This window comes from Cucurbita moschata, unplaced genomic scaffold (assembly GCF_002738365.1).
Source record: "Cucurbita moschata cultivar Rifu unplaced genomic scaffold, Cmos_1.0 Cmo_Scf00080, whole genome shotgun sequence".
NCBI lineage: Eukaryota > Viridiplantae > Streptophyta > Magnoliopsida > Cucurbitales > Cucurbitaceae > Cucurbita > Cucurbita moschata.
In genome coordinates this window covers 471,372-532,181 of record NW_019268596.1, presented here as the reverse complement: position 1 = coordinate 532,181, position 60,810 = coordinate 471,372, and the positions used below count along the sequence as shown (strand labels likewise).

The following is a 60,810-nucleotide window of genomic DNA, read 5'->3' as shown; positions in this document are numbered from 1 at the left end:
GTCGAAATGACTTTATTGAAGTAATGACTATAGCCACCTTTCGGTGTGAAAAATTTCATGAGCCCAATGAGAGTTCAAGAATGTTTGGGATGAAACTGCTTGACTTTTCCTTCTTCCACGGTAAAGCGACTTTGCTACTTCTCTTTCTCTAAGGAAATATTTTTGATGAGAAGAGAATTTTACTAAATAGTGTAAAATTACTACTTGTTCATTATTCATTCATTTTCCTGAGAAAAAAAAAAAGGTTTCACATAAGGTTGAGACCTATTTTGAAGTTAAGCATAACGAAATTATCACACATGAATGAGTTAAGTTTAATGTCTTCGAGAAACTCTACAATAAATGAAGCTGCACGAAAACCAAATAAGTATCAAGGAAGCGATTGACATATGAAGATGGTTAATGGGAGTTGGTTGAAGTATAGTGCCAATATGGGAATGTGTTACAACCTTCTCGACTTTGCTACCATATGGGTTTATGCCATGGTTGTCTTAAAAGCCTCACCCCAAGGGTGCACCGTTATGTGTGACTAAAAGAATATGAGTGTTGAGGCAAAGGTGACCATATCTAGGGTGCGCTCCTAGCATAGGTATGGATATGCCAACACTAGCTAATTTGATCATGGTTTTTCTTGTGAGTCCCAGTTAGAGTTCGAGAGAAGGGCGAGGGAGGCCATGGCGGGATAGTCCACAACCATTAGACAATTGTTTTTGTGCTTATGTTGCAACACTCGGAGACCAAGAATAGATCCGTAAGTTGGATAGTTCATAAGTAGTGCGTAGTTTCTGTATTCATTCTGAAGCATGTTATTTCCAACGGGTTCATTCGCAGGCAATCTGAAGTTTGGATCGTCATCAAGGATACTGAGATTAAGTGAGAGAGAGAGTCACAATCCATGGACCGATTGTGTCTCTGAGAAAGTCATCAAGGATGATGAATAGTTTAAATGGAGGAGAATTTCACAACAATGCTACGAAAAGAGTAGGTTTTGACCCTCATATAACGATAAACGAAGCAGTGACCCTCAAATGGTGCCCATCCAGTCGCAAGAGTGCCAAGACAGATGAGTGCCATGATGTGACCGAGGAGGATGGTGCATCATCTAACACACCAAAGAGATCTTCATTAAAGCCAAATTGAGGCATATGAAAAATAGAGGCAATGATGTCGACATGAGAAACAAAGATAGGTTTGATAAAGGGTCGGGTAGGGCCCCGGGAGGGTTCCAAAAGAAGTTTGGGCATGTGGGTCTAGAATGAAATCCTTCCATATGAAACATGAAAGGTCACCAAATTTGGGTGTAAATCGGACACTAGACATGCGCTCCATGAGACCATATGACTATTCGTCAAAATCATGCTTACTCTTACTCGACAAAAAAGGCCTGAAAATGCACTTTAGGGGGAGGTATGGTGTCAGCTCTCTACCACCCCTAACCATATGACCTATGCAAGCTACCATGTAGCATATACTTGTGTCACAGTGAGAGGGAGCGTTGCAAGACTAGTGTCCCTATGCAAGCTACCATGTAGCATATACTTGTGTCACAGTGAGAGGGAGCGTTGCAAGACTAGTGTCTTAGGTGACTTGCTTTAAAATATGTCTTTTGTGTCACAGTGAGAGGGAGCGTTGCAAGACTAGTGTCTTAGGTGACTTGCTTTAAAATATGTCTTTCAAGGACAGTGTTGGACAACATGAGTGTACCGACACTGCGCCCTCACCCATGTGTCGAAGTTTTGTATATGCACAGGCTATTTGGTATGAAGTCAATAAATTATATGACATGGATATGGAAGGGTGCAATGCCTTAATAGAGCTTGGATGGATTGATATTTGAGTGGCCTAGACAATATGAGCGAAACATGGTTTCATCCTCGATTGACATGTCTGAGTAAGCTACGATGTCGATGGCATCATGGGACTTAGGATGGCATCATGACATGAAGGACATGCCAGGAACCAAGATGCAAAATCAAGATGCAACAACACATATGAATGACCTTTACTCTGAGTAGAGGCAAAGTTGTGTTGCATGGTTTAGCCTAGTATAGAAGCAAGTTAGTTAAGGTCGCAGATGATTGAGCATTAACACACGGGCGGCGTGTGTGTTCGAACAAACTTAGATTCTGCACAAGTTGTGTTCAATATGCATAGGCAAACCTAAATACTTGTCATGAGCGTGTTGAGATCGTGATATCGTATGATTAAAAATATAGGATTGTGACATGCTACAACTATGAGGAGAACCCGAGACCGCAACCTGATCATTTGCATTCAACTCGAATAATACCTGGAAACCATGTACTTGATCCAATAACCCCGACCCGATTTGATCCCTACGTGCCAATGAGAACACACCACCTGCCAAGAGTGTAATGCATGTTTTCTCTAGAGGCGCATATGTACTCGTGCATGCACAACCTTCTGTGCACGTGAGCAATGCATGAGTTTTTTTTTTTTTATTGTCATGTTTGACCTCCATTCGATTATTTTTCACTCTAATTTTGATACTAACCCTATTATAAATTGAATTATGATCTAGTAGAAATATCTCAGAAATTTCAGAGCTATTAAAATACAAAAATAATAATAATAAAAATAAATAGTTTGAGAAGACATGCATAGCCATCACAATTTTCTCAAGTAATACTTGTCTGGATCCCAAGCATGCAAGCATATCTTACCTTAGGTAGTTAGAATATGCATGTTTAAAACCTTGGAATGACGTTTCTAAATGAAAATGCAAGTATGTTATATAAAATTGCCAAAATACCACCAGGATAAGAATTTATGATGCATGTTGATTTTAATATTTTTCGTTATGTTAGAATGGAGAATGGGTTATTTTAATCTGCGCTTCGAGCCATTGATGGATTTTACCTCTTCGTTGAGCTTGTATGAGTGCATGATATAGTATGTTTAGCTCCATGAGGTTGATTGTGTGTTCTCTTTATAGAGCATGCTTTTCTGCTCAGAGATGAGATTAGGGCACTAGAGTTAGGTTGGCTGGACGATAACCTAGGTCAGGATGCCTCTAGTAGACTGAGTACCTTATGATTGTGAGCGGAGGTCAACAATAACTAAGAAAACTTGAGGAGTCAGGTACCTTGAAAGTGAAAGTTAGCATGAAGCTACCTAGTCCTCTTAACAACCTAGTGGACCTGAACAATGCACAGAGATGACCAAGGGGATTTTTAGAATATGTGTTCTATGCTGTAGGTAATCAATATGAATATCTCCCTAACAAGCATGCATGAGTGAACCAAATTAAGATTAGGGCATTACAACCAGAAATATTTACAAGTAAATCTCGGTTAGTATTTTTTCTGTAGGCTGTGCACCTCAATATCATGAGCAACAATCAAAGGTCTAGATTTGTGTGCACTCAAAAAAATGGATTAGCTCCAAAAAGCTAACTCCGAAAAGTCTTAAAAAGGTTAGGTGAGTTTTAAACTACCTAGATGCCCTTAAAAACCTAGTAGATTTCGAGGAGAAAGATGACTTAGAAAACTTAACATACCTAGTAGTAGTGTGACGGTATCACTAGTCTTAGCCTCATATCCCCTCTAGTACATCTTTAGTTCGTAGCCTTCGTAGTGGTAGTGGTATAGCTACTATCAAGTTAAGTCTAGGTCGAACAATGTAGCACGACGAGGCTATCCAAGTGCTACTATCATGTGTGGAAATGGCTGGGGATCTCCCAAGCGAGACCTTTGGTGCTATAAACTGTGATAGGTAAATTTGTCATTTTGACCTCCCATTCATAATTAGAGGTCTTGATTAGCCCTAATAGGACGGCTAAGAATGAAGAAAAAGAGGAAAAAAAAAAAAAAACAAGAAAAAAAAGAAAAGGAAAGGAAGAGGGAGAGAAGAAGATGAGGATTTTGCGTTCTTGAGAAAGAGTCAGAGAGAATGTTGTAATCGGCTCCAAATGGTTGTTTGGAATAGGAATTTGTTGGATTTCTTTCCCAAGAATTGTTCAAGTAAGTTTGAAAAACCATTCTTGACTTTAGATTTGTTTAAATCCGAGAAATAATAGAAGGAAAGTGTTTCAAGTTCTTGATTTTAACTTTTCTTAAGATTGGAGAGCTTTTCTTAGATTAAGTTCCAAACTTTTAGTATGTTGATATTGGAGAGATGTCACACAAGTTTTATGAAGGAAGTCATTGTTGATTCAGACCGGAAGACGGTGTTCTGATGAACGTCAAGTAATAGTAAGTTTTTTAAGTTTTGAATTCTTGACAAAATTTATACTTGATTATTTCTTGCTACAAGAGATGGAAAATTCAGAGAAAAATACATATATGTAGATGGGTTAAAAATCTACATATTTGGTAATGGAATCAAATTGATTCGAGGTCTCGGTAAGAAGTTACAAAATTCAAAAGTTATTACAAAGGAAATTTGGAACCACATCGTTTTTCTGAAAAATTGAACATGGATGAAGAGGGAGCGTACACGCGTTGGTAGGTGACGGCCATAGTGCGTCTGTAGTAGAGTGGGACACGTGGCAACACATTGAGTGGAGATATTCATTCGACTACTTGTGGCGACACATGTGCGGGTTGACCCGATTCGACAACTCGTGTTTAACTCGAGACTTGCACACCCGCAACTTGTGAACCTTCGACCACAATCGGAAGTGCAACTCGAAACCAATCCAGTTATTTGACTGCTGATTCCTATTTGCAGCAACACTCTGCATGTGATAGTTTTGCGTAAAATCGCGCATGAAAAGTCTTTCCCGGTGCGTTTAAATTTGTGTGAGTCTCTTCTTCCCCCGTTTGACCTATATTTAACAATTCTTCATTTCAATATTAATACCGACCATGATAGTGCTTGAAATAGGACCTACGGGAGAAATTTCAAAAATTTTGGAACTTCTAACATGCGAAAAAGCTAGCTCAGGCAAACATATATCATCCAAGTAAGTAACCACAAGAACTTTAGGCAAGTAATACTTATATGGATTGCTAGGACGTGCTAGCATGCGAGCATTACTTACGTTTGATGGTTAGAAAATGCATGTTAAGGACTTGAGAAAGGTGTATTTGGATAAGTATGTACTATATGTATGTGATGGTAAAATTACTATTATGCCCTTGGTTGATATTTACGGGAAACATGTTGTTTTATGTATTATGTAAAGCTAGATATGGGATATGCATGACTAGAATATCAATTGAGCAATAAAGATGAGTATGTTATGCACGATGTAAGAAATTACAAAACTGTCTCTACGATGATATGTTTTTTTTAATGTTGTTTTATATGCTTTCTGTTGTGTTAGAAAAGAGGATGGACTATTTTGATCTATGTTCTGGGTGATCAATGGATGTTGTCTCCCCGTTGAGTTTTCTTACTTGTATATATATATTATACATTATGTCTTAACCCTAGGTGTTTAACGGTGTGTTTCCCTTGTAAAGCGTGTTTATCTACACAGAGCTGGATGTTAGATTTAGGTGTTAGAATAATTTGATTTGGTTAAATAAACATCATTTTTTTCATATAGTTAGATTATTTTTAGCTATTTAGTTTATCTACTCTTTATTTCTCTTATTTCTCTTAGTTATCCGTAAGGCTATAAAAGCCAAGTTCAATATTCAATAATATCATTAAACTCAAATTGTTTAGCCAACTTCAATATTCAATAATATCATCAAACTCAAATTGTTTAGCCAAGTTCAATATTCAATAATATCATCAAACTCAAATTGTTTATGTTTCAGGCTTAGTCATTCTTCGATCAAAATTGGACTGAGAAAAATATTGAAATTTATGAGAACACAGCTGAAGAAGGAGAAATCACAGAGGAAAGGACAAAACCGATTGCTGAAACAATTGAACCAGTTGTTGAAAACGAAGAGGGGGAAATCACGGAGGAAACAACTGAACTAGTTGCTGAAACCGTCGAACTAGTTGCTGACAACACTTTTCTAGTAGCTATTGCACAAAATATGTCAATAACGGATGAGAGAAATCGACATCCACCTGTATGGTATGCATATTATAATTTCGGTGAAGGCTTACCTGAAGAGGATGAAGAAAAGGAATTCTTAATGATTTCAGATCCGGTGCATTTTGAGGAAGTTGTCAAAAGTCCAAAATGGAGATTGGTTATGAATGAAGAAATCAAATCCAATGAAAAAAAAAAAGCGAGACACAAAACTTGGAGGTTCTACCGGCAGGGAGCAAAGAAAATAAGAGAGAAATGGATTTATAAGAGCAAGGTAAATGAATCTGGAGAAGTTGATAAATACAAAGCAAGATTGACGGTAAAAGGCTACACACAAGAGTAATGAATTGATTTTACGGAAGTGTATGCACCTGTGGCCAGAATAGATACTCTTAGAATGATAATTGCTTTTGCAACCTTGAAAGATTGGAAACTCTATCGGTTAGATGTCAAATCAACTTTTTGACGAGTTAAAAGAAGATATTTTTGTTGAACAACCAAAATGCTAATTCCAAATGGGAAGTGAGGGGATGGTGTACAAACTCCAAAAGGCTCTCTATGGGTTAAAACAAGCACCTAGAACATACGTTTAGTCGAAAAGAATCATACTTCATTAAGAAAGGATTCAAAAGCGAACATACGTTTAGTTAAAAAGAATCATACTTCGTTAAGAAAGGATTCAAAAGCAGTTCCAATGAGCAGACACTCTTCATGAAGAGGAAGGGAGGCAAAATTCTTATTGTAGGCATTTATGTTGATGATCTTTATTTATTGGAGATGATGAATAATTATTGGAGTTTAAATGTTCACGAAGAAAGAGTTTGATAGGACTGACTTAGGTCATATCAGATTTTTGGTCCTTAATCTCAAATTAATTAATTAATTAATGTTTTGATGATAACAAACCTACACGTAATTGTTAACAATTATCAGTCTATACAGTGTAAAGTTGGAAATAACGATTCCAACGCATTTTTCAATTACCCAAATCAGAGCCAAAACGCAGAAGTTACCGTCCAAAGAAAATGTCTGACGTGCTGATGTGGCGGCAAAATTGAATCATGGACCAATCAAAGTAGGACACTTCCAACTTTGAAAGAATAATAAATGGAGAGTTTTATAACAACATCATATATAATTTGAATTATAAAAAAAAAAAAAAAAAATCGTTACTCACATTATTTTTATTAATTTTATATTATATTATTATATTTAAATATTTATATATATATATATATATTTATATATATATATATATATATATATATATATATATATATATATATATATATATATATATATATATATATATATATATATATATATATAATTTGGAAACAAATTTTGGTCCACCTTCCATTTCTCGCATTATTTTTATTAATCGTGTACCTTTCATTTTTGTTTGAACACAATAAAATACAATAATGTTTTAATGTTCTACCTCCCATTTCTCTTTCTAATAATCCATATTAAATCCTATTTTTGCTTCTACTTCTCTATTTAAACTCATTATCTCTCCTATACTTTAACACAACTTTCCTATTTCATAATTTTTTTTTATCTCAATTTTTCTAAAGTTTCCATGGTTGCTCTCTCCAAGCTTCCAAGTTTATTTTTTTCATCTTATTCTTGAAAGAGTTTTTTATTCTATTGTGAGGAAATAGTTGTGAGTGATCAAATTGTAAATCTACTCTTTTAGATGGTTATAGTGTGTTCCTACAAAATTCAGATACTTGTAATGGTTTGATTCTGAGCCGTGGAAAGGATTGAGTTTGCTCTTGAACTCGTAAAAAAAGCGGGGTGTAGCGGTTGGGCTTTGATCCGAGAAAAAAGTTGAGAAAAGTTTTTTAAAATTCTCAAGAGGCGCTTGGGGAGTGGAGTAGGTCGAGTTTGACCGAACCACTACAAAAGTACAATGTTATATTTTCCAACTCTTTCATGTTTAATCTTGAAATTGTTATTGTGATTTATTGCATGTTATAAGTTTTTCATAATTGCTTATTGTTATTTCTTGAACTATTTTATTGTATTAATTATCATCTTCTACTTATTTTTTTTTAAAAAATAAATCATAATAAAAAAAATTAATCACTTAACTTTATTGTTAAAAGTCTATTCACCCCTCTAGGGTTGTCATACCGATCCAACAATTGGTATTAGAGCAGGTTGCTCTTATAGATTTTTTATGTAAACTTTATTGTTAGAGTTTATGGTAAACCTACGTGTTAATCATGATTTTTGTGAAGAACAATCAATCTCTAGGCCTCCTTACTTTATTGGAACAAATTATACTTATTGTAAAGCTAATTTGTTTGCAATCGGTTGATTATCAGTTATCAATTATGGTTAAGTATTAGCAAAGACCCTTACATCCCAATAATAAAATAGAGGATGAATTTGATGAGTGAAAAAGTGTTATTTTAATACTAATGCTACAAATGTCTTTATTATGTCCTAAGTAAGGATGAATTTAGTAGAGTATCTATGTGTTCTTCGACGTATAAAAGTTGAAAAATTCTTGAGGGAACAAATCAAGTTAAAGAAAGAAAGATTAACATGTTAGTTTATAATTATGAACTATTTAAATTGGATGCAAATGAATCTATAGGGGATATCTTTACTAGATTTCCTAATATTCTAAATGCTTTGAAAAATCTTGGAAAAGTATATTCTACTCCGAAAAATGTAAGGAAAATTCTCAGGTCTCTACCTAAAAGTTGGGAAGCAAAGGATCTCACAAAGCTTCCTTTGGATGAACTTGTTGGTTCTCTCATGACACATGAGATTACCATGAATGAGCACATGATAGAGGAATCCAAAAAGAAGAAAAGAATAGCCCTAAAGTCCATCACATTGGAAGTTGACTCCGACGATGAGGAAGCCTCTAATGAAGATGATGTTGTCTACTTCACACGTAAGTATAAAAAATAGCAGGGTGAAAAAAGCAGGGACATATGCTATGAAAACATGATGAGATAATATGCTATGAATAAAAAAAGCAGGGTCATATAAGAACGGATTGTCTCTCCTCAAATCATCTAAGAAATCCAAGGAAAAAGCAATGAGGGCTACACTACTTGGGATGATTGTGATGAAAGTGCATGTGATGAAAAAGTAGCAAATTTTTGCTTCATGGTTCATAGTGACAAAGAGGATGAACAAGATGATGAGGTTTATTTGAAAGCCTCCAATAAAAATAAGTGGTACTTGGATAGTGGTTGACACATGACGAGAAATCAATTCAAGTTTGTGAATTTTTCCAAGAAGGATGGTGGCTTAATAACCTTTCGTGATAACAAGAAGGATAAAATAAATGGTGAGGGTACTGTAGCTAATGACACTTGTACTCTTATTGAAAATTTATTTTAAACTGATGGTTTAAAGCATGACTTGCTGAGCATTAGTCAATTGTGTGATAAAGGTTTTAGAGTTATATTTGATAAAAATAATTGCATAATTAAAAATGTTACTGATAAAAAAAGTTTTGTTCGTTGGAAAAAGAGATGACAGTGTGTAAACTAATGATTTAAATTAATATCCTACAAGATAAATGTCTTTCGGCTTTACACAATAACTCTTAGCTATGGCATAGAAGATTAGGACACCCTAGTATGTACCTGATTTCAAATATCTCAAAAAATGTGATTTGTACTAGACCTCTTCAACTATTAGGTATGGACTTATTGGGCCCTCCTAAAATAGCTACATAAGGAGGAAATTACTATGCCTGTGATGGTTGATATTTTTGGAGATTTATTTGGGTTTTAACCATGAAACATATGAATGATGTTTTGAATATTTTTTTTTAATTACTAAAATTAGGAGGGACCATTGGGGAGAATTGGATACTTTAGCATTTGAAATATTTTACAAAGATAATGCTTTTTATCATGACTTCTCTTGTCCAAGGACTCCTGTTGAAAGGAACACAGGTACTTTGAAAGAATTTGCTAGATCAATGTAATACTCTTTCTAATGAGTATATTTAGAGTGATGATTTAGAAAGAAACTCCGGAGATTTACTTGTCAATGACAAAGGCAAAGAGACTATTTCAAGTAAAGAAGAGGTGAGCTCAAATGAAAAGAAGGAAGAAATTTCTTCAGATATGCCTTATCTCATCCCAAGGACTTGATTATTGGTGATTTCGAACAAGTGAAAAGTCGTTCTTCTATTAATTTATTTGATAATCTTGCTCTTGTTTCTCAAATTTAACCAAAAAGACTTAAGAATGCTGAAAATGATGAGTTTTGGATTTTAGTTATGCAAGATGAACTTAATCAATTTGAAAGGAACAAAGTTTGGGAATTAGTCCTTCCCCTCTAATATTTCTATTATTAGAAGTTTTTAGAAATAAAATTGATGAAAATGAGAATATCATTACAAATAAATTTAGGCTTATAGCTCAAGGTTATTGTCAGGAGGAGGTATAGACTATGAAGAAACTTTTGCACCGGGTGCTAGATTAGAAACTATTAGAATGTTACTTATTGTTGCTTCTTACAAAAATTTTATATTGTATCAAATAGATGTTAGAAGTTCATTCTTAAATGGGTATATCATGGAGGAAGTTTATGTAGAACAATCTCTCGAATTTGAAAATTTTGATTTTCCACATCATGTCTAAGTTGAAAAAGGTTCTTTATGGCTTAAACAAGCTCTAAGAGCTTGTGTTAGACTTAGTAATTTTCATATTCGGAATGATTTTAAAACGCGTAAACTCGACACTGCTCTTTTATTAATATTAAAGAAAATGATATGCTATTAGTGTAAATATATCTTGATGATATCATATTTGATTTTACTAATTCTTCTTAATAATTTTCTAAATGGATGCATAATGGGTTTGAGATGAGTATGATGGGAGAGCTTAGTTTCTTTCTCGGACTTCAAATCAAACAACTCAAAGATGGCATCTTAAGAGAAATACACTAAGGATTTACTCAAAAGCTTCAAGTTCAATGGAGGTAAGATTGCAAAAACTCCAATGAGCACATCCACCAAGCTTGACAAGGATGAAAAAGGTAAATGTGTGGATATTAAATCTAATCGAGGTATGATTGGATCTTTAGTTTACTTGACCACTAGTAAACCAGATATTATGTTTAGTGTATGTCTTTGTGCTAGGTTTCAATCCTGTCCCAAGGAATCTCATTTACATGCAATTAAAAGAATATTTAAATATTTGCTTCTGACTATTAATTTAGGATGATAGTATCCTAGAAATGTTGAGTTTAAATTGGTAGGATATTCTGATGCAGATTTTATGATGATATATTAGAATGCATTGATATGATTATTTGGACATTTGTATTATTTTAGATTTTTTTAATTTCATATTATTTGGACATGGCCAAAGCGACTTTTTTGTTTTAGGAATGAATCTTGAAGAGGCACTCGGGACAACAAGGGTAGATGATTAATGAGGAATCAATTAGAACTTTCGGACCTACACGGTAGCTTAGAGCACAATAAAGGGTAGGCCTGAACTTTCTATAGACCAAAGGAAAGTCGTGGAAACCTAGTAGAAGAAGGAAGCAACGAGGGCCTACAAGTAGGTTGGTTACCAAGTATATTTTTATACTTACACCTTTCTCCTTTTCTAGTTGGTCAAGGTGGAGAGATGCTCTGGAGCTCTACTATCATAGAGGGGTGTCGACCCGGAGTGTATGTTAGTTGTATTCGACCTGGGACATCAATTAGTTGTATAATTTTTTTCGTTTGTAAATATCTTGAAATTTCTGACACAGGTGTTGTACGTCGTTTTAAATTTATCTTTTCATCGCAGTTCGATTTCTCGAGATCCAACATCGGTTTGAGAGGGGAAGGAAGCATTCCTTATAACTAGGGTGTGAATACCTCTATGAGATCGTGAGGTAACGGGCCATCTCTTGATGATATTCTACCAAACTTTTTGTTCTTTGCCTCAAACCTTGCAATTTAGTTTTCAAATTTCTTTCATTATGTTTTGGAACATACCTTTTTCTCATGGCTTCTTTAAGTTCTTCCCAAGTCTCTATTGGATTCTCCTCTTTTCTTCTTCTCTCGGATTTGAGATGTTGGTACCAATCACCGACATGATTGGTAAATTCGGCAATAGCAAGTCTCGTCTTCTTATTTTCACTATAGGTGTTGCAATCAAACAAATGCTCTATCTTTCTTTCCCATTGCAAGTATGCCTCAGAATCTGCCGTTCCACAAAATGGTGGGATTTTGAGTTTAACTCCTCCATCTCTATCTTCATGTACTATTTCCATCCTTCTAGGTTGCATAATAGTTGCATGGTTATTTCTTCCTCTCCATCTTCCTTCAACTTGTCTTTCTTGTACTACTATACTTTCATCTTCTCGTAATGTTCGTTCTTGTCTTTGTTGTTGCGCCCTTCTTTCTTGCCTATCTTTCCATCATCATTTCCATCATATCTTGAATAGCTTGAAGAATGGTTGTATTAAGATCTGGTATGGGTTCTCCTTCTCCATTATGTGACATTTTGTTATCAAGGGGCCTCTCCACACTTCTCACAAAAATTTCACTCAGGGACACTCGTGTTTAACACTCAAAGGTAGGATTTTGGTACTAGGTCAAGAATGTAGACGTTGGTTTTTTTTTTTTTCGATAATCTGAGAGGGAAAAAAAATTGATAGAAAAAAATATAACAATAAAGATATTTCACCTCTAGTGCGGCCAAAGAACATCGACCAAATGATCTGATACCAAATGATAAGCGCCAACAATGCTGGATTTTGCAAAACTAAAGGTCCTTCTAGAATCCCTATCAAAACGTTCACAGAGAAAGCTAACTTAACATATTGATTTCAACCAAGAGCTGGTTAGAAGATGAATGACTCTTAGATCAAACTTGGAATCTATGATGGTCACTTTTAGATACCAAGATAATTCACTCCAGAATTAGCTTGATCAAAACTAATTCAATGAATCGGTTTAAACATCAAACCTAAAGCAAGGTTTGAAAAAGAATAACACCAAAAGGGTATCAAGAAAAACACAAAGGTTTTGTCTGTATTCAACCAAAAAAACATCCAAACATGAATATTACATGCCTCTAAATAGGCCCAAAACATAACCCTAACAAAATAAATTTCAGCCACCAACAACTAATAAATGCTAATAAATGCTATTAAATACAAATCGAAGAAAATAAGATAATTCATAAATTGTCTTAATTGGTAGTTCAACTACCAAAGCCAAGTCTTCGTATTACTTTCCAATATCAGTCACTCCAATATTTTCTTGATTTTGATTCTTGAATCTTCTTTGTATTGCTTCTTGCAATTGCTCGTTCGGGTACACGGAAGTGATAAGTTGTTGGATTCATATCAGAAATCAATTAGTTGTATAATTTTTTTCGTTTGTAAATATCTTGAAATTTCTGACACAGGTGTTGTACATCGTTTTAAATTTATCTTTTCATCGCAGTTCGATTTCTCGAGATCCAACATTGGTTTGAGAGGGGAAGGAAGCATTCCTTATAACTAGGGTGTGAATACCTCTATGAGATCGTGAGGTAACGGGACAAAGTGGACAATATCTTATAAAAAAGTATTCCTTATAAACGAGTCGCTTTGCTATTACAAAAAAATGAACTTTTCGTCGCCTAGGAGATTCAAACTCTCACGAGGAAACCCCATGTATTTAGTAGGCACACGCCTTAACCACTCGTTCAAAGCAACTTTTTTATTTTAGGATTGAATCTCGAAGAGATACTAGGGACAACAAAGGTAGATGATTAATGAGGAATCAGTTAGAACTTCGAGACCTACACGGTAGCTTAGAGCGCAGTAAAGGGTAAACCCAAACTTCCTGTACACCAAAGGAAAGTCGTGGAAACCTGGTAGTAGAATGTTGCTATGCGGGCTTACAAGTAGGTTGGTTATTAAGTATATTTTTATACTTACACCTTTCTCCTTTTCTAGTTCAGTTACTTGTCAAGGCGGGGAGATACTCGGGAGCTCTACTATCACAAAGGGGTGTTGACTCGGAGTGTATGTTAAGTTGTATTCGACCTCGGACATCAATTAGTTGTACAATTTTTTCGGTTGATTTTGAATTCTTTAGTATTCCAAGCCCTTTGAATTCTTTAGTATTCCAAGCCCTTTTTCCAGTATGTAAATAACTTTGAAATTTCTGAACCAGGTGTTGTATGTCTTTTAGAGTGTAAAAAAGAATACCTCTATGAGGTCGTGAAGTAAGGAGCCAAAGTGGACAACATGTTTTAGCGGTGGCCTTTGGCTAGTACAAAAAAATAAACTCTTCGTTGCCTGAGAGATTCAAACTCAGGCAGGGAAACCCCATGTACTTTGCATGCACACGCCTTAACCACTCAACCAAAGCGACTTTTTGTTTTAGGAACACATCTCGAAGACGCACTAGGGAAAACAATGGTAGATGATTAATGAGGAATCAATTAGAACTTCGGGACATACAAAGGGCCTACAAGTAGGTTGGTTACTAAGTATATTTGTATACTTAGACCTTTCTCCTTTTCTAGTGTACTGGTCAAGGTGGGGAGATGAAAACTTAGTAGAAGAAGGAAGCGATGATTTTTTCTAGTGTACTGGTCAAGGTGGGGAGCTGCTCGGGAGCTCTACTACCACAAAGGGGTTTCGACTCGGAGTGTTGATTAAAGTGTAAAATATTTATCTTTTCATCGCCGGAGAAGTTCGAGCCCTCGCAGGGAAACCCCATGTACTTAGCAAGCACACGCCTTAACCACTCACCCAAAGCAACTTTTTTGTTTTAGGAACGAATATCGAAGAGGCACTAGGGACAACAAAGGTAGATGATTAATGAGGAATCAATTAGAACTTCGGGACATACACGGTAGCTTAGAGCGCAGTAAAGGGTAAGCCCAACGTCCTATAGACCAAAGGAAAGTCGTGGAAACCTAGTATCAGAAGGAAGCGATGAGGGCCTACAAGTAGGTTGGTTCCTAAGTAAATTTTTATACTTACACGTTTCTCCTTTTCTAGTGTATTGGTCAAGGTGGGGAGATGCTCAGGAGCTCTACTATCATAGAGGGGTGTCGACCCGGAGTGTTTTAGTTGTATTCGACCTGGGCCATGAATTAGTTGTATAATTTTTTGGGTTCGATTTTGAATTCTTTTCGTCAAATTTTGGAGGGAAACATGGTGTGATTAGCAAGCACACACCTTGACCACTTATTCAAAATGACTTTATGGTTTTATGAATAGTAGTCTTGAAGAGACACTAGTAGAGGGGTGTCGACCCGAAATGTTTGTTACTTGTATTTCACGTGGGACATCAATTAGTTGTATTCTCTTTGAACAGGTGCTGTTTGTCTTTTCAAAATTTATCTTTTCGCTGCAGTTCCATTTCTCGAAATCTCAAAAATTGGGTCGTGACAAATCTAACTCATGGATTATTTCTAGTATCTACATTATCCATTAACTCTGTTAGTTCTAATTCATGGATTCTCGACAGTGGAGCTTCGAATCATATAGTATCCAAAGCTTTTGTTATGACTGAACCAAAGGCTGCAAACATTTGCAATAAAATTGCCTAACGAAGGAACAACACATGTGTCACTTACGGTCAATGTTTTCTTTAATCCTGGCCTTAAATTAAACAATATTTTGTGTGTCTCCATTCAATTTAAACATGTTGTCCATTAGCAAACTTACCAATGACTTGAAATGTTGTGTCACCTTCTATCCTGATTCTTGTGTTATGCAGGACTTGGCTAAGGGGAAGATGATTGGCTCGGGTAAACAATTTGGAGGTCTCTATCATATTTCTTAATCTCCAATCAAATCTTTAACTAATCAAGTATCTCAATCATCTAATTTGTGGCATTTACGCCTAAGTCATTCTATTTATTTTTTCCTGTTTTAAATTTCTAACGGATCAATTTCATCTTAATAATGCTACTTTTTCTCATAACTGTAGTATTTGCACGTTAGCAAAATAAACTAGGTTGTTTTTTTTCAAGAAGTTCAATAATAACACATTCTACCTTTGACATGTTACATTGTGATGTTGGGGGATCTCATAAAATTCCTATGCATTTTGGTTTGCGTTTTCTTCTCACTATTGTTGATGATTTTACTCAATGTACTTCGGTTTTTCTTATGCAACATGAATCAGAAGTACATCATTTGTTTATGAACTTTGTTAACCTCGTTCAAACTTAATTTCATACTATTATCAAGATAGTACGGTCAGACAATGGGACTGAATTTCTGTCTTTACAACCATTTTTTACTTTGTGTGGCATTGAATTTCAGCGCACTTGTGTCTATACTCCACAACAAAGATGAGTCGTAGAGCGTAAGCATCGTCATATCCTAAATGTAGCTATCATCATATCCTAAATGTAGCTAGGTCTCTCTCTCTTCTTTCAGCCTCACGTTCCACTTAATTTTTTGGGAGAGCTCATTTTAATTGTTGTTAATCTTATAAATAGAACACCATCACCATTTTTATCTAACAAGACACCCCTTGAAGCACTCTACAAACAACCACCTACATTTCATCTTCTTAAAGTTTTTTAATGTAAATGTTATGCAATTGTAGTACATCCAAAGCAAAAATTTGAACCTCGGGCAATTCCTTGTGTTTTCGTAGGATATACTTGTGGTTACAAAGGCTACAAGTTGTATGACATGCAAGATCACAAATTATTTATCCACTGTGATGTTAAATTATGTGAAGATGTTTTTCCTTTTTCATCAGCTTCACAAACTTTGACATTAGTTCCTTCGACTCTCGTTTTACCACTTCATGATTCATCCTACTCAAACATCTATTCTAATCGTATCCCACATTCTATTTCGTCATCTCCTCCACCTTCTATTCCTTCTCCAGATTCACCCACTTTCTATTTCACTCCGACATTCTACTTGTACCAAACAACCTCCAGCTTGGCATAATAATCATGAGATGTCTTATGCAGCCAATTATTTAACCTCTAGCTCAAGTCCCAACACGAGCACCAGGCATCCCCTTCATCATTACCTTTCTTTCTCTTGTGTTTTTCCTACTCAACCTGCTTTTCTATCTCTTATTACAGCCCGACATAAGTTAAAACTTATGATGAGGTAGTTGGCGACCCATTATGGCAACAGGCTATGAATGCTGAAATTGCAACTTTGGAACGTAATCATACTTGGTCTCTCGTTCCTCTACCACCTTGCCATAAAGCTATTGGCTATCGTTGGGTGTACAAGATTAAATACAACTCTGATGGTTCTGTTGAACGTTATAAAGTTTATCCGGCAGTAAAGAGGTATACTCAGGTTGAAGATATTGATTACAAAGAGACATTTTCTAATACAACAAAGTTTACTACACCTCGTTGCTTACTCACTATTGCTACTTCTCGAAAATGGTTCACACATCAGTTGAGTGTTCAAAATGTATTTCTCCATAGTAATCTTTAAAAAGGGAATGAGGGAAGGAGTGAGGAGAAAATTTTTCCTATTACATAATTAGGACTAGAGACAGAGATTATATTCTCCATTCTTGTCCCCTCCTAACTCCCTTGACCCGTCTCGTTCCCGCCTGCCTCAAAGAGAGATTTTTTAAGTTCCATTTCCAAGTTTTATATGTTTCTAAAGATGAAGAAATCTATATATTTTCCCTTCCAAACTCCAATAGGTTTTATGTCTTCCAAGCTTGGGTGGGTTGAATGTGTTGCTTTCATTTGTTTGATTTATGTAATAACAAATGTCTTTTACATTTGGATTAGTTTTTTTTTTTTTGCTAATTGAACTCATTTATTTATGTCATTAGGGTTGCTTTATTTTTGTCTCATTTCGGAACAATATTGTTGATTCAACTATTAATTTATGACTTGGATAAAACTAATTACTATTTTTGTGTTGTTTTTCTTAGATTTTAAAATTATGTTATCAAATTTTTGGTTTATAATTTAGGCACAGATTAAGTTTCTTATCTTGGTATTGGATGGAATAGCCCTAAATTGATGGAATGAGTTTATATTTTTCTTAATAGAGTAGATGAAATGAGTTCAATTTAGGGCAAAGTGGTTCTACTTCAATTTTTAATAACATGAGTTGATCAAAACCAATGGATAGTTTATATCTAAAAAGAAAACGTATATATTAACAAATTTATTTAAAATGACTATTTTTTTTAGAGAATAATAAATGGAGAATTTTGTTGTTATGTTGCATACAAGTGATGCTATGATATCATATACACTATTCTAGGATTATGTTATGTCATAGAACAATGTTATGTTTTCGATATTATTTGATGCATGAACCTTCATGTATCATGTCATGTAAACTATGTTAATACGTACCCTCTATGACTATGAGACATTAGAAAATCATGTATTATGAATGGGAGGTGCATCAAGATACTTTCCCGTTATGATTAGTATAGACACATACCTTACAATTTTATGTTCCTTATGATATTATGTGGGTCTTTTCCCTTCATGGTATTTGGTAGTGTGAGTGTGCACAAGCTCGACGAGCCAGCCCACAGAGTACTCTTATACGAGCCTACCTAGTGGCCAATGTGCACATTCATGGGTCGTGTGTAGGATAGTACAACATATTCAACCCTACTCGGACTGAAAAGCAAAGCCCTAACCCATGTCACAATGCATTTATGAAAGGATAGGTCCAACTATATTACACATGATTCATTTTTCGACCCTAACAATGAGGTTACTTATTGAGTATTTATTAAAGTACTCAAACTATGTGCTACTCTTATTTTCATGTAAAGGTAAGACACCCATTTACAGATGACAACGTCGCTTTGAAGGCCAAGGAACCAAAGTTAAGGTAGTTGCATTCATGTTATTTTTAATGATCCTTAGGTTAGACAAGGGCACTATTTAAACTCATCTTATCTATTTTCCATCCATAACAATATTGTTTTAATAAATTTATTATGAACATTTAAGCCTATAGCACCGTTTATGAAATGTTATAAATGAATTCTTTCATGCATAGTAATCATGTCATGTATGCAGTTGCCGATGAATCAAATTTTAATTTCATTTCGAATAAAATTGAATTTGAAGGTTAAAATAAATACATCAACCAACCTAAAGGGATAAGAAATGAGAAATTAACTCCAAATGTAAATTTGTTAACTTAATAAGGATGGTTTTAAAATTTGGCTCTATTTCTCAACACTAATACCCTAATACCTGAGGTATTAGTGTTGAGAAACAAGGTATTAGTGTTGAGAAAAACTCAAATCGAACTCAGGGATGTACCTCATTATCAACATTGCTAATCTTCAAGATGCTCCAACCAAGAATCGAACTCAGGTCTGTACCGTGGCAGGATACTATTCTACCAATAGACCACTAGTGCATCTACCTTAAAGAAGATCCATAACGTACTCGTATTTTAGTCATGCAGTTCTTCCGAAGCCCTTCACTTTTAGTTTCACTTCTCGATTTAAAAACAAAAAGCTTGATAGTCCTACTCGTGAAATTTATAAATATAAACAATGTTGTAACAAACACAAGTTTCAACATTTTGCACTAATATCGTCATTGCCAATCTTCAAGATGCACCAGCCGAGAATCAAACTCGGGTCTATACCGTGGCAGGGTACTATTCTACCACTAGACCACTGGTGCAAGTACCTTTAGGCATATCCATAACGTACTCGTATTTTGGTCATGTAGTTCTTCTGAAGACCTTAACTTTTAGTTTCACCTCACGATTTTTTAAAAAAAAAAGCTCGATAGTGCTACTCGTAAAATCTATAAATATAAACGATATTGTGACAAACCCAAGTTTGAACATTATGCATTAATATCATTATAGCTAATCTTCAAGATGCACCAGTCGAGAATCGAACTCGGGTCCGTATCGTGGCAAGGTACTCCATACAGTACACATATTTTGGTCATGCTGTTCTTCTGAAGCCCTTAACTTTTTGTTTCACATCTCGATATAAAAACAAAAAGCTTTTTGTTTCAAGTGTCGATATAAAAACAAAAAGCTCGATAGTGCTACTCGTGAAATCTATAAAGTTAAAAGAAATATTGTACCAAACCCAATTTTGAACATTATGCACTAATATATAATAATCATAGCTAATCTTCAAGATGCAAGAGCCGAGAATTGAATTCGGGTCTACATCGTGGCAGGGTACTATTCTACCACTCGACCACTGGTGCATGTACCTTCAGGCATATCCATAACGTACTCGTATTTTTGTCATGTAGTTCTTCTGAAGCCCTTAACTTTTAGTTTCACCTCACGATTTAAAAAAAGAAAAAGCTCGATAGTGCTACTCGTAAATTCTATAAATATAAACGATATTGTGACAAACCCAAGTTTGAACATCATGCACTAATATCATCATTGCCAATCTTCAAGATGCATCAGCCGAGAATCAAACTCGGGTCTGTACCATGGCAGAGTACTATTCTACCACTAGGTCACTGGTGCATGTACCTTGAGGCATATTCATAACTTACTCGTATTTTGGTCATGCAGTTATTCTGAAGCCCTTAACTCTTAGTTTCACCTCATCTGAAGCCCTTTAACTTTTTGTTTCACCATTCGATTTAAAAACAAAAAGCTCGACACTCGTGAAATCTATAAAGTTAAATGATATATTGTAACAAACCCAAGTGTGAACATTATGCACTAATATAATAATCGTAGCTAAAATTCAAGATGCAAGAGCCGAGAATCGAATCCGGGTCTACATCGTGGCAGGGTACTATTCTACTACTAGACCACTAGTGCATGTACCTTCAGGCATATCCATAACTACTAGACCACTCGTATTATGTCATGCAGTTCTTCTGAAGCCCTTAACGTTTAGTTTCACCTCACGATTTAAAAAAAGAAAAAGCTCGATAGTGCTACTCGTAAATTCTATAAATATAAACGATTTTGGGACAAACCCAAGTTTGAACATTATGCACTAATATCAGCATTGCCAATCTTCAAAATGCACCAGCCGAGAATCAAACTCTAGTCTATACCGTGGCAGAGTACTATTCTACCACTAGACAACTGATGCATGTTCCTTTAGGCATATCCATAACATACTCGTATTTTGGTCATGCAGTTCTTCTAAAGCCCTCAACTTTTAGTTTCACCTCACGATTTCAAAAAAAAAAAAAGCTCGATAGTGCTACTCGTGAAATCTATAAATATAAACGATATTGTGACAAACACAAGTTTAAACATTATTAATTAATATCATCATAGTTAATCTTCAAGATGCACCAGTCGAGAATACAACTTCGGTCCGTATCGTGGCAGGGTACTCCATAAAGTACACATATTTTGGTCATGCAGTTTTTCTGAAGCCCTTAGCAGTTTTTCTGAAGCCCTTAACTTTTTGTTTCACCTCTCGATTAAAAAATAAAAAACTCGATAGTGCTACTCGTTAAATGATATACTATAACAAACCCAAGTTTGAACATTATGCACTAATATAATGATCATAGCTAATCTTCAAGATGCAAGAGCCAAGAATTGAATTTAGGTCTACATCGTGGCAAATTACTATTCTACCACTAGACCACTGGTGCATGTACCTTCAGGCATATCCATAACGTACTCATATTTAGGTCTTGCAGTTCTTCTGAAGCAAACTTTTAATATAATAATCATAGCTAATCTTCAAGATGCAAGAGCCGAGAATTGAATTCCGGTCTACATCGTGGCTGAGTACTATTCTACCACTAGACCACTTGTGCATGTACCTTCAGGCATATCCATAACGTACTCGTATTTTGGTCATGCAGTTCTTCTGAAGCCCTTACATTTTAGTTTCACCTCACGATTTAAAAAAAGAAAAAGCTCGATAGTGCTACTCGTAAATTCTATACATATAAACGATTTTGTGACAAACCCAAGTTTGAACATTATGCACTAATATCAGCATTGCCAATCTTCAAGGTGCACCAGCCGAGAATCAAACTCTGGTCTATACCATGGCAAAGTACTATTCTACCACTAGACCACTGATGCATGTACCTTTAGGCATATCCATAACATACTCATATTTTGGTCATGCAGTTATTCTAAAGCCCTCAACTTTTAGTTTCACCTCACGATTTCAAAAAAAAAAAAAAGCTCGATAGTGTTACTCGTGAAATCTATAAATAAAAACGATATTGTGACAAACACAAGTTTAAACATTATTAATTAATATCATCATAGTTAATCTTCAAGATGCACCAGTCGAGAATACAACTCGGGTCCGTATCGTGGACGGGTACTCCATAAAGTACACATATTTTGGTCATGCAGTTCTTCTGAAGCCCTTAACTTTTTGTTTCACCTCTCGATTAAAAAAGAAAAAGCTCGATAGTGCTACTCGTGAAATGATATACTATAACAAACCCAAGTTTGAACATTATGCACTAATATAATAATCATAACTAATCTTCAAGATGCAAGAGCCAAGAATTGAATTTGAGTCTACATCGTGGCAAAGTACTATTCTACCACTAGACCACTGGTGCATATACCTTCAGGCATATCCATAGCGTACTCATATTTAGGTCATGCAGTTCTTCTGAAGCAAACTTTTAATTTCACCTCACGATTTAAAAAAAGAAAAAGCTCGATAGTGCTACTCGTAAATTCTATAAATATAAACAATATTGTGACAAACCCAAGTTTGAACATTATGCACTAATATCATCATTGCCAATCTTCAAGATGCACCAGCCGAGAATCAAACTCTAGTCTATACCGTGACAGAGTACTATTCTACCACTAGACCACTGATGCATGTACCTTTAGGCATATCCATAACATACTCGTATTTTGGTCATGCAGTTATTCTGAAGCCCTCAACTTTTAGTTTCACCTCACGATTTCAAAAAAAAAAAAAAAACTCGATAGTGCTACTCGTGAAATCTATAAATAAAAACGATATTGTGACAAACACAAGTTTAAACATTATTAATTAATATCATCATAGCTAATCTTCAAGATGCACCAGTCGAGAATACAACTCCGGTCCGTATCGTGGACGGGTACTCCATAAAGTACACATATTTTGGTCATGCAGTTTTGTTTTTATGAAGCCCTTAACTTTTTGTTTCACCTCTCGAACAAAAAATAAAAAGCTCGATAGTGCTACTCGTTAAATGATATACTATAACAAACCCAAGTTTGAACATTATGCACTAATATAATAATCATAGCTAATCTTCAAGATGCAAGAGCCAAGAATTGAATTCAGGTCTACATCGTGGCAAAGTACTATTCTACCACTAGACCACTGGTGCATGTACCTTCAGGCATATCCATAGCGTACTCATATTTAGGTCATGCAGTTCTTCTGAAGCAAACTTTTAATTTCACCTCACGATTTAAAAAAAGAAAAAGCTCGATAGTGCTACTCGTAAATTCTATAAATATAAACAATATTGTGACAAACCCAAGTTTGAACATTATGTGCAAACACTAATATCATCATTACAAATTTTCAAGATGCACCGGCCGAGAATCGAACTCTCGGGTCTGTACCGTGACAAGGTTCTATTCTACCACTAGACCACTAGTGCAAACATATCCATAACTTACTCGTATTTTGGTCATGCAGTTCTTCTGAAGCCCTTTAACTTTTAGGTTCAACTAACGATTTAAAAAAAGAAAAAGCTCCATAGTGCTACTCGTAAATTATATAAATATAAACGATATTGTGACAAACACAAGTTTGAACATTATGCACTAATATAATAATCATAGCTAATCTTCAAGATGCAAGAGCCGAGAATTGAATTCCGGTCTACATCGTGGCAGGGTACTATTCTACCACTAGACCACTGGTGCATGTACCTTCAGGCATATCCATAACGTACTCGTATTTTGGTCATGCAGTTCTTCTGAAGCCCTTAACTTTTAGTTTCACCTCACGATTTAAAAAAAGAAAAAGCTCGATAGTGCTACTCGTAAATTCTATAAATATAAACGATTTTGTGACAAACTCAAGTTTGAACATTATGCACTAATATCAGCACATCGTGGCAGGGTACTATTCTACCACTAGACCACTGGTGCATGTACCTTCAGGCATATCCATAACGTACCCGTATTTTGGTCATGCAGTTCTTCTGAAGCCCTTAACTTTTAGTTTCACCTCACGATTTAAAAAAAGAAAAAGCTCGATAGTGCTACTCGTAAATTCTATAAATATAAACGATTTTGTGACAAACTCAAGTTTGAACATTATGCACTAATATCAGCACATCGTGGCAGGGTACTATTCTACCACTAGACCACTGGTGCATGTACCTTCAGGCATATCCATAACGTACTCGTATTTTGGTCATGCAGTTCTTCTGAAGCCCTTAACTTTTAGTTTCACCTCACGATTTAAAAAAAGAAAAAGCTCGATAGTGCTACTCGTAAATTCTATAAATATAAACGATATTGTGACAAACACAAGTTTGAACATTATGCACTAATATAATAATCATAGCTAATCTTCAAGATGCAAGAGCCGAGAATTGAATTCCGGTCTACATCGTGGCAGGGTACTATTCTACCATTAGACCACTGGTGCATGTACCTTCAGGCATATCCATAACGTACTCGTATTTTGGTCATGCAGTTCTTCTTGCATGTACCTTCAGGCATATCCATAACGTACTCGTATTTTGGTCATGCAGTTAATCGTATATAAGAAGATTGGTTACGTAGAAAAAGGAAAATGGATTCGTATTCACATACATAAGAATTGTATAGGAACAAGACTAATCTTTGATTTCTTTTTGAAAAAAAAGAAATCAATTTTTTTGAAGTACTAAGACTATTCCAATTACAATACTCGTGAAAAAAGAACCGTAATAAATGAAAAGAAGAGGCATCTTTCACCGAAGGCCTTAACTTTTAGTTTCACTTCACAATTTAAAAAAAGAAAAAGCTCGATAGTGCTACTCGTAAATTCTTAAAACCAAAGTTTGAACATCATGCACTCACCAGCTGAGAATCGAACTCAAGTCTGTACCGTGGCAAGGTACTATTCTACCACAAGACCACTGATGCATGTACCTTTAGGCACATCCATAACTTACTCATATTTTGGTCATGCAGTTCTTCTGAAGCCCTTAACTTTTATGTTCACCCCACGATTTAAAAAATGAAAAAGTTCGATACTGCTACTCGTAAATTCTATAAATATAAACGATAACCCCACGATTTAAAAAATGAAAAAGTTCGATACTGCTACTCGTAAATTCTATAAATATAAACGATATTGTGACAAACCCAAGTTTGAACATCATGCATTAATATCATCATTGCAAATCTTCAAGATACACCAACCGAGAATCAAACTCGGGTTTGTACTGTGGCATGGTTACCACTAGACCACTGGTGCATGTACCCTCACGCATATCCATAACTTACTCGTAATTTGGTCATGCAGTTCTTCTAAAGCCCTTAACTTTTATGTTGACCTCACGATTTAAAAAAAGAAAAAGTTCAATAGTGCTACTCGTACATTCTATAAATATAAACAATATTGTGACAAACCCAGGTTTGAACATCATGCATTAATATCATCATTGCAAATCTTCAAGATACATCAGCCGAGAATCAAACTCGAGTCTGTACCATTGCAGGGTACTATTCTACCACTAGACCACTAATGCATGTACCTTCAGGCATATCCTTAACTTACTCGTATTTTTGTCATGCAATTCTTCTGAAGCCCTTAGCTTTTAGTTTCACCTCACGATTTAACTTACTCGTATTTTTGTCATGCAATTCTTCTGAAGCCCTTAGCTTTTAGTTTCACCTCACGATTTAAAAAAAGAAAAAGCTCGATAGTGCTACTCGTAAATTCTATAAATATAAACGCTATTGTGACAAACCCAAGTTTGAACATCATGCATTAATATCATCATTGCAAATCTTCAAGATGCACCAGTAGAGAATCAAACTCGGGTTTGTACCGTGGCATGGTACTATTCTACAACTAGACCACTGGTGCATGTACCTTCACGCATATCCATAACTTACTCGTAATTTGGTCATGCAGTTCTTCTGAAGCCTTAACTTTTATGTTCACCTCATGATTTAAAAAAAGAAAAAGTTCGATAGTGCTACTCGTAAATTCTATAAATATAAACAATATTGTGACAAACCCAGGTTTGAACATCATGCATTAATATCATCATTGCAAATCTTCAAGATGCATCAGTCGAGAATCGAACTCAAGTCTGTACCGATGCAGGGTACTATTCTACCACTAGACCACTAGTGCATGTACCTTCAGGCATATCCATAACTTACTCGTATTTTTGTCATGCAATTCTTCTGAAGCCCTTAGCTTTTAGTTTCACCTCACGATTTAACTTACTCGTATTTTTGTCATGCAATTCTTCTGAAGCCCTTAGCTTTTAGTTTCACCTCACGATTTAAAAAAAGAAAAAGCTCGATAGTGCTACTCGTAAATTCTATAAATATAAACGCTATTGTAACAAACCCAAGTTTGAACATCATGCACTAATATCATCATTGTCAATCTTCAAGATGCACCAGCCGAGAATTGAACTCAGGTCTGTACCGTGGCAGGGTACTATTCTACCACTAGACCACTGGTACATGTGACTTTTGGCATATCCATAACTTACTCGTATTTTGGTCATGCAGTTCTTCTGAAGCCCTTAACTATTATGTTCACCTCACGATTTAAAAAACGAAAAAGTTTGATAGTGCTATTCGTAAATTCTATAAATATGAACGATATTGTGACAAACCTAAGTTTGAGTTTGAACATTATGCACAATATCATCATTGTTAATCTTCAAGATGCACCACCAGCCGAGAATTGAAATCAGGTCTATATCGTGGCAGGGTACTATTCTACCACGAGACCACTAGAGCATGTAGCTTCAGGCATATCCATAACTTATTCATATTTTGGTCATGCAATTCTTCTGAAGCCCTTAGCTCCTATTTTCACCACACGATTTAAAAAAAAAAAACTCGATAGTGCTACTCGTGAAATCTATAAATATAAACGATATTGTGACAAACCCAAGTTTGAACATTATGCACTAATATCATCATAGCTAATCTTCCAGATGCACCAGCCGAGAATTGAACTCGGGTCCGTATCGTGGCAGGGTACTCCAAAAAGTACACATATTTTTGTCATGCAATTCTTCTGAAGCCCTTAACTTTTGGTTTCACCTCTCGTGAAATCTATAAAGTTAAACGATATATTGTAACAAACCCAAGTTTAAACATTATGCACTAATAGCATCATAGCTAATCTTCAAGATGCAAGAGCCGAGAATTGAATTTGGATTTGCATCGTGGCAAGGTACTATTCTACCACTAGACCACTGGTGCATCCACCTTTAGGCATATCCATAATGTACACGTATTTTGGTCATGAAGTTCTTCTGAATCCCTTAAACTTCACCTCTCGATTTAAAAAAAAAAAAATAGCTCCATGGTGCTACTCGTGAAATCTATAAATGTAAATGCTATATTGTTAAAAAAACCAAAGTTTAAACATTATGTACTATTATCGTCATAGCTAATTTTCAAGATGCATCAGTTGAGAATCAAACTTGAGGCTATACTGTGGTAGGGTATTATTATACCACTAGACTATTGGTTCCTCTACCTTTAAGCACATCCATAACATACTCGTATTTTGGTCATGCAATTTTTTCGAAGCCCTTAACTTTTTGTTTCACCTCTCAATTTAAAAATAAAAAGCTCGATAGTGCTACTCGTGACGAAGCCCTTAACTTTTTGTTTCACCTCTCAATTTAAAAATAAAAAGCTCGATAGTGCTACTCGTGAAATCTATAAATTTAAATGATATATTGTGTAAATAGACTCAAGTTTGAACATTATGCACTAATATCATCATAGCAAATCTTCAAGATGTACCAACCGATAGTCTAACTCGAGTCTATAATGTGGCAGGGTACTATAACACCACTAGACCACTGGTGCATCTACCTTTAGGCATATCCATAATGGACTCGTATTTTGGTAATGCTATTCTTCTGAAGACCTTAACTTTTAGTTTCACCACTCGATTTAAAAAATAAGGCTCCATAGTGCTACTCGTGAAATCTATAAATTTAAATAATATTGTAACAAACCGAAGTTTGAACATTATGCACGAATATCATCATAGGCATATCCATAATGGACTCATATTTTGGTAATGCTATTCTTCTGAAGACCTTAACTTTTAGTTTCACCACTCGTTTTAAAAAATAAGGCTCCATAGTGCTACTCGTGAAATCTATAAATTTAAATAATATTGTAACAAACCAAAGTTTGAACATTATGCACGAATATCATCATAGCTAATGTTCAAGATGCACGAGCAGAGAATCAAACTCGAGTCTTTATCATGGCAAGGTACTATTTTACCATTAGACCAGTAGTGCATGTACCTTTGGGATATTATGAAAAAACCAAGTTCGAACATTATGCACTATTCTCACCATTGCTAATCTGATGCACCAACCGAGAGTCAAACTCTGGTCTGTATTGTGGAAGGGTACTATTTCTACCACTAGACCACTAGTGCATGTACCTTTGGGCATATTCATAACGTACTCGTATTTTGGTCATGCAGTTCTTCCGAAGCCCTTAACTTATAGCTTCACCTTGCGATTTTTTAAAAAAAAAGCTCCATAGTGCTACTCGTGAAATCTATAAATTTAATGATATATTGAAACAAACCAAAGTTTGAACATTATGCACTAATTATCATCATATCTAAACTTCATTCAAGATGCAAGAGTCGAGAATCGAACTCTAGTCTGTATCGTGGCAGGGTACCATTCTATCACTCGACCAGTGGTACATCTACCAGTAGACATATCCATAACGTACTCGTATTTTGGTCATGCAGTTCTTTCGAAGCCCTTAACTTTTAGTCTCACCTCTTGATTTAGAAGAAAAAAAAAGCTGGATAGTTCTACTTGTGAAATCTATAAATTTAAATAATATTGTGACAAACCCAAGTTTGAGCATGGACTAATATCATCATAGCTAATTTTTAAGATGCACCAACCGAGAATCAAACTTGAGTCTGTACTGTGGCAGGGTGGTAAAACCCAACTTTGAGTATTATGGACTAATATCATCATAGCTAATCTTTAAGATGCACCAACCGAGAATAGGCATATCCATAAGGTACTCGTATTTTGGTCATGTAGTTCTTCCGAAGCTAGTGCTACTCGTGAAATCTATAAATTTAAATGAAGTTTGAAAATAATGAATTAATAATCAAATAGCTAATCTATAAGATGCACCAACCAAGAATCGAACACTCGAGTCTGTACCGTGGTAGGGTACTATTCTACCACTAGATCACTGGTGCATCTATCTTTAAGCATATCCACAATAAACTCGTATTATGGTCATGCAGTTCTTCCGAAGCCCTTAACTTTTAGTTTCACCTCTCGATTTAAAAAATAAAAGCTCCATAGTGAAATCTATAAATTGAAATGATAAATTGTAACGAACACAAGTTTGAACATTATGCATTAATATCATAATAGCTAATCTTCAAGATGCATCAGTCGAGAATCGAACTCAGGTCCGTATCGTGGCATCGTTCTCCATAAAGTACTCGTATTTTGGTCATGCAATTCTTCTGAAGCCCTTGACTTTTAGTTTCACCACTCGATTTTAAAAAAAAATACTCCATAGTGCTACTTGTGAAATCTATAAATTTAAATGATATATTGTAACAAACCGAAGTTTGAACATTATGCACTAATATCATCATACCTAATCTTCAAGATGCACCAGCCGAGAATCAAACTTAGGTCTGTACCTTGGTAGGGTACTATTCTACCACTAGACAACTGGTGCATCTACCTTTAGGCATATCCATAACTCACTCGTAGAAAAAGAATCGTAGATTGACATTTATCAGGTGCAAGGGAGGCGTAGTGTATCAAGCTTGACAGAGGACACGTGCCACTCAATAAGAGGAGACAAACATTGAACCGTTGTGCTTTGAAACCAAGCTTGGGCATAAGCAACACCAAGGTAACGATGTCAATACGAGGGACAAAGATAGGCTATATAAAGGCCTAGTAGCACCCCCAACCTTAACCTTGAAAGTCAACCTTGAAAGTCGGGTTTCCTAAAGAAGTTTGTGCATGCAACTTTAGAGTGAAGTCTGTTCATACGAAATATGAAACCTTGCCAAATTTGGTGTTAATCGGACACCGGACTGACGCTCCACGAGACTGCATAATACTTAAGGTAGGTAACTTCACAAGAGTGGTGGAGAGCACCATTCGCTGAAGAAGAGAGTACCAACGTGAGCTTGTGTCGAAATGACTTTATTGAAGTAATGACTATAGCCACCTTTCGGTGTGAAAAATTTCATGAGCCTAATGAGAGTTCGAGAATGTTTGGGATGAAACTGCTTGACTTTTCCTTCTTCCACGTTAAAGCGACTTTGCTACTTCTCTTTCTCTAATGAAATATTTTTGATGAGAAGAGAATTTTACTAAATAGTGTAAAATTATTACTGGTTCATTATTCATTCATTTTCCTGAGGAAAAAAAAAAGGTTTCACATAAGGTTGAGACTTGAAGTTAAACATAACGAAATTAGCACACATGAATGAGTTAAGTTTAATGTCTTCGAGAAACACTACAATAAATGAAGCTGCACGAAGACCAAATAAGTGTTAAGGACGCGATTGACATATGAAGATAGTTAGTGGGAGTTGGTTGAAGTATAGTGCCAATATGGGAATGTGTTACAACCTTCTAGACTTTGCTACCATATGGGTTTATGCCATGGTTGTCTTAAAAGCCTCACCCCAAGGGTGCACCGTTATGTGTGACTAAAAGAATATGAGTGTTGAGGCAAAGATGACCATATCTAGGGTGTGCTCCTAGCATAGGTATGGATATGCCAACACTAGCTACTTTGATCATGGTTTTTCTTGTGAGTCCCGGTTAGAGTTCGAGAGAAGGGCGAGGGAGGCCATGGTGGGAAGTCCACAACCATTAGACAATTGTTTTTGTGCTTAAGTTGCAAGACTCGGAGACCAAGAATAGATCCGTAAGTTGGATAGTTCATAAGTAGTGCGTAGTTTCCGTATTCATTCTGAAGCATGTTATTTCCAACGGGTTCATTCGCACGCAATCTGAAGTTTGGATCGTCATCAAGGATACTGAGATTAAGTGAGAGAGAGAGTCACAATCCATGGACCGATTGTGTCTCTAAGAAAGTCATCAAGGATGATGAATAGTTTAAGTGGAGGAGAATTTCACAACAATGCTACGAAAAGAGTAGGTTTTGACCCTCATATAATAATAGACGAAGCAGTGACCCTCAAATGGTGCCCATCCAGTCGCAAGAGTGCCAAGACAGATGAGTGCCATGATGTGACCGAGGAGGATTGTGCATCATCTAACACACCAAAGAGATCTTCATTAAAGCCAAATTGAGGCATATGAAAAACAGAGGCAGTGATGTCGACATGAGAAACAAAGATAGGTTTGATAAAGGGTCGGGTAGGGCCCCAGGAGAGTTCCAAAAGAAGTTTGGGCATGTGGGTCTAGAATGAAATCCTTCCATATGAAACATGAAAGATCACAAAATTTGGGTGTAAATCGGACACTAGATATGCGCTCCATGAGACCATATGACTATTCGTCAAAATCATGCTTACTCCTACTCGACAAAACAGGCCTGAAAATGCACTTTAAGGGGGAGGTATGGTGTCAGCTCTCTACCACCCCTAACCATATGGCCTATGCAAGCTACCTTGTAGCGTATACTTGTGTCACAGTGAGAGGGAGCGTTGCAAGACTAGTGTCTTAGGTGACTTGCTTTAAAATATGTCTTTCAAGGACAGTGTTAGACAACATGAATGTACCGACACTGCGCCCTCACCCATGTGTCGGAGGTTTGTATATGCACAGGCTATTTGGTATGAAGTCAATAAATTATATGACATGGATATGGGAGGGTGCAATGCCTCAATAGAGCTTGGATGGATTGATATTTGAGTGGCCTAGACAACATGAGCGAAACATGGTTTCATCCTCGATTGACATGTCTGAGTAAGCTACGATGTCGATGGCATCATGGGACTTAGGATGGCATCATGACATGAAGGACATGCCAGGAACCAAGATGCAAAATCAAGATGCAACAACACATATGAATGACCTTTACTCTGAGTAGAGGCAAAGTTGTGTTGCATGGCTTGGCTTAGTATAGAAGCTAGTTAGTTAAGGTCGCAGATGATTGAGCATTAACACACGGGCGGCGTGTGTGTTCGAACAAGCTTAGATTCTGCACAAGTTGTGTTCAATATGCATAGGCAAACCTAAATACTTGTCATGAGCGTGTTGAGATCGTGATGTCGTATGATTAAAAATATAGGATTGTGAACTGCTACAACTATGAGGAGAACCCGAGACCGCAACCCGATCGTTTGCATTCAACTCGAATAATACCTGGAAACCACGTACTTGATCCAATAACCCCGACCCGATTTGATCCCTACGAGCCATTGAGAACACACCACCTGCCAAGAGTGTAATGCATGTTTTCTCTAGAGGCGCATATGTACTCGTGCATGCACAACCTTCTGTGCACGTGAGCAATGCATGAGTTTTTTTTTTTATTTTTTATTGTCGTGTTTGACCTCCATTCGATTATTTTCCACTCTAATTTTGATACTAACCCTATTATAAATTGAATTATGACCTAGTAGAAAAATCTCATAAATTTTCAGAGCTCTTAAGATACAAAAATAACAATAATAATAATAAATAGTTTGAGAACATGCATAGCCAGCACAATTTTTTCAAGTAATACTTGTCTGGATCCCAAGCATGCAAGCATATCTTACCTTAGGTAGTTAGAATATGCATGTTTAAAACCTTGGAATGACGTTTCTAAATGAAAATGGAAGTATGTTATATAAAATTGCCAAAATACCACCAGGATAAGAATTTATGATGCATGTCGATTTTAATATTTTTCGTTATGCTAGAATGGAGAATGGGTTATTTTAATCTGCGCTTCGAGCCATTGATGGATTTTACCTCTCCGTTGAGCTTGTATGAGTGCATGATATAGTATGTTTAGCTCCATGAGATTGATTATGTGTTCTCTTTATAGAGCATACTTTTCTGCTCAAAGATCAGATTAGAGCGTTAGAGTTAGGTTGGCTGGACGATAACCTAGGTCAGAATGCCTCTAGTAGACTAAGTACCATATGATTGTGATATGAGGTCAACAATAACTAACAAAACTTGAGGAGTCAGGTACCCTGAAAGTGAAAGTTAGCATGAAGCTACCTAGTCCTCTTAACAACCTAGCGGACCTCAACAATGCACAGAGATGACCAGGGGGATTTTTAGAATATGTGTTCTATACTGTAGGTAATCAATATGAATATATTCCTAACAAGCATGCATGAGTGAACCAAATTAAGATTACGGCATTACAACCATAAATATTTACAAGTAAATCTTGGTTAGTATTTTTTGTATAGGCTGTGCACCTCAATATCATGAGCAACAATCAAGGGTCTAGATTTGTGTGCACTCAAAAAATTGGATTAGCTCCAAAAAGCTAATCCCGAAAAGTCTTAAAAAGGTTAGGTGAGTTTTAAACTACCTAGATGCCCTTAAGAACCTAGTAGATTTCGAGGAGAAATATGACTTAGAAAACTTAACATACCTAGTAGGAGTGTGACAGTATCACTAGTCTTAGCCTCATATCCCCTCTAGTACATCTTTAGTTCGCAGCCTTTGTAGTGGTAGTGGTATAGCTACTATCAAGTTAAGTCTAGGTCGAACAGTGTAGCACGACGAGGCTATCCAAGTGCTACTATCATGTGTGGAAATGGCTTGGGATCTCCCAAGCAAGACCTTTGGTGCTATAAACTGTGATAACTCGAGACTTGCACGCCTGTAACTCATGAACCTTCGACCAAAATCGGAAGTGCGACTCGAACCCAATCAAGTGATTTGACTGCTGATTCCTATTTGCAGCAACCCTCTGCATGTGATAGTTTTGCGTAAAATCGCGCATGAAAAGTCTTTCCCGGTGCGTTTAAGTTTGTGTGAGTCTCTTCTTCCCCCGTTTGACCTATATTTAACAATTCTTCATTTCAATATTAATACTGACCATGATAGTGCTTGAAATAGGACCTACGGGAGAAATTTCAAAAATTTTGGAACTTCTAACATGCGAAAAAGCTAGCTTAGGCAAAAATATATCATCCAAGTAAGTAACCACAAGAACTTTAGGCAAGTAATACTTATAGGGATTGCTAGGACGTGCTAGCATGCGAGCATTACTTACGTTTGATGGTTAGAAAATGCATGTTAAGGACTTGAGAAAGGTGTATTTGGATAAGTATGTACTATATGTATGTGATGGTAAAATTACTATTATGCCCTTGGTTGATATTTATGGGAAACATGTTTTATGTATTATGTAAAGCTAGATATGGGATATGCATGACTAGAATATCAATTGAGCAATAAAGATGAGTATGTTATGCACGATGTAAGAAATTACAAAACTGTCTCTACGATGATATGTTTTTTTAATGTTGTTTTATATGATTTCTGTTGTGTTAGAAAAGAGGATGGACTATTATGAGATATGTTCTGGGTGATCAATGGATGTTGTCTCCCCGTTGAGTTTTTTTACTTGTATATATGTATTATACATTATGTCTTAACCCTGGGTGTTTAACTGTGTGTTTTCCTTGTAAAGCGTGTTTATCTACACAGAGTTGGATGTTAGATTTAGGTGTTAGAATAATTTGATTTGGTTCATCATTTTTTTCATATAGTTCGATTATTTTTAGCTATTTAGTTTATCTACTCTTTATTTCTCTTAGTTATTGGTAAGGCTATAAAAGCGAAGTTCAATATTCAATAATATCATCAAACTCAAATTGTTTAGCCAAGTTCAATATTCAATAATATCATCAAACTCAAATTGTTTAGCCATGTTCAATATTCAATAATATCATCAAACTCAAATTGTTTATGTTTCAGGCTTAGTCATTCTTCGATCAAAATTGGACTGAGAAAAATATTGAAATTTATGAGAACACAGCTGAAGAAGGAGAAATCACAGAGGAAAGGACAAAACCGATTGCTAAAACAATTGAACCAGTTGCTGAAAACGAAGAGGGAGAAATCACGGAGGAAACAACTGAACTAGTTGCTGAAACCGTCGAACTAGTTGCTGATAACACTTTTCTAGTAGCTATTGCACAAAATTTGTCAATAAGGGATGGGAGAAATCGACATCCATCTGTATGGTATGTATATTATAATTTCAGTGAAGGCTTATCTGAAGAGGATGAAGAAAAGGAATTCTTAATGATTTCAGATCCGGTGCATTTTGAGGAAGTTGTCAGTCCAAAATGGAGATTGGTTATGAATGAAGAAATCAAATCCAATGAAAAAAAAAAACGAGACACAAAACTTGGAGGTTCTACCGGCGGGGAGCAAAGAAAATAAGAGAGAAATGGATTTATAAGAGCAAGGTAAATGAATCTGGAGAAGTTGATAAATACAAAGCAAGATTGACGGTAAAAGGCTACACACAAGAGTAATGAATTGATTTTACGGAAGTGTATGCACCTGTGGCCATAATAGATACTGTTAGAATGATAATTGCTTTTGTAGCCTAGAAAGATTGGAAACTCTATCGGTTAGATGTCAAATCAACTTTTTGACGAGTTAAAAGAAGATATTTTTGTTGAACAACCAAAATATTAATTCCAAATGGGAAGTGAGGGGATGGTGTACAAACTCCAAAAGGCTCTCTATGGGTTAAAACAAGCACCTAGAACATACGTTTAGTAAAAAAGAATCATACTTCATTAAGAAAGGATTCAAAAGCGAACATACGTTTAGTAAAAAAGAATCATACTTCGTTAAGAAAGGATTCAAAAGCAGTTCCAATGAGCAGACACTCTTCATCAAGAGGAAGGGAGGCAAAATTCTTATTGTAGGTATTTATGTTGATGATCTTTATTTATTGGAGATGATGAATAATTATTGGAGTTTAAACGTTCATGAAGAAAGAGTTTGATAGGACTGACTTAGTTCATATGAGATTTTTGGTCCTTAATTTCAAATTAATTAATTAATTAATGTTTTGATAATAACAAACCTATACGTAATTGTTAACAATTATCAGTCTACATGGTAAAGTTAAGTTGGAAATAACGATTCCAACGCATTTTTCAATTACTCAAATCAGAGCCAAAACGAAGAAGTTACCGTCCAAACAAAATGTCTGACGTGCTGATGTGACGGCAAAATTGAATCATGGACCAATCAAAGTAGAACACTTACAACTTTGAAAGAATAATAAATGGGGAGTTTTAATTACTTTTAAAAGCGAGGTTTTATAACAACATCATATATAATTTGAATTATAAAAAAAAAAAAAAATCGTTACTCACATTATTTTTATTAATTTTATATTATATTATTATATTTATATATTTATATATATATATATATATATACATATATATATATATATATAATTTGGAAACAAATTTTGGTCCACCTTCCATTTCTCGCATTATTTTTATTAATCGTGTACCTTTCATTTTTGTTTGAACACAATAAAATACAAGAATGTTTTAATGTTCTACCTCCCATTTCTCTTTCTAATAATCCATATTAAATCCTATTTTTGCTTCTACTTCTCTATTTAAACTCATTATCTCTCCTCTACTTTAACACAACTTTCATATTTCATAATTTTTTTTATCTCAATTTTTCTAAAGTTTCCATTGTTGCTCTCTCTCCAAACTTCCAAATTTATTTTTCTTCATCTGAGTTTTTTATTCTATTGTGAGGAAATAGTTGTGAGTGATCAAATTGTAAATCTACTCTTTTAGATGGTTATAGTGTATTCCTACAAAATTCAGATAATTGTAATGGTTTGATCTTGAGCCGTGGGAAGGATTGAGTTTGCTCTTGAACTCGTAAAAAAAGCGGGGTGTAGCGGTTGGGCTTTGATCTGAGGAAAGAGTTGAGAAAAGTTTTTTAAAATTCTCAAGAGGCGCTTGGGGAGTGGAGTAGGTCGAGTTTGACCGAACCACTACAAAACTACAATGTGATATTTTCCAACTCTTTCATGTTTAATCTCGAAATTGTTATTGTGATTTATTCCATGTTATAAGTTTTTCATAATTGCTTATTGTTATTTCTTGAACTACTTTATTGTATTAATTATCATCTTCTACTTATTTTTTTAAAAAAATAAAGCATAATAAAAAAAATTAATCAATAAACCCCTCTAGGGTTGCCATACCGATCCAACAATTGGTATTAGAGCAGGTTGTTCTTATAGATTTTTTATGTAAACTTTATTGTTAGAGTTTATGGTAAACCTACGTGTTAATAATGGTTTTTGTGAAGAACAATCAATCTCTAGGCCTCCTTACTTTTATGGAACAAATTATACTTATTGTAAAGCTAATTTGTTTGCAATCCGTTGATTATCAGTTATCAATTATGGTTAAGTGTTAGCAAAGACCCTTACATCCCAATAATAAAATGGAGGATGAATTTGATGAGTGAAAAAGTGTTATTTTAATACTAATGTTACAAATGTCTTTATTATGTCCTAAGTAAGGATGAATTTAGTAGAGTATCTATGGTATGAAACTTGAAAAACTCTTGAGGGAACAAATCAAGTTAAAGAAAGAAAGATTAACATGTTAGTTTATAATTATGAACTATTTAAATTATGAATCTATCGTGATATCTTTACTAGATTTCCTAATATTCTAAATGCTTTGAAAAATCTTGGAAAAATATATTCTACTCCGGAAAATGTAAGAAAAATTCTGAGGTCTCTTCCTAAAAGTTGGGAAGCAAAGGATCTCACAAAGCTTCCTTTGGATGAACTTGTTGGTTCTCTCATGACACATGAGATTACCATGAATGAGCACATGATAGAGGAATCCAAAAAGAAGAAAAGAATAGTCCTAAAGTCCATCACATTGGAAGTTGACTCGGACAATGAGGAAGCCCCTGATGAAGATGATGTTGCCTACTTCACACATAAATATAAAAAAAAGCAGGATGAAAAAAGCAGGGTCATATGCTATGAAAACATGATGAGATAATATGCTATGAATGTAAAAAGCAGGGTCATAAGAATGGATTGTCTCTCCTCAATCATCTAAGAAATCCAAGGAAAAAGCAATGAGGGCTACACTACTTGATTGTGATGAAAGTGCATGTGATGAAAAAGTAGCAAATTTTTGCTTCATGGTTCATAGTGACAAAGAGGATGAACAAGATGATGAGGTTTGGTTGAAAGCCTCCAATAAAAATAAGTGGTACTTGGATAGTGGTTGACACATGATGAGAAATCAATTCAAGTTTATGAATTTTTCCAAGAAGGATGGTGGCTTAATAACCTTTGGTGATAACAAGAAGGGTAAAATAATTGGTGAGGGTACTGTAGCTAATGACACTTGTACCCTTATTGAAAATCTATTTTAAACTGATGGTTTAAAGCATGACTTGCTGAGCATTAGTCAATTATGTGATAAAGGTTTTAGAGTTATATTTGATAAAAATAATTGCATAATTAAAAATGTTACTGATAAAAAAGTTTTGTTCGTTGGAAAAAGAGATGACAGTGTGTAAACTAATGATTTAAATTATTGTCCTACAAGATAAATGTCTTTCGGCTTTACACAATAACTCTTGGCTATGGCATAGAAGATTAGGACACGCTAGTATGTACTTGATTTCAAATATCTCAAAAAATGTGATTTGTACTAGACCTCTTCAACTATTAGGTATGGACTTATTGGGCCCTCCTAAAATAGCTACATAAGGAGGGAATTACTATGCCTGTGATGGTTGATATTTTTGGAGATTTATTTGGGTTTTAACCATAAAACATAAGAATGATGTTTTGAATATTTTTTTTTAATTACTAAAATTAGGAGGGACCATTGGGGAGAATTGGATACTTTAGCATTTGAAATATTTTACAAAGATAATGCTTTTTATCATGACTTCTCTTGTCCAAGGACTCCAGTTGAAAGGAACACAGGTACTTTGAAAGAATTTACTAGATCAATGTAATACTCTTTCTAATGAGTATATTTAGAGTGATGATTTAGAAAGAAATTCCGGAGATTTACTTGTCAATGACAAAGGCAAAGAAACTATTTCAAGTAAAGAAGAGGTGAGCTCAAATGAGAAGAAGGAAGAAATTTCTTCAGATATGCCTCATCTCATCCCAAGGACTTGATTATTGGTGATCTCGAACAAGTGAAAAGTCGTTCTTCTATTAATTTATTTGATAATCTTGCTTTTGTTTCTCAAATTTAACAAAAAAAGACTTAAGAATGCTGAAAATGAAGAGTTTTGGATTTTAGTTAAGCAAGATGAACTTAATCAATTTGAAAGGAACAAAGTTTTGGAATTAGTCCTTCGGTCCTCTAATATTTCCATTATTAGAAGTTTTTAGAAATAAAATTGATGAAAATGAGAATATCATTACAAATAAATTTAGGCTTGTAGCTCAAGGTTATTGTCAGGAGGAGGTATAGACTATGAAGAAACTTTTGCACCGGTTGCTAGATTAGAAACTATTAGAATGTTACTTGTTGTTGCTTCTTACAAAAATTTTATATTGTATCAAATAGATGTGAGAAGTTCATTCTTAAATGGGTATATCATGGAGGAAGTTTACGAAGAACAATCTTCCGGATTTGAAATTTTTTATTTTCCACATCATGTGTAAGTTGAAAAAGGTTCTTTATGGCTTAAACAAGCTCTAAGAGCTTGTGTTAGACTTAGTAATTTTCTTATTCGGAATGATTTTAAAACGGGTAAACTCGACACTGCTCTTTTATTAATATTAAAGAAAATGATATGCTATTAGTGTAAATATATCTTGATGATATCATATTTGGTTCTACTAATCCTTCTTAATAATTTTCTAAATGAATGCATAATGGGTTTGAGATGAGTATGATGGGAGAGCTTAGTTTCTTTCTCGGACTTCAAATAAAACAACTCAAAGATGGTATCTTAAGAGAAATACACTAAGGATTTACTCAAAAGCTTCAAGTTCAATGGAGGTAAGATTGCAAAAACTCCAATGAGCACATCCACTGAGCTTGACAAGGATGAAAAAGGTAAATGTATGGATATTAAATCTTATCGAGGTATGATTGGATCTTTAGTTTACTTGACCACTAGTAAACCAGATATTATGTTTAGTGTATGTCTTTGTGCTAGGTTTCAATCCTGTCCCAAGGAATCTCATTTACATGCACTTAAAAGAATATTTAAATATTTGCTTCTGACTATTAATTTAGGATGATAGTATCCTAGAAATGTTGAGTTTAAATTGGTTGGATATTCGGATGGGGATTTTATGATGATATATTAGAATGCATTGATATGATTATTTGGACATTTGTATTATTTTAGGTTTTCTTAATTTCATATTATTTGGACATGGCCAAAGCGACTTTTTTGTTTTTGGAACGAATCTCGAAGAGGCACTCGGGACAACAAGGGTAGATGATTAATGAGAAATCAATTAGAACTTTCGGACCTACACGGTAGCTTAGAGCACAATAAAGGGTAGGCCCGAACTTTCTATAGACCAAAGGAAAGTCGTGGAAACCTAGTAGAAGAAGGAAGCAACAAGGGCCTACAAGTAGGTTGGTTACCAAATATATTTTTATACTTACACCTTTCTCCTTTTCTAGTTGGTCAAGGTGGAGAGATGTTGGTACCAATCACCGACATGATTGGTAAATTCGGCAATAGCAAGTCTTGTCTTCTTATTTTCACTATAGGTGTTGCAATCAAACAAATGCTCTATCTTTCTTTCCCATTGCAAGTATTCCTCAGAATCTGCCGTTCCACAAAATGGTGAGATTTTAAGTTTAACTCCTCCATCTCTATCTTCATGTACTCTTTCCATCCTTCTAGGTTGCATAATAGTTGCATGGTTATTTCTTTCTCTCCATCTTCCTTCAACTTGTCTTTCTTGTACTACTATACTTTCATCTTCTCGTAATGTTCGTTCTTGTCTTTGTTGTTGCGCCCTTCTTTCTTGCCTATCTTTCCATCATCATTTCCATCATATCTTGAATAGCTTGAAGAATGGTTGTATTAAGATCTGGTACGGGTTCTCCTTCTCAATTATGTGACATTTTGTTATCAAGGGGCCTTTTCACACTTCTCACAAAAATTTCACTCAGGGACACTCGTGTTTAACACTCAAAGGTAGGATTTTGGTACTAGGTCAAGAATGTAGACGTTGGTTTTTTTTTTTTTTTCTGATAATCTGAGAGAGAAAAAAAATTGATAGAAATAATATATAACAATAAAGATATTTCACCTCTAGTGCGGCCAAAGAACATCGACCAAATGATCTGATATCAAATGATAAGCACCAACAATGCTGGATTTTGCAAAACTAGAGGTCCTTCTAGAATCCCTGCCAAAACGTTCACAGAGAAAGCTAACTTAACGGATTGATTCCAACCAAGAGTTGGTTAGAAGATGAATGACTCTTAGATCGAACTTGGAATCTATGATGGTCACTTTTAGATACCAAGATAATTCACTCCAGAATTAGCTTGATCAAAACTAATTCAATGAATCGGTTTAAACATCAAACCTAAAGCAAGGTTTGAAAAAGAATAACACCAAAAGGGTATCAAGAAAAACACAAAGGTTTTGTCTGTATTCAACCAAAAAAAACATCCAAACATGAATATTACATGCCTCTAAATAGGCCCAAAACATAACCCTAAGAAAATAAATTTCAGCCACCAACAACTAATAAATGCTAATAAATGCTATTAAATACAAATCGAAGAAAATAAGGTAATTCATAAATTGTCTTAATTGGAAGTTCAACTACCAAAGCCAAGTCTTCGTATTACTTTCCAATATGAGTCACTCCAATATTTTCTTGATTTGATTCTTGAATCTTCTTTGTATTGCTTCTTGCAATTGCTCGTTCGTGTACACGGAAGTGATAAGTTGTTGGATTCATATCAGAAATCAATTAGTTGTATAATTTTTTTCGTTTGTAAATATCTTGAAATTTCTGACACAGGTGTTGTACGTTGTTTTAAATTTATCTTTTCATCGCAGTTCGATTTCTCGAGATCCAACATTGGTTTGAGAGGGGAAGGAAGCATTCCTTATAACTAGGGTGTGAATACCTCTATGAGATCGTGAGGTAACGGGACAAAGTGGACAATATCTTATAAAAAAGTATTCCTTATAAACGAGTCGCTTTGCTATTACAAAAAAATGAACTTTTCGTCGCCTAGGAGATTCAAACTCTCGCGAGAAAACCCCATGTACTTAGTAGGCACACGCCTTAACCACTCGTTCAAAGCAACTTTTTTATTTTAGGATTGAATCTCGAAGAGATACTAGGGACAACAAAGGTAGATGATTAATGAGGAATCAGTTAGAACTTCGAGACCTACACGGTAGCTTAGAGCGCAGTAAAGGGTAAACCCAAACTTCCTGTAGACCAAAGGAAAGTCGTGGAAACCTGGTAGTAGAAGGAAGCTATGCGGGCTTACAAGTAGGTTGGTTACTAAGTATATTTTTATACTTACACCTTTCTCCTTTTCTAGTTCAGTTACTTGTCAAGGCGGGGAAATACTCGGGAGCTATACTATCACAAAGGGGTGTCGACTCGGAGTGTATGTTAGTTGTATTCGACCTCGAACATCAATTAATTGTATAATTTTTTCGATTGATTTTGAATTCTTTTGTATTCCAAGCCCTTTTTCCAGTATGTAAATAAATTTGAAATTTCTGACCCAGGTGTTGTATGTCTTTTAGAGTGTAAAAAATTTTATCTTTTCATCGCTTCCATCCCAGATTCAACATATTTGAGAGGGAACAAAACATTCCACACATAAGGGTGTGAATACCTCTATGAGGTCGTGAAGTAAGGAGCCAAAGTGGACAACATGTTTTAGCGGTGGCCTTTGGCTAGTACTATCAATCAATTTGACAATAACGAAAAAATGACTATTAGAGGGTTTAAATTAATCCTTTCCGGAGAATTAGAAAAAAATAAACTTTTCGTCGCCTGAGAGATTCGAACTCTCGCAGGAAAACCCCATGTACTTAGCAAGCACACGCCTTAACCACTCGACCAAAGCGACTTTTTGTTTAACAAATCTCGAAGAGGCTAGGGAAAACAATGGTAGATGATTAATGAGGAATCAATTAGAACTTCGGGACATACAAAGGGCCTACAAGTAGGTTGGTTACTAAGTATATTTGTATACTTACACCTTTCTCCCTGGTCAACGTGGGAGATGGAAACTTAGTAGAAGAAGGAAGCGATAATTTTTTCTAGTGTACTGGTCAAGGTGGGGAGCTTCTCGAGAGCTCTACTACCACAAAGGGGTTTCGACTCGGAGTGTTGATTAAAGTGTAAAATATTTATCTTTTTCATCGCTTGAGAAGTTTGAACTCTCGCAGGGAAACCCCATGTACTTAGCAGGCACATGCCTTAACCACTCGCCCAAAGCAACTTTTTTGCTTTAGGAACGAATATCGAAGAGGCACTAGGGACAACAAAGGTAGATGATTAATGAGGAATCAATTAGAACTTCGGGACATACACGGTAGCTTAGAGCGCAGTAAAGGGTAAGCCCAACGTCCTATAGACCAAAGGAAAGTCGTGGAAACCTATTATTAGAAGGAAGCGATGAGGGCCTACAAGTAGGTTGGTTCCTAAGTAAATTTTTATACTTACACGTTTCTCCTTTTCTAGTGTATTGGTCAAGGTGGGGAGATGCTCTGGAGCTCTACTATCATAGAGGGGTGTCGACCCGGAGTGTTTTAGTTGTATTCGACCTGGGCCATGAATTAGTTGTATAATTTTTTGGGTTCGATTTTGAATTCTTTTCGTCAAATCTTGTTGGGAAACATGGTTTGATTAGCAAGCACACACCTTGACCACTTATTCAAAATGACTTTATGGTTTTATGAATAGTAGTCTTGAAGAGACACTAGTAGAGGGGTGTCGACCCGAAATGTTTGTTACTTGTATTTCACGTGGGACATCAATTAGTTGTATTCTCTTTGAACAGGTGCTGTTTGTCTTTTCAAAATTGATCTTTTCGCTGCAGTTCCATTTCTCGAAATCTCAAAAATTGGGTCGTGACAAATCTAATTCATGGATTATTTCTAGTATCTACATTATCCATTAACTCTATTAGTTCTAATTCATGGATTCTCGACAGTGAAGCTTCGAATCATATAGTATCCAAAGCTTTTGTTATGACTGAACCAAAGGCTGCAAACATTTGCAATAAAATTGCCTAACGAAGGAACAACACATGTGTCACTTACGGTCAATGTTTTCTTTAATCCTGGCCTTAAATTAAACAATATTTTATGTGTGTCTCCATTCAATTTAAACATGTTGTCCATTAGCAAACTTACCAATGACTTGAAATATTGTGTCACCTTCTATCCTGATTCTTGTGTTATGCAGGACTTGGCTAAAGGGAAGATGATTGGCGCGGGTAAACAATTTGGAGGTCTCTATCATATTTCTTAATCTCCAATCAAATCTTTAACTAATCAAGTATCTCAATCATCTAATGTGTGGCATTTACGCCTAAGTCATTCTATTTATTTTTTCCTGTTTTAAATTTCTAACGGATCAATTTCATCTTAATAATGCTACTTTTTCTCATAACTGTAGTATTTGCACGTTAGCAAAATAAACTAGGTTGTTTTTTTTCAAGAAGTTCAATAACAACACATTCTACCTTTGACATGTTACATTGTGATGTTTGGGGATCTCATAAAATTCCTATCCATTTTGGTTTGCGTTTTCTTCTCACTATTGTTGATGATTTTACTCAATGTACTTGGGTTTTTCTTATGCAACATCATTTGTTTATGAACTTTGTTAAATTCGTTCAAACTCAATTTCATACTACTATCAAGATAGTACGGTCAGACAATGGGACTGAGTTTCTGTCTTTACAACCATTTTTTACTTTGTGTGGCATTGAATTTCAGCGCACTTGTGTCTATACTCCCCAACAAATATGAGCCATAGAGCGTAAGCATCGTCATATCCTAAATGTAGCTATCATCATATCCTAAATGTAGCTAGGTCTCTCCTCTTTCAGTCACACGTCCCACTTAAATTTTTTGGAGAGTGCATTTTAATTGTTGTTAATCTTATAAATAGAACACCATCACCATTTTTATCTAACAAAACACCCCTTGAAGCACTCTACAAACAACCACCTACATTTCATCTTCTTAAAGCTTTTTAATGTAAATGTTATGCAAGTGTAGTACATCCTAAGCAAAAATTTGAACCTCGGGCAATTCCTTGTGTTTTCGTAGGATATACTTGTGGTTACAAAGGCTACAAGTTGTATGACATGCAAGCTCACAAACTATTTATCCATTGTGATGTTAAATTATGTGAAGATGTTTTTCCTTTTTCATCAGCTTCACAAACTTTGACATTAGTTCCTTCGACTCTCGTTTTACCACTTTATGATTCATCCTACTCAAACATCTATTCTAATCCTATCCCACTTTCTATTTCGTCATCTCCTCCACTTTCTATTTCGTCATCTCCTCCACTTTCTATTCCTTCTCCAGATTCACCCACTAATTATAATCCTATCCCTTCTGATACACCAGTTTCACTCCGACGTTCTACTCGTACCAAACAACCTCCTGCTTGACATAATAATTATGAGATGTCTTATGCAGCCAATTATTTAACCTCTAGCTCAAGTCCCAACATGAGCACCAGGCATCCCCTTCATCATTACCTTTCTTTCTCTAGTGTTTTTCCTACTCAACCTGCTTTTGTATCTCTTATTACAGCCCGACATAAGTTAAAACTTATGATGAGGTAGTTGGCGACCCATTATGGCAACAGGCTATGAATGCTGAAATTGCAACTTTGGAATGTAATCATACTTGGTCTCTCGTTCCTCTACCACCTGGCCATAAAGCTATTGGCTATCGTTGGGTGTACAAGATTAAACACAACTCTGATGGTTCTGTTGAACGTTATAAAGTTTATCCGGCAGTAAAGGGGTATACTCAGGTTGAAGATATTGATTACAAAGAGACATTTTCTAATACAACAAAGTTTAGTACACTTCGTTGCTTACTTACTATTGCTACTTCTCGAAAATGGTTCACACATCAGTTGAGTGTTCAAAATGTATTTCTCCATAGTAATCTTTAAACAGGGAATGAGGGAAGGAGTGAGGAGAAAATTTTCCCTATTACATAATTAGGACTAGAGACAGAGATTATATTCTCCATTCTTGTCCCCTCCTAACTCCCTTGACCTGTCTCGTTCCCGCCTGCCTCAAAGAGAGATTTTTTAAGTTCCATTTCTAAGTTTTATATGTTTCTAAAGATAAAGAAATCTATATATTTTCCATTCCAAACTCCAATGGGTTTGATGTCTTCCAAGGGTTGAATGTGTTGCTTTCCTTTGTTTGATTTATGTAATAACAAATGTCTTTTACTTTTGGATTAGGTTTTTTTTTTTTCCGCTAATTGAACACATTTATTTATGTCATTAGGGTTGCTTTATTTTTGTCTCATTTCCCAACATTATTGTTGATTCAACTATTAATTTATGACTTGGACTATATTTTTGTGTTGTTTTTCTTAGATTTTAAAATTATGTTATCAAATTTTTGGTTTATAATTTAGGCACAGATTAAGTTTATATTTTTCTTACTAGAGTAGATGAAATGAGTTCAATTTAGGGCAACGTGGTTCTACTTCAATTTCTAATAACATGAGTTGATCAAAACCAATGAATAGTTTATATCTAAAAATAAAACGTATATATTAACAAATTTATTTAAAATGACTATTTTTTTTAGAGAATAATAAATGGAGAATTATGTTGTTATGTTGCATACAAGTGATGCTATGATATCATATACACTATTCTAGGATTATGTTATGTCATAGAACAATGTTATGTTTTCGATATTATTTGATGCATGAACCTTCATGTATCATGTCATGTAAACTATGTTAATACGTACCCTCTATGACTATGAGACATTAGAAAATTATGTATTATTAATGGGAGGTGCATCGAGATACTTTCCCGTTATGATTAGTACAGACACATTCCTTACAATTTTATGTTCCTTATGATATTATGTGGGTCTTTTCCCTTCATGGTATTTGGTAGTGTGAGTGTGCACAAGCTCGACGAGCCAGCCCACAGAGTACTCTTATACGAGCCTACCTGGTGGCCAATGTGCACATTCATGGGTTGTGTGTAGGATAGTACAACATATTCAACCCTGCTCGGACTGAAAAGCAAACCCAAACCCATGTCACAATGCATTTATGAAAGGATAGGTCCAACTATGTTACACATGATTCATTTTCCGACCCTAACATTGAGGTTACTTATTGAGTATTTATTAAAGTACTCAAACCATATGATACTCTTATTTTCATGTAAAGGTAAGACACCCATTTACAGATGACAACGTCGCTTTGAAGGCCAAGGAACCAAAGTTAAGGTAGTTGCATTCATGTTATTTTTAATGATCCTTAGGTTAGACAAGGGCACTATTTAAACTCATCTTATCTATTTTCCATCCATAACAATATTGTTTTAATAAATTTATTATGAACATTTAAGCCTATAGCACCGTTTATGAAACGTTGTAAATGAATTCTTTCATGCATAGTAATCATGTCATGTATGCAGTTGCCGATAAATCAAATTTTAATATCATTTCGAATATTTTGAATAAAATTGAAACTCAAGGTTAAAATAAATACATCAACCAACCTAAAGGGATAAGAAATGAGAAATTAACTCCAAATGTAAATTTGTTAACTTAATAAGGATTGTTTTAAATTTATGTTACTGTTGTAAATTTGGCTCTATTTCTCAACACCAATATCTTGTTTAATGTTGAGGTATTAGTGTTGAGAAAAACTCAAATCTTTGATATAACACACCACAAGAAATTAAATACCATATACATTTTTAAAGAAAAAGGGAAATAGGGATTAAAAGTGTCTGTCTTTTGTATAAATGCACGTCATTGCTCCAACATAGAATCGAACTCAAGTATGTACCTCATATCAACATAGCTAATCTTCAAGAAGATGCTCCAATTGAGAATCGATCTCGGGCCTGTACTGTGGCAGGATACTATTCTACCAATAGACCATTGGTGCATCTACCTTATAGAAGATCCATAACGTACTCGTATTTTGGTCATGCAGTTCTTCCGAAGCCCTTCACTTTTGGTTTCACTTCTCGATTTAAAAACAAAAAGCTCGATAGTCCTACTCGTGAAATTTATAAATTTAAACAATGTTGTGACAAACACAAGTTTGAACATTATGCCAATCTTCAAGATGCACCAGCCGAAAATCGAACTTGGGTCTATACCGTGACAGGGTACTATTCTACCACTAGACCACTGGTGCAGGTACCTTCAGGCATATCCATAACGTACTCGTATTTTGGTCATGCAGTTCTACTGAAGCCCTTAACGTTTAGTTTCACCTCACGATTTAAAAAAAAAAAGCTCGATAGTTCTACTCGTGAAATCTATAAATATAAACGATATTGTGACAAACCCAAGTTTGAACATTATTCATTAATATCATTATAGCTAATCTTCAAGATGCACCAGTCGAGAATGAAACTCGGGTTCGTATCGTGGCAGGGTACTCCATACAGTAAACATATTTTGGTCATGCAGTTCTTTTGAAGCCCTTAACTTTTTGTTTCACATCTCGATATAAAAACAAAAAGCTCGATAGTGCTACTCGTGAAATCTATAAAGTTAAAAGAAATATTGTACCAAACCAAATTTTGAACATTATGCATTAATATAATAATCATAGCTAATCTTCAAGATGCAAGAGCCGAGAATTAAATTCGGGTCTACATCGTTGCAGGGTACTATTCTACCACTAGACCACTGGTGCATGTACCTTCAGGCATATCTATAACGTACTCGTATTTTGGTCATGCAGTTCTTCTGAAGCCCTTAACTTTTAGGTTCACCTCACGATTTAAAAAAAGAAAAAGCTCGATAGTGCTACTCGTAAATTCTATAAATATAAACGATATTGTGACAAACCCAAATTTGAAACATCATGCACTAATATCATCTTTGCCAATCTTCAAGATGCACCAGCCAAGAATCAAACTCGGGTCTGTACAACGGTAGGATACTATTCTACCACTAGACCACTAGTGCATGTACCTTCAGGCATATCCATAACTTACTCGTATTTTGGTCATGCAACTCGGGTCTGTACCGTGGCAGGGTACTATTCTACCACTAGACCACTGGTGCATGTACCTTCAGGCATATCCATAACTTACTCGTAATTTGGTCATGCAGTTCTTCTGAAGCCCTTAACTTTTATGTTCACCTCACGATTTAAAAAAAGAAAAAGTTTGATACCCAAGTTTGAATATCATGCATTAATATCATCATTGCCAATCTTCAAGATGCATCAACAAAAAATTGAACTCGGGTCTGTACCGTGGCAGGGTACTATTCTACCACTAAATCACTAGTACATGTACCTTTAGGCATATCCACAACTTACTCGTATTTTTGTCATGCAATTTTTCTAAAGCCCTTAGCTTTTAGTTTCACCTCACGATTTAAAAAAAGAAAAAGCTCGATAGTTCTACTCGTAAGTTCTATAAATATAAACGCTATTGTGACAAACCGAAGGTTGAACATCATGCACTAATATCATCATTGCCAATCTTCAAGATGCACCAGCCGAGAATCAAACTCGGGTCTGTACCGTGGCAGGGTACTATTCTACCACTAGACCACTAGTGCATTTAACTTCAGGCATATCCATAACTTACTCGTATTTTTGTCATGCAGTTCTTCTGAAGCCCTTAACTTTTATGTTCATCACGATTTAAAAAAAGAAAAAGTTTGATAGTGCTATTCGTAAATTCTATAAATATAAACGATATTGTGACAAACCTAAGTTTGAGTTTGAACATTATGCACAATATCATCATTGTGAATCTTCAAGATGCACCTCCAGTCGAGAATCGAACCCAAGTCTATACCGTGGCAGGGTACTATTCTACCACGAGACCACTAGTGCATGCACCTTCAGGCATATCCATAACTTACTCATATTTTGGTCATGCAATTCTTCTGAAGCCCTTAGCTTTTAGTTTCACCTCACGATTTAAAAAAAAAAAAGCTCGATAGTGCTACTCGTGAAATCTATAAATATAAACGATATTGTGACAAACCCAAGTTTGAACATTATGCACTAATATCATCATAGCTAATCTTCCAGATGCACCAGCCGAAAATTGAACTCGGGTCCGTATCGTGGTAGGGTACTCCATAAAGTACACATATTTTTGTCATGCAGTTCTTCTGAAGCCCTTCACTTTTGGTTTCACCTCTTGTGAAATCTACAAAGTTAAATGATATATTGTAACAAACCCAAGTTTGAACATTATGCACTAATATCATAATAGCTAATCTTCAAGATGCAAGAGCCGAGAATTGAATTTGGGTTTGCATCGTGGCAAGGTACTATTCTACCACTAGACCACTAGTGCATCCACCTTTAGGCATATCCATAACGTACTCGTATTTTAGTCATGAAGTTCTTCTGAATCCCTTAATTTTTAGTTTCACCTCTCGATTTAAAAAAAAAAAAAATAGCTCCATGGTGATATATTGTTAAAAACCGAAGTTTAAACATTATGCACTATTATCATCATAGCTAATCTTCAAGATGCAACAGTTGAGAATCGAACTTGAGTCTATACTATGGTAGGGTACTATTATACCACTAGAAGCACATCCATGAGACCATATGACTATTTGTCAAAATCATGCTTACTCCTACTCGACAAAAAATGCTTGAAAATGCACTTTAGGGGGGAGGTATGGTGTCAGCTCTCTACCACCCCTAACCATATGGCCTATGCAACCTACCTTATAGCATATACTTGTGTCACAGTAAGATGGAGCATTGCAAGACTAGTGTCTTAGGTGTCTTGCTTTAAAATATGTCTTTCAAGGATAGTGTTGGACAACATGAGTGTACCGACACTGCGCCCTCACCCATGTGTCAGAGGTTTGTATATGCACAGGCTATTTGGTATGAAGTCAATAAATTATATGACATGGTTATGGGAGGGTGCAATGCCTCAATAGAGCTTGGATGGATTGATATTTGAGTGGCCTAGACAATATAAGCGAAACATGGTTTCATCCTCGATTGACATGTCTGAGTAAGATACGATGTCGATGGCATCATGGGACTTAGGATGGCATCATGACATGAAGGACATGTCAGGAACCAAGATGCAAAATCAAGATGCAACAACACATATGAATGACCTTTACTCTGAGTAGAGGCAAAGTTGTGTTGCATGGCTTGGCCTAGTATAGAAGCAAGTTAGTTAAGGTCGCGGATGATTGAGCATTAACACACGGGCGGCGTGTGTGTTCGAACAAGCTTAGATTCTGCACAAGTTGTGTTCAATATGCATAGACAAACCTAAATACTTGTCATGAGCGTGTTGAGATCATGATGTCGTATGATTAAAAATATAGGATTGTGACATGCTACAACTATGAGGAGAACCCGAGACCGCAACCTGATCTTTTGCATTCAACTCGAATAATACCTGAAACCATGTACTTGATCCAATAACCCCGACCCGATTTGATCCCTACGATTCAATGAGAAAACACCACCTACCAAGAGTGTAATGCATGTTTTCTCTAGAGTCACATATGTACTCGTGCATGCACAACCTTCTATGCACGTGAGCAATGCATGAGTTTTTTTTTTTTATTGTCGTGTTTGACCTCCATTCGATTATTTTCCACTCTAATTTTGATACTAACCCTATTTTAAATTGAATTATGACCTAGTAGAAAAATCTCACAAATTTCAGAGCTCTTAAGATACAAAAATAACAATAATAATAATAAATAGTTTGAGAAGACATGCATAGCCAGCACAATTTTCTCAAGTAATACTTGTCTGGATCCCAAGCATGCAAGCATATCTTACCTTAGGTAGTTAGAATATTCATGTTTAAAACCTTGGAATGACGTTTCTAAATGAAAATGCAAGTATGTTATATAAAATTGCCAAAATACCACCAGGATAAGAATTTATGATGCATGTCGATTTTAATATTTTTCGTTATGCTAGAATGGAGAATGGGTTATTTTAATCTGCGCTTCGAGCCATTGATGGATTTTACCTCTCCGTTGAGCTTGTATGAGTGCATGATATAGTATGTTTAGCTCCATGAGATTGATTGTGTGTTCTCTTTATAGAGCATGCTTTTCTGCTCAGAGATCAGATTAGGGCGCTAGAGTTAGGTTGGCTGGACGATAACCTAGGTCAGGATGCCTCTAGTAGACTGAGTACCTTAAGATTGTGAGTGGAGGTCAACAATAACTAAGAAAACTTGAGGAGTCAGGTACCCTGAAAGTGAAAGTTAGCATGAAGCTACCTAGTCCTCTTAACAACCTAGCGGACCTCAGATGACCAAGGGGATTTTTAGAATATGTGTTCTATGCGGTAGGTAATCAATATGAATATCTCCCTAACAAGCATGCATGAGTGAACCAAATTAAGATTAGGGCATTACAACCAGAAATATTTACAAGTAAATCTTGGTTAGTATTTTTTCTGTAGGCTGTGCACCTCAATATCATAAGCAACAATCAAGGGTCTAGATTTGTGTGCACTCAAAAAATTGGATTAGCTCCAAAAAGCTAACCCGAAAAGTCTTAAAAAGGTTAGGGGAGTTTTAAACTACCTAGATGCCCTTAAGAACCTAGTAGATTTCGAGGAGAAAGATGACTTAGAAAACTTAACATACATAGTAGCAGTGTGACGGTATCACTAGTCTTAGCCTCATATCCCCTCTAGTACATCTTTAGTTCGCAGCCTTTGTAGTGGTAGTGGTATAGCTACTATCAAGTTAAGTCTAGGTCGAACAGTGTAGCACGACGAGGCTATCCAAGTGCTACTATCATGTGTGGAAATGGCTTGGGATCTCCCAAGCAAGACCTTTGGTGCTATAAACTGTGATAACTCGAGACTTGCACGCCTGCAACTTGTGAACCTTCGACCAAAATCGAAAGTGCGACTCGAACCCAATCTAGTGATTTGACTGCTGATTCCTATTTGCAGCAACCCTCTGCATGTGATAGTTTTGCGTAAAATCGCGTATGAAAAGTCTTTCCCGGTGCGTTTAAGTTTGTGTGAGTCTCTTCTTCCCCCGTTTGACCTATATTTAACAATTCTTCATTTCAATATTAATACTGACCATGATAGTGCTTTTAATAGGACCTACGGGAGAAATTTCAAAAATTTTGGAACTTCTAACATGCGAAAAAGCTAGCTCAGGCAAACATATATCATCCAAGTAGGTAACCACAAGAACCTAAGGCAAGTAATACTTTTAGGGATTGCTAGGACGTGCTAGCATGAGAGCATTACTTACGTTTGATGGTTAGAAAATGCATGTTAAGGACTTGAGAAAGGTGTATTTGGATAAGTATGTACTATATGTATGTGATGGTAAAATTACTATTATGCCCTTGGTTGATATTTATGGGAAACATGTTGTTTTATGTATTATGTAAAGTTAGATATGGGATATGCATAACTAGAATATCAATTGAGCAATAAAGATGAGTATGTTATGCACGATGTAAGAAATTACAAAACTGTCTCTACGATGATATGTTTTTTTAATGTTGTTTTATATGCTTTATGTTGTGTTAGAAAAGAGGATGGACTATTATGAGATATGTTCTGGGTGATCAATGGATGTTGTCTCCCCGTTGAGTTTTTTTACTTGTATATATGTATTATACATTATGTCTTAACCCTAGGTGTTTAACTTTGTGTTTTCCTTGTAAAGCGTGTTTATCTACACAGAGCTGGATGTTAGATTTAGGTGTTAGAATAATTTGATTTGGTTAAATAAACATCATTTTTTTCATATAGTTAGATTATTTTTAGCTATTTAGTTTATCTCCTCTTTATTTCTCTTAGTTATTCGTAAGGCTATAAAAGCCAAGTTCAATGTTCAATAATATCATCAAACTCAAATTGTTTAGCCAAGTTCAATATTCAATAATATCATCAAACTCAAATTGTTTAGGTTTCAGGCTTAGTCATTCTTCGATCAAAATTGGACTGAGAAAAATATTGAAATTTATGAGAACACAGCTGAAGAAGGAGAAATCACAGAGGAAAGGACAAAACCGATTGCTGAAACAATTGAACCAGTTGCTGAAAACGAAGAGGGAGTAATCACGGAGGAAACAACTGAACTAGTTGCTGAAACCGTCGAACTAGTTGCTGATAACACTTTTCTAGTAGCTATTGCACAAAATTTGTCAATAAGGGATGGGAGAAATCGACATCCACCTGTATGGTATGCATATTATAATTTCGGTGAAGGCTTATCTGAAGAGGATGAAGAAAAGGAATTCTTAATGATTTTAGATCCGGTGCATTTTGAGGAAGTTGTCAAAAGTCCAAAATGGAGATTGGTTATGAATGAAGAAATCAAATCCAATGAAAAAAAAAAATGAGACACAAAACTTGGAGGTTCTACCGGTGGGGAGTAAAGAAAATAAGAGAGAAATGGATTTATAAGAGCAAGGTAAATGAATCTGGAGAAGTTGATAAATACAAAGCAAGATTGACGGTAAAAGGCTACACACAAGAGTAATGAATTGATTTTACGGAAGTGTATGCACCTGTGGCCAGAATAGATACTGTTAGAATGATAATTGCTTTTGCAGCCTAGAAAGATTGGAAACTCTATCGGTTAGATGTCAAATCAACTTTTTGACGAATTAAAAGAAGATATTTTTGTTGAACAACCAAAATGCTAATTCCAAATGGGAAGTGAGGGGATGGTGTACAAACTCCAAAAGGCTCTCTATGGGTTAAAACAAGCACCTATAACATAGGTTTAGTTGAAAAGAATCATACTTCATTAAGAAAGGATTCAAAAGTAGTTCCAATGAGCAGACACTCTTCATCAATAGGAAGGGAGGCAAAATTCTTATTGTAGACATTTATGTTGATGATCTTTATTTATTGGAGATGATGAAAAATTATTGGAGTTTAAATGTTCATGAAGAAAGAGTTTGATAGGACTGACTTAGGTCATATGAGATTTTTGGTCCTTAATTTCAAATTAATTAATTAATTAAGTTATGTTTTGATGATAACAAACCTACACCTAATTGTTAACAATTATCAGTCTACAGTGTAAAAGTTGGAAATAACGATTCCAACGCGTTTTTCTATTACTCAAATCAGAGCCAAAACGAAGAAGTTACGGTCCAAACAAAATGTCTGACTCGGTGATGTGGCGGCAAAATTGAATCATGGACCAATCAAAGTAGGACACTTAGAGGGAGTTTTTAATTACTTTTAAAAGCCAGGTTTTATAACATCATATATAATTTGAATTATAAAAAAAAAAAAATCGTTATTCACATTATTTTTATTAATTTTATATCATATTTAAATATTTAAATATATATATATATATATATATATATATATATATATATATATATAATTTGGAAACATATTTTGGTCCACCTTCCATTTCTCGCATTAATTTTATTAATCGTGTACCTTTCATTTTTGTTTGAACACAATAAAATACAAGAATGTTTTAATGTTCTACCTCCCATTTCTCTTTCTAATAATCCATATTAAATCCTATTTTTGCTTCTACTTCTCTATTTAAACTCATCATCTCCCCTATACTTTAACACAACTTTCATATTTCATAATTTTTTTTTTATCTCAATTTTTCTAAAGTTTCCATGGTTGCTCTCTCCAAGCTTCCAAGTTTATTTTTTTCATCTTATTCTTGAAAGAGTTTTTTATTCTATTGTGAGAAAATAGTTGTGAGTGATCAAATTATAAATCTACTCTTTTAGATGGTTATGGTGTGTTCCTACAAAATTCAAATACTTGTAATTGTTTGTTCCTAAGCCGTGGAAAGAATTGAGTTTGCTCTTGAACTCGTAAAAAGAGGGGGTGTAGCGGTTGGGCTTTGATCCGAGGAAAGAGTCGAGAAAAGTTTTTTAAAATTCTCAAGAGGCGCTTGGGGAGTGGTGTAGGTCGAGTTTGACCGAACCACTACAAAACTACAGTGTTATATTTTCCAACTCTTTCATATTATTTGGACATGGCCAAAGCAACTTTTTTGTTTTAGGAACGAACCTCGAAGAGGCACTCGGGACAACAAGGGTAGATGATTAATGAGGAATCAATTAGAACTTTCAGACCTACACGGTAGCTTAGAGCACAATAAAGGGTAGGCCCGAACTTTCTATAGACCAAAGGAAAGTCGTGGAAACCTAGTAGAAGAAGGAAGCAACGAGGGCCTACAAGTAGGTTGGTTACAAAGTATATTTTTATACTTACACCTTTCTCCTTTTCTAGTTGGTCAAGGTGGAGAGATGCTCTGGAGCTCTACTATCATAGAGGGGTGTCGACCCGGAGTGTATGTTAGTTGTATTCGATCTGGGACATCAATTAGTTGTATAATTTTTTTCGTTTGTAAATATCTTGAAATTTCTGACACAGGTGTTGTACGTCGTTTTAAATTTATCTTTTCATCGCAGTTCGATTTCTCAAGATCCAACATCGGTTTGAGAGGGGAAGGAAGCATTCCTTATAACTAGGGTGTGAATACCTCTACGAGATCGTGAGGTAACGGGCCATCTCTTGATGATTTTCTGCCACACTTTTTGTTCCTTGCCTCAAACCTTGCAATTTAGTTTTCAAATTTCTTTCGTAATGTTTTGGAACATACCTTTTTCTCATGGCTTCTTTAAGTTCTTCTCAAGTCTCTATTGGATCCTCCTCTTTTCTTCTTCTCTCGGATTTGAGATGTTGGTACCAATCACCGACATGATTGGTAAATTCGAAGCAAGTCTCATCTTCTTATTTTCACTATAGGTGTTGCAATCAAACAAATGCTCTATCTTTCTTTCCCATTGCAAGTATGCCTCAGAATCTTCGGTTCCACAAAATGGTGGGATTTTGAGTTTAACTCCTCCATCTCTATCTTCATGTACTCTTTCCATCCTTCTAGGTTGCATAATAGTTGCAGGGTTATTTCTTCCTCTCCATCTTCCTTCAACTTGTCTTTCTTGTACTACTATACTTTCATCTTCTCGTAATCTTCGTTCTTGTCTTTGTTGTTGCGCCCTTCTTTCTTGTCTATCTTTCCATCATTATTTCCATCATATCTTAATAGCTTGAAGAATGGTTGTGTTAAGATCTGGTACGGGTTCTCCTTCTCCATTATGTGACATTTTGTTATCAAGGGGCCTCTTCACACTTCTCACAAAAATTTCACTCAGGGACACTCGTGTTTAACACTCAAAGGTAGGATTTTGGTACTAGGTCAAGAATGTAGACGTTTGTTTTTTTTTTTCGATAATCTGAGAGAGAAAAAAAATTTAAGGAAAAAAAAAATAACAATAAAGATATTTCACCTCTAGTGCGGCCAAAGAACATCGACCAAATGATCTGATACCAAATGATAAGCGACAACAATGCTGGATTTTGCAAAACTAGAGGTCCTTCTAAAATCCTTGCCAAAACGTTCACAGAGAAAGCTAACTTAACGGATTGATTCCAACCAAGAGCTGGTTAGAAGATGAATGACTCTTAGATCGAACTTGGAATCTATGATTGTCACTTTTAGATACCAAGATAATTCACTCCAGAATTAGCCTGATCAAAACTAATTCAATGAATCAGTTTAAACATCAAACCTAAAGCAAGGTTTGAAAAGAATAACACCAAAAGGTATCAATAAAAACACAAACGTTTTGTCTGTATTCAACCAAAAAAACATCCAAACATGAATATAACATGCCTCTAAATAGGCCCAAAAGATAACCCTAACAAAATAAATTTGAGCCACCAACAGCTAATAAATGCTATTAAATACAAATCGAAAAAAATAAGGTAATTCATAAATTGTATTGGTAGTTCAACTACCAAAGCCAAGTCTTCGAATTACTTTCCAACATCAGTCACTCCAATATTTTCTTCATTTGATTCTTGAATCTTCTTTGTATTGCTTCTTGCAATTGCTCGTTCGGGTACACGGAAGTGATCAGTTGTTGGATTCATATCAGAAATCAATTAGTTGTATAATATTTTTCGTTTGTAAATATCTTGAAATTTCTGACACAGGTGTTGTACGTCGTTTTAAATTTATCTTTTCATCGTAGTTCGATTTCTCGAGATCCAACATTGGTTTGAGAGGGGAAGGAAGCATTCCTTATAACTAGGGTGTGAATACCTCTATGAGATCGTGAGGTAACGGGACAAAGTGGACAATATCTTATAAAAAAGTATTCCTTATAAACGAGTCACTTTGCTAGTACAAAAAAATGAACTTTTCGTCGCCTAGGAGATTCAAACTCTCGCGAGGAAACCCCATGTACTTAGTAGGCACACGCCTTAACCACTCGTTCAAAGCAACTTTTTTATTTTAGGATTGAATCTCGAAGAGATACTAGGGACAACAAAGGTAGATGATTAATGAGGAACCAGTTAGAACTTCGAGACCTACACGGCAGCTTAGAGCACAGTAAATGGTATACCCAAACTTCCTGTAGACCAAAGGAAAGTCGTGGAAACCTGGTAGTAGAAGGAAGCTATGCGGGACTACAAGTAGGTTGATTACTAAGTATATTTTTATACTTACACCTTTCTCCTTTTCTAGTTCAGTTACTTGTCAAGGCGGGGAGATACTCGGGAGCTCTACTATCACAAAGGGGTGTCGACTCAGAGTGTACGTCAGTTGTATTCAACCTCGGACTTCAATTAGTTGTATAATTTTTTCGGTTGATTTTGAATTCTTTTGTATTCCAAGCCCTTTTTCCAGTTTGTAAATAACTTTGAAATTTCTGAACCAGGTGTTGTATGTCTTTTAAAGTGTAAAAAATTTTATCTTTTCATCGCTTCCATCCCAGATTCAACATATTTGAGAGGGAACAAAACATTCCACACATAAGAGTGTGAATACCTCTATGAGGTCGTGAAGTAATGAGCCAAAGTGGACAACATGTTTTAGCGGTGGCCTTTGGCTAGGCCAAAAAAATAAACTTTTCATCGCCTGAGAGATTTGAACTCTCGCGGGGAAACCCCACGTACTTAGCAGACACTCGCCTTAAGCACTCAGCCAAAGCGACTTTTTGTTTTAGGAACAAATCTCGAGGAGACACTAGGGACAACAATGGTAGATAATTAATGAGGAATCAATTAGAACTTCTAGACATACAAAAGGCCTACCAGTAGGTTGGTTACTAAGTATATTTGTATACTTACACTTTTCTCCTTTTCTAGTGTACTGGTCAGGGAGATGGAAACTTAGTAGAAGAAGGAAGCGATGATTTTTTCTAGTGTACTGGTCAAGGTGGGGAGCTGCTCGGGAGCTCTACTACCACAAAGGGGTTTCGACTCGGAGTGTTGATTAAAGCCTAAAATATTTATCTTTTCATCGCCTGAGAAGTTTGAACTCTCGAAGGAAAATCCCATGTACTTAGCAGGCACACGCCTTAACCACTCGCCCAAAGCAACTTTTTTGTTTTAGGATGATTAATGAGGAATCAATTAGAACTCCGGGACATACACGGTAGCTTAGAGCGCAGTAAAGGGTAAGCCCAACGTCCTATAGACCAAAGGAAAGTCGTGGAAACCTAGTATTAGAAGAAAGCAATGAGTGCCTACAAGTAGGTTGGTTCCTAAGTAAATTTTTATACTTACACAATTCTCCTTTTCTAGTGTACTGGTCAAGGTGGGGAGATGCTCTGGAGCTCTACTATCGTAGAGGGGTGTCGACCCGGAGTGTTTTAGTTGTATTCGACCTGGGCCATGAATTAGTTGTATAATTTTTTGGGTTCGATTTTGAATTCTTTTCGTCAAATCTTGGAGGGAAACATGGTGTGATTAGCAAGCACACACCTTGACCACTTATTCAAAATGACTTTATGGTTTTATAAATAGTAGTCTTGAAGAGACACTAGTAGAGGGGTGTCGACCCGGAATGTTTGTTACTTGTATTTCACGTGGGACATCAATTAGTTGTATCCTCTTTGAACAGGTGCTGTTTGTCTTTTCAAAATTTATCTTTTCGCTGCAGTTCCATTTCTCGAAATCTCAAAAATTGGGTCGTGACAAATCTAATTCATGGATTATTTCTAGTATCTACATTATCCATTAAATCTGTTAGTTCTAATTCATGGATTCTCGACAGTGAAGCTTCGAATCATATAGTATCCAAAGCTTTTGTTATGACTGAACCAAATGCTGCAAACATTTGCAATAAAATTGCCTAACGAAGGAACAACACATGTGTCACTTACGGTCAATGTTTTCTTTAATCCTGGCCTTAAATTAAACAATATTTCATGTGTGTCTCCATTCAATTTAAACATGTTGTCCATTAGCAAACTTACCAATGACTTGAAATGTTGTGTCACCTTCTATCCTGATTCTTGTGTTATGCAGGACTTGGCTAAGGGGAAGATGATTGACTCGAGTAAACAATTTTGAGGTCTCTATCATATTTCTTAATCTCCAATCAAATATTTAACTAATCAAGTATCTCAATCATCTAATTTGTGGCATTTACGCCTAGGTCATTCTATTTATTTTTTCCTGTTTTAAATTTCTAACGGATCAATTTCATCTTAATAATGCTACTTTTTCTCATAACTGTAGTATTTGCAC

General features: G+C 35.5%; 5 non-coding genes across 5 annotated transcripts; all 5 read right to left on the bottom strand.

Moving 5' to 3' along the window:
- Positions 1-19,498: 19,498 nt before the first annotated feature.
- TRNAG-GCC lies at positions 19,499-19,569 on the bottom strand. The gene has a single exon. It is a non-coding gene; the product is annotated as a tRNA-Gly (tRNA).
- A 6,887-nt stretch (positions 19,570-26,456) lies between these two features.
- On the bottom strand, positions 26,457-26,527 carry TRNAG-GCC. The gene has a single exon. It is a non-coding gene; the product is annotated as a tRNA-Gly (tRNA).
- Positions 26,528-43,051: 16,524 nt separating this feature from the next.
- TRNAS-GCU lies at positions 43,052-43,133 on the bottom strand. Its single transcript has one exon. It is a non-coding gene; the product is annotated as a tRNA-Ser (tRNA).
- A 5,249-nt stretch (positions 43,134-48,382) lies between these two features.
- TRNAD-GUC lies at positions 48,383-48,453 on the bottom strand. The gene has a single exon. It is a non-coding gene; the product is annotated as a tRNA-Asp (tRNA).
- A 1,314-nt stretch (positions 48,454-49,767) lies between these two features.
- Positions 49,768-49,838, bottom strand: TRNAG-GCC. Its single transcript has one exon. It is a non-coding gene; the product is annotated as a tRNA-Gly (tRNA).
- Positions 49,839-60,810: the final 10,972 nt, after the last annotated feature.